The 72089-nt window shown below is 32.5% G+C and overlaps 3 protein-coding genes and 3 pseudogenes across 4 annotated transcripts in view; 5 read left to right on the top strand and 1 right to left on the bottom strand.

Annotated features, from left to right (window-relative positions):
• Nucleotides 1–4368: 4368 nt before the first annotated feature.
• On the bottom strand, nucleotides 4369–11201 carry LOC114746376 (copper methylamine oxidase). Of its 2 annotated transcripts, none has more exons than XM_028934593.1 (12): nucleotides 10780–11201; nucleotides 9979–10088; nucleotides 9594–9899; nucleotides 8877–9001; nucleotides 8469–8799; nucleotides 8176–8391; nucleotides 7819–8055; nucleotides 7192–7377; nucleotides 6191–6331; nucleotides 5617–5885; nucleotides 5082–5163; nucleotides 4369–4785 (listed from the first exon to the last, which is right to left on the bottom strand). In XM_028934593.1, exons 1-12 carry the CDS (start codon nucleotides 10982–10984, stop codon nucleotides 4666–4668), a joined length of 2328 nt encoding a protein of 775 aa, XP_028790426.1. In that variant the 5' UTR covers nucleotides 10985–11201; the 3' UTR covers nucleotides 4369–4665. The 2 variants fall into 2 exon arrangements, with proteins under 2 accessions (XP_028790426.1, XP_028790427.1); XM_028934594.1 differs by having other exon boundaries at nucleotides 8877–8989; nucleotides 10780–11200.
• A 17151-nt stretch (nucleotides 11202–28352) lies between these two features.
• Nucleotides 28353–33674, top strand: LOC114746371 (protein DETOXIFICATION 29-like). Its single transcript, XM_028934588.1, has 7 exons — nucleotides 28353–28688; nucleotides 28764–29305; nucleotides 29937–30023; nucleotides 31218–31274; nucleotides 32181–32538; nucleotides 33374–33460; nucleotides 33567–33674. Exons 1-7 carry the CDS (start codon nucleotides 28359–28361, stop codon nucleotides 33648–33650), a joined length of 1545 nt encoding a protein of 514 aa, XP_028790421.1. The 5' UTR covers nucleotides 28353–28358; the 3' UTR covers nucleotides 33651–33674.
• Nucleotides 33675–36755: 3081 nt separating this feature from the next.
• LOC114746370 (protein DETOXIFICATION 29-like) lies at nucleotides 36756–43100 on the top strand (annotated as a pseudogene).
• Nucleotides 43101–50771: 7671 nt separating this feature from the next.
• On the top strand, nucleotides 50772–60512 carry LOC114746372 (protein DETOXIFICATION 29-like; annotated as a pseudogene).
• A 1113-nt stretch (nucleotides 60513–61625) lies between these two features.
• On the top strand, nucleotides 61626–62515 carry LOC114746364 (syntaxin-related protein KNOLLE-like; annotated as a pseudogene).
• Nucleotides 62516–70259: 7744 nt separating this feature from the next.
• LOC114746377 (protein DETOXIFICATION 29-like) overlaps nucleotides 70260–72089 on the top strand; it is a 4016-nt gene continuing 2186 nt past the window's right edge. The window contains exons 1-2 of the mRNA XM_028934595.1: nucleotides 70260–70626; nucleotides 70705–71246. Of these exons, the coding sequence (XP_028790428.1) occupies nucleotides 70297–70626; nucleotides 70705–71246 (872 nt within the window). The 5' untranslated portion in view covers nucleotides 70260–70296. The remainder of the gene's footprint in view (nucleotides 70627–70704; nucleotides 71247–72089) is intronic.

Below are 72089 nucleotides of genomic sequence, written 5' to 3'. Positions count from 1 at the left end.
ATTTTATTCTAAAAATATTAATTACTAATTTACAACTATAACTTTTAAAAACAATATAACAAGCCCAAGTCACCTAACCGGCTTAATAGGTTGGTCAAAAAGTCTAAGCCTGTCCTATTAAAAGAAACAGGCCTTTAAAAAAGCCTAGGCCTACTCTTGTTTGGAAATAGGTCAGGCTAGCCATGCCAACTATAGATTAAGCCACATGTCCTTGAGGCCACCTAGCTTATTTTCACTTCTAGTACAAACTATAATAAGGTTTATTTTTTATTCTTTTATTTTTACAGATGTCTTTTTACCAAAACCTTAATGTATCAGAAATTTTATTAAAAAATTAGGGAAAACAAACTACTTTTGTAAACAGAAACCATCATTGATGAATAACATCGAGGTTAAAAGAGATCTTATGGAAGCATGAGCATAGTTTTTGCATGTGAATGTAAAATGCAAAGAGATGTTTTCAAATGGGTGGAGCAAGTATTATGGGGGAGAGATGAAAAGTTGAAATTGTTGTTGGCTTGCACGAGTTCTTTTTTTTTTTTGAATGATAAAAAACTAGATACAACTTAGAACAAACAAAAAACAAAAGACAACACTAACAACTTAAACTCCTTTATCACTTCGCCTCTCAATAAGGAGGAGGAGGTTGATCAAGGATCAAAAGGAGCTATCAAGACTATGTGAGAGTTTAGCTAAGTAGTCAGATAAGTGGTTTTCATCCCTATACATATGATAAATATTAACCTTCCAATCTTTGTTAAAAATTAATCTAGCATCATCAATAATATCCCTGAAAGGGTATATTCCATCACAACCTCTGGTGATTAGGTTGAAAGCCTCCAAGCTGTCAAAGTAAAGTGAGACTTCCTTGGAATTCCTACTCCAACACATGTTAAGGCCGTGAATGATCCCAATCATCTCTGTAATTATAGGGGGCATATTCGTGATTTTATAGCTGAAACCAACGATTCAATTATTTGCGTCGTCCTGCATCCTTCCACCGCAACCACTTCTTCCATCTTGTAAAACAAAACCATCCACTACCAATTTCACAGTTCCATCTGCATGACCATTGCGTTTTCCCTCATTTGTTTCGTAGAAATTGTAAAACTCGCAGGGTTTTAATAGATCTTGATCTAGACACGCTCTAAAAAAGCTAGAAAACCTATTGCGAGGATCATCTATGCTAGGTGTACTAAAAAGGCTATTGCATCTAGCCACACATATGTCCCAACAAATGTAACCAAAAAGGGTAGCCCAATGGGGTCTTCTTAGTCTGGTCATTCCCTATTTTATTGGTGAGATTCCAAGTAACCCACTCCGCATCGTGTTTGGACACAAAAGCATTCCACATCGAGGCCTTGATTACTGATTCTATATGTCATTAGCATTGACACACTCACGAAGAAGGTGCATAGAAGTTTCTCCCTGGTTGCATCCAAAAGGGCAACTTGCCTCTTGATGAACTCCCCTATCCACTCTTAGTTGTGCTGTGTGGATCCTATCATGGCAAAATAGCCACATAAGAGGTTTAATCTTTCTCTGGATTCTCCATCTCCAAAGATGTTTCCTTCGTTCTCTATTGGTTGGCTGATACCTATAGAATTGAAAGAGTATGCATATTTAATAGTAAAGATACTGTTAGTGGACGATTTTCATAAGAATTTATCCTCTCTTCTTTCTTAACGAGGTGGGTGTGCACAATTGATCCACAATATGAGGATGGAACCATAGAAGAAGTTTCTCTGTCCCAATCCCCCCCATTCGCCACATAATCAATCACATGCTCCTCTCTATCAATCATCGTTTCAAGACCAGGGATGAGATTAATTAAAAGAGTGTTGATTCCAAACCAATTGTCAAACTAAAAGGAGGTAGAAAGTCCATTGCCTATTTTCCTCCTACTCCATTCTTGAACTTTTGCCATACTTTACAAATTCCCCTTAGAGCTGGTAATACGGGCTGGGCCCGCGGGCCCAGCCGCTAGCTCGCCAAAAATGGCGGGCTCTTGCCAACTCGTCAAGGTGCGGGCTACTCCAGCCCGCTCCGCAGCGGACTAGCCGCTTTTTTTTATTTTTAAAATTTTTATTTTTATATAATTTCTAATATATTATACAACATAATTGGAGGATTTTAACCCCCAAATTTCATATTTACATCTTCTCATCTATGTAATTGCATATGTAATACATACATAAAACATCTACTTAATTAATTTGGATAAGAAAAATAGTCAAATTAATTATTTAGAAAAAAATATGTGTTAGTTTTTCTAAAATATCTTCTCAAATTATAAATTAATCTTCACATTATTTTATTATAACTCATTACTCAAGTTTAAAACTCCAAGTCCAATTTTAACATTACAAACTAAGCTCAAACTTATACAAATAATAATATTTAAAAAAAAAGTTAGGCGGGCCGGCGGGCTTGGGGCTGGCCCGTATCCGCACCACCAGCCCGTATTCCCAGCTCTAATTCCCCTCCAAGTAAAAAAAAAGTAGCGATATTTCTCCACTTCAGGCATAGTGGAACTACCACACTTACACTTTGATCTTAGGACATTGACCCATAGTGCCTCCTTCTGAGTGAGTAGATTCCAACAAAGCTTCATCATATAGGCTTCATTCTTTTCCCGCAAATTCTTTATGCCCAAACCTCTTTTTTTATCTTGAAGGATTTGATCCCAAGATATAAGGTGCATTTTTCTTCCGTCTTCATTTTCTCCCCATAAGAAGCTTCTACTTTTCTGTTCCAATTGTCCCAAGGGCTTTTTAGGGAGCAATCTAATCTGCATGTAGTAAGAGAGAAGAGCAGATAGGACTGCTCTAACAAGAACTATTCTTCCTGCAAAATTAAGACAAATAAGTTTCCATCCTGAGAGTCTTCTTTGTGTCTTCTCCAGAAGGGAAGCAAAATTGACATAGGACGCCCTTCCATAGATCAAGGGGATTCCCAAATATTTGCCCAAGTCACCTATAAGTCCTACTCTTTTTTTTTTGGCTTAGATCTATAGCTTTGGAGGAGTGCACATTCCTAGAAAAGCACATTTTGGTCTTTGCCCTGTTTATTTTCTAACCAGATAGAGCATAAAAGGAATTCATGCCATCCATCGTAGCTTCAATCTGAAAACTAGTAGCTTCACTAAAGAGGAAACGATCATCTGCAAAAAATAGGTACGAAATATTAGGACTTTCAAAATTTAATTTAATCGAAGCCCAATAACCATCTTCAATAGCGTTCAATATAATACAATTCAGTCTCTCCATACATAATATGAAGATATAAGGAGATATTGGGTCCCTTGGCATATGCCTCTTGTTAGAGTAAAACTTAACGTTTCCTCACCATTCCGCAAGATTTTAAAGGAGGAGCTAGTAATACAAGTCATTATGACATCAGAAAGCTTGCCACCCACACCAACAGCATTGAGGGTATCTCTAATGATGTTGTCGCTGTTTTGTCTTCCAGCAATACTGCATTGATAATGTCCCACCACTATCATATTTTTAAACTCAGTTCTTGTTCAACAATAATCTTATTTTTATCATTATCCTGAGCAAGCGCAGCAGCGAGTTCATTGGTAGCTTCTTAGAATCGAATAAGCAAGCAGGTAGTCAATCGGCTTCTCCTCCTCCTCTTCGTCCTTCTCTATGTCGATCTCCATCAAACCCATTCCGGTGAGACTATACGACTATCTTCTCGATACTTTGTCTGATTTCAGTGAGCAATTTCAAGCAGTAATCTTTGAAGAGGACGAGCCAAGCGAGTCTAGGCTGAGTCAGAGCGAGATTTAATCTGAGTCACCGGAGAATACGTTTCTGTGAATCTTTGTAGGGGATATAAGAATGGGAATTGGATTTTGTCTTGCTCGGGTGAGCGCTTGCGAAATGCCAAATAATTCCATTCCATTGCATATTTCCACAAACATCTGTCATCTGTTCTCCATTGAATTACCAAAATGTCCTTCTTCCCGTGTGTTTTCGAGATCAAAACATTTCCTTTTGATTTCCCAAAAAAAAAAAACTATTCATTGTCACAATTTTATACAATATTTTAATATTTTTATCAAAATCATTAATAAATACTGAGATTGAAAAAGCTCATAGAATTAAATAAGAATCAAAAGGAAGATCATGGATTTCAAAAAATAAAAAAATGATGAATTTAGATGAAATTTATTGACCTAAGAAATGGAAAATATTCCCCTCCAATAAAAAGCAAATGGAGAATGTTGAACTCAATTCTCTTGCTCTTTTCTCTGTTTTTTTAATTTCTCTCAAATTTTTCTTCTGCAATTGTATTTTTCGGTCCAACGAATTGGGTCTCATATTGAAAACATTTATTCATAACCAGGCAAAGCATGTGTTTGTTGAACTGATATGATTCAGAAACTTTCACAAATTTATAATAAAGTTGGAACTGTAAGTTCAAACTTAGATCCTCACATTTGAATAGTACGAAATACTCCCCCCTCCCAGGAAGGGAGAAATATTAATAGCGAATAAAAACGGCTGAAGCCAATCCAAATCACTACTACACACAATCGGCTGTTCTCAAATATGCAGGTGGACCATAAGGAACTCCTTGGCTCATAATAAAAAGCAATAACAACACACTAATTAGGCATCAGTAACAGAATAACAGTGTAGCTTTTGGGTTCATTTAGAGCTTAGCAATGAGGCCGTTCTGGCTGGGCTTGGAAGGCATGGCCTCCTTGTCTTCCATATCATTTGCGCTAGGTGGTACATCCACTGCTGGCGAGCAATTGAAAAAACCATGTGGCTGCTCCATGAACAAAAATATTGTTAGTTTTGTTTTGAAACATGCTAAATTGTACTTGCATCTAAATTCAGGTGGACCTGAAAAATATTCAAGGCCGGATCAGTTTAATTTGCAACATATGTGAGAGTTCTATGGATTTTTGGTTAGGTAAGCAGCATTTTAGTATGGCCAAAGATGTGAATGTTATGATAAACGAGTCCATATCAGTGCGATAATGTCCACGTTCTTCATAAATTTGTCAGAAAAAACTTTGTAAGCATAGAACGGTATAAGCATAAACTTATTGAGAAAGATACCATAAGCATAAAACCAATGTGTTCCACTGGCATGACAGGCCAATCTTCCAATCGAGGAACGTGTGTTATGCCAAATATGTACCTGAAACAATGTCATTAAATTAGATATTGAATGCTAAGCATAAGCAGCCACAAGGAAAAGTGAAAGGAGTAAAAACTCTATAATGGAAGTCAAAATACATAATCTAAGCTAATTATGAGAAACTCAACTGCATGTTCCAGTACACAATGCGATAATTTACAACCTGACGCATGCATAAAGCAAACTCATATAGCAAAACGCATGCGCAGCAGGGTCTGTGCACAAAATATTCTTTGGGAAATCATGTCTACAACGGATAGAAAGACCTAGCTTATATCATAAACAGAATGCATGTCAGAGGTGGGCACAAAAAGATATCCTGGACATTTGCACAAGGCTCTTCCTGATTATTGGCTTGGCCAACCAATCTTCTGCAAACCTGATTTTACTCAAGAATTTTTTAATCATTGTCATTTCTAATACTATCTCACAAGCAGAATCAAGTGAACTAACCAAAGAACAACATCAGCTTCTTCCAATGGGCGATTTTGCTGAACCCAAGTAGCCAAACCCTCTCCAACACGTGGGTTTTGATTTGGGAACTCTCCTCCAGGGTGCATCTCATCAGATTTGTAAGGTGTGACCCAAAGGTTGTGCTTCAAGAAAGCTGCTCTTCTTAGAAACTTAGCCTCTGAACCAGCTAATGGTAGACAATTTGAGCCTGGCACTAACTTGTAACCTGTTAACTGCCCAGTTCTGTTAACAGCCCTTGTGTTCCTTACCTAAAACAGGAAATCACTTTAGCAACTGTAATTGGAAGCTATTAAAGTAATGCAAGTCATTTACGCAATTAATATTTGAGCAACTAAAGAAAGAAGAGGAGGTGGAAGCACTGAGCTATGAACAAATAAACAGAAAACTATGAAGCATAAATCATCCTTAACATTATTACGAATGGCAGGGTATAGAAGCATTCGATATTTCAGACATGTCCCATTCCCCTTAATATCAACCATGGATCACAAAGAACATAGACAATGGAGTAATAGAGTGATAAGAGAAAAAATAGCAAGTGAGAAAACTTTACAATCCAATGACGGGCAGATAATGGGTTACAATCACGCATTGCTTCTAATTCTGATTTAAGCAGCTTCTCCTCGGCATAGAATGCATTGTTATGTATGTTATTCTGCCCTGGCTCTTCAACTTTGACATCCACCTCAACAACCTGGTATAGAAAATACCTATTAATAATGTTTGATGTTCTCATAGAAAGGCAATGATAAGTAACTGTGGTGGAAGCAGACAATACCGGATAGCAATACTAATTTAAGAAAGAAGTTCTTTCCTTGGTTTTTATGAAGCAATAGACATGCAAGCACCAAAAAACATAAAAAGTAGATGCCTCAGCCATGGGAAGCTACATCATAGATCACAGTAATTTATACCTAACATCTTGAAAACAGCCATTGATTTCGACTAAATTATGATGACATTTTAACTTTTATACGTCATAAATTATGTTTCATATAATTAATAATCACTGTTTAAAATGAATTGTAAGATATGTGATAATACTTTTAAATTAAAATTTAAGTAAATATTTTTTATCAAATTTGTGACATTTTGGTGTTTCATAGTTGCTTTAAATGAATTTCATGGTATGTAGTCAAATTTAAGTAATTATACAAATTGAAAAGGACATGCTAAATAATTATTTAATCAAATACAGACTATTTGCTAAAATTAGAATTAATTTAATACCTTGCTAACAATAATAAGCTTGAGGGAAATATACATGGTGAAAAATTAAGCACCTTATGCTTGCTTACTCTACATGTTGTTTGCCTTTAAAATACTATTCCTCCCAATGACACTCACTTATTAGAAGTCAAGTGACTGTTCCTAGCTTATTTCAAGGTAAACTTTCAGAATTTTTCAAATACTCTAATTTAGGAAACCCCATAATTAGTCCAAGGAGAAATGGTAATAAAGCTAAAGATGTTGCTTACAACAAACAAAACTGTCAACCAAGCAAAACAAGGGCATCTGATTCATGTCAGATGACCGGGGGGAAAAAAAAAAGACCTGGTTAAATGCTTCCCCAGGCTTGCTATCAACTGCCATGTCCATACGAGCAACAAAAAAGTGTTGGTGAACAGGAGCATATAATCCAGGTGCAATAGTTGTACCATATTTTCGAAATTCACCAGGTTGCAATGCTCCTAAGCTAAGAATTCCTGTGAGCTTGACCTCGGCTTCTATTTTTCCATCCTGCAAGAAGAAACATGTTCATGAAGCTGATTAACCTACGTGCTTGAAGTTTGACTGAGAAATTCAACTTGATTTCATACAAGAGAACCTGAAAACATATCATTAACTGTATGAAGACAAATAAGCTAAGAATAGGCAAATGCACATGTTTCATAGCTATGCTGGTAGATCAGATCTCATCACAGAAGCTTTGGGGAAAATGAATATGCAAGAGATGCTATCAATTCTTATTTTCTGGCTTGGTTGCTATGCTCAGCCAAATATAGCATGGAAACTTCAGGAAACTTTCCAGCTCATACTACCTTTGAACTCACAACTACAGACACTTCTTGCATTTGTTTTGATAAAGTTCAGATCACTAGGCACCAAAATCACTTGGCCATTCTACCAATATCCTTAAAACTCATTCACAGGTGAATCAATGTAGGCATCATGACTTGCCTGATAAAAATGCCAGTAAAATCCATACTCATAGTTCGCTACAGTACATATGAAAGATACTGTCAGCCTCCTAGAGCGTCGAACCTCAGCCAAACCTGTTCTCCAATCTTGATGTTTCCACAACATGCCATGATCTTCTTCATGCATGCAAACACAATTCTCAATTGTTTCAACACCTCCAGTAAAATTTGTGAAATGTGCATCAAAATACTTGATATAACCTAAACAATCACAGCCCTGTAATAATGACATAGCCAAAAAAAAAAATTCAATTCCATCTAGAGTAGACAAAGGTTAATGATTGAAACAAAAGTAAAAAGGAAAAACGAAATCATTGGAACAAAAGAAAATACCAACCTTCTTGAGAGAATGAGCATTTTTACCCAGCCCATCTTCCCCAGCATCAAAAGCATTCTTTCTATAGTGAGGATCATTTGGATCACCATAAGGAACAACCATTTCAACAAAACTTAACCTGTGGGCCACCGATCTTCGACCTCGACTACCATCAACATAGGCTAAAGAATGTATAACCAAACCCTCTCTAGGAGTGAAACCGATACGAAAATTCCACTGCAAATCAAAAATCAGAAGTAGAGATCATCAATTTGACAAAGAAATTTCAAAATTAACCACATTGACATAACTACCTTCTGCCATTGAACAAAATGCCCATTGACACGAAAACTTGGACCTTCAGGCTGATTAATCTGTAAAGGTTTCACATCACTACGATCAACTCCTCCCCGTGTTTCACCTGCTGTATAATTTCTTAATGGATCAGCAGGAGGAAGAGGGACTAGTTTACGGTCCTCAAACTCAAGAACAACCATGTTTTGCATATCAACAAGAACATGGATTCCTTCAACTGGGCGAGCATAACCATTTTCTATGGGGCAATCACTCTCAGTTCTACAGAAGATTAATGGTTTAGCAAGTCTGCGGCTAGGAGCATCAGCTTCACTATGATATCCTACACACCTGTAAGAATGTACCCTCCAAAATCAAAATTTAAAAGAACAAATAGTTTAACTGAAGAAATTTTGGCAGCAACTAACCAGGGATCCACCATCACAAGATCCATATCTTCTATCCCTCTCTTCTTCATTGCTTCTCGAAATGGAGGATGGTCCTTTACAAGAGCCTCACATTCAGCATACTCGACAGCATCCTGTAAATGCTTCTAATCACTGAGACCAATTCTTATTACATCTAGGAAGTGAAAATGGTCATAGAGATTAATGAGTCAGGAAGGAAACAGCAGTCATACTCAACGTAGCAATGGCTCCCAAGTCCTAACTTATTCATACGGCAGCATGCACGGGCATGAGAAAACCGTAATGGATTGACCTATCCTATTCTGTCCCACCATGATTATATGATTCTTTTATTATGACAGCAATAAAAGGGTGGATTATGAAATTTTTTCCTCCTTTGCTTACCATAAAGTCAATATATAGGAAAATTGACTTGCACCTGTTACAAACAATGCATAGGCTTATTTGTTGTCTTTGAAAATATTCATTTTTTTTAAGGAACCATGGCAAGCAGTTCAGCAATTTATTTAGTTATTCAAACTTGAAATGAAGATGCCAAGTACTTCTTAGGATCAGTAAGAACCAGCAGAATTTGCAGTTTTTTTCAATTCTACCAGCCATCCATGCATGCTTTTGGGAATGAGGAAGACAGTTATCATCAATCAGGTTTGCAGTGAGGAAGATGCTACGAATCCTAAAACATAACAATTTTCAAGCATGGTAAAGTAATCTCCATACCATAGGAGGCTGAACATCTGGAACGACTTCAGAAGAAATGACCTTGCCCCTGTGATGACCACCACGAGTTGCAGCATGAACTTCAGTGAGTTCAACAATCCATACGCTTGTCTCATTTGACCTTTTGTTGTAAACAACTAATCTTGCTTTCCTTGGGGGAAGTTTAGTAGGAATCACAGGTCCACCCTTTGTCCTGGGGAGTAATGATGGCTGGAAAGGTGGGAAGAAATATGCATCTGCCAGTGCAACAACATGCTTCTCTGGTTCTACCAAAACTACTTCAACAAAGCGCATGCTATCACGCACCTGACATGAAATCTAAGAATTTAATCAAACCGTAAAGAAAAGCATATTCTCCATATATAAAGACAATTCTTTAATTGACCTCAGGGGTTTTCCCAGCAGCCCGAACAGTAGCCACAGCCACAGATATTTCAGCAGCAGATAGTGGATCCAGAGGGTGGCTGGTTTGAGCTCTCATCATGACTGGGATACCTACACCAACAAGGGAAAAACATCTAAAAGTAAGATCACTGTCACAATCTACTATGCTGTCTTGTTGACCAGACTGAGAAGGGTCACGGGTAGATGCGACATTTGATATGATCTCATTCAGCTAAATGTCCAGAACAGGGAGTTTAAAATTCTGAGAGTCTTGATTAAAGAAATCAGGTCATAATTTAACACCCAGGATACGGAATATTTCCGCACGTTAACCAACTAAACAAGCTGAATGATGGGTGAGCAAACTGAGTATAGGGAGAAAGATATTATGCCAGCCAGATTTTTTAAAGTCAACAAATTAGAACAAAGAAAGACAACTTAAGAGGTGTCAGAGGTGTTTGGGTAAAAACTAACTGGTTTTAAAAGTATTTTTATGGTATAAAAAATAAATATATAAACAAATTTGTGTCGTTTTATGAAAAAATATTTGTAAGAAGCATTTTTAATGTTTCTACCTTTAGACAAGATAGTCAAATAAAATTGACTAAACGATTTGATATGGGCAATTTGCCCATTCTACTTCAGCAAGTTCATCCCCACTGCCTTCATGTTCTTATCAACATGATCAAGTCAGACAGCAAGTCAGCCGATGGAATTAAAAAAAATACAAAAATAAATAAAATATCTATTGAAAAAGAACAAAATATCTTAAAATAGCGATAGAAACTAGAAAGTAGGAAACCTTTGGTGGCAGCAGTTTGTGGAGGAGGCTCCGTGAAGGGCTCGACAGTGGCCATCAAGGTGGGGACGGAGGCTCTGTTTCGGATCGGATCCGCCGGAGGACCGGTCGAAGCGGAGGATCGGTTAACAAGCGAAGGATCTGTAGAGGTATTCCGGTTGTTATTGTCGCCGCAACAAGGCGCCGCTTTTTCCTGAGTTGTGGCCATTGTAAAGGGTTAGCGAGCTCACCGTATCCGCCGTAGTAGATCTCACTGTAGTATCCCACTGACATACAACAATGCACAAGAAACTTGCTAGCACTCTCCACCGCCGCCACTCGGAAAGTCTCAGACTCCGATCAATACGAACGTGACTGTTGAACCAGCAACGAAGAAGAAAGAAATAAAGGATAGGGGAGAAGGAGCAAGGGTAGTGAGCTGATCCAGAGACCTCTTCAAAAGAGAAGAAGTTGCCTTTTCCCGTGAATGACGACAGCCAAAGCGAACGGGGAAAGTCGGTTTTCGCTTATCGTTTTTAAATAGCAGCAATACTATAATGGATAGTGATATATATATAAAGCGTTATTGCTTTGTCCGTCATGGCTATTTCTGATAAGCACTGGATCGAAGTTGGTGGTGATGGTGGAGTCGTCACACGGAGAGGTACTACGCTCTTTTACGGTAAAAGACGCCTTCTCGCATCAGCGAGTCCAATTTTGACTAGGCCTGGCCCGCGCCTAATTCTTAGGAAAACAAAAACATGCAAAATCTTTTTGGTACGAGAGAAGCGGGAGGAAAAATTTTAATAAGTTTAATTTAAAAAATTAAAAAAGTAAGATTAAAAGTTTTTAATTAACTTTTTCATTTTTTATATCATTTTTTATTTTTATTAAAATTTTAAAATCCCACTTCTCTAATATTTCAAATAGAACTCATTAAAATTTTTCTCCCCCTTCCCCCCTCTATTTTCCTCATGCCAAACAGTGCCTTAATATTCTTTATAAATGGATGATTTTCTTGATCAATATGAATTATTAATCCACATAATATCATTTTCTGTATATTCATTTATTTAGCTTATAAGCCTATATGTAATACACAAAGAAAAAGCTAGTTGACTAATTTGAATAAATTAAAAAATTAGTTAAGCTGTTTATTTGTAATAAATATGTGTAATCTTTCTTAACATATCATTACTAATCAAGTGTATTGACTAGAACTATCATTATTACAAGAATTGTCTTGAAAATAAATGGATAAATATGAGAGACAAAATATATTATAGCCTTATATTTAGGACCAAAATAAAAATTAAACGAGTTCTTATAAAAAAAACAGGAGATAGTATTTATTAAAATAAAAAATCACCAAAAAAACTTAAAAATAGAAAAGTTATAAATAGGAACTCGTTATAACATTAATATTGATTTTGACAGTAATTGATAAGCAAAATGACTACAATTTTTTGAACAGTCCCTATATGCAAGTTTTTTAATTTTTAAGCTTTTTTTTTTTTTACAATTTTTCCTATTAAAAATAAATAATTTTTATATTTTAAAATTTATTCAAATTAAATTGATTAAGTATTGCCTCTAGTCCTAATATAAGATTTTAATTCATTTTCCCTCTTAATATTATAACTTTTTTTCCAAAATATCCTTATAATTACGCATATTAATGTGGCTTTTAATAAAAAAATAATTACAATGCACATGATTAGATATAGTAGTTCACAAAAATCAAAACATATTTATTACAAATAACTAATTTAACTAATTTGTTAAATTTTTTTATAATTTTTATATTAAGAATTGGGAAAAAATATTTTTTATAATTATACTAGTATTTATTGTTTTCTTGTTTATAAAAAAAAGAATTGAAATAAATATTAATGAAAGGGAGAGTAATGTATTTGCCGACATTTATAACTCGTTTGGTTGGATTATAAGAAAGAAGATTACATATAATCTTAATGTAAATAGCTAATTCAGATGTTTGGTTGGACCTATGTAATATAAAGAAAATTACATTTTGTAATACCTATTTCCTTAAATAGCTGCATTCAGATTACATAACTATACCCTGTAAATGAGGATTATAATATGATAAAATTACACTATTGTCTTTAAAATAAAATAAGAAACCATCAACCCCTCTTCCTCCCTACCCATCCACCACTCGCTAACAAATCTACTCCATAGCCACCGATAATTTGCAACACCCATCAATCTCCCTGTATGCTTCACCTCCGCATTGTTGTCACCACCATCAAACTTCTCCATGCTTATTTGAACTCCTTCTAATCATCAGCTCGTCTCTAAGATTCCAGTTACTTCGCAGATCTACCTCCCCCATCGATTTCCCTTTAGCAACAGCCTCTACCTCCTTTACCTTTATAATTTCACTTTTTGTACATGTGAATCCAAGTATGACTTGTTAATTTGAATCGTAATTCATTTTTGCAAATTTGATACCTCCTCCACCTAATGATTTCACAGTTCTTTTTTTTTTTTTTAACGACTCTGTTTTTGTTTTAAAGGATTATTTTTCTGGAAATTTGTTATGATGACTGATGTGAATGGAGGAGGAGGAATAAGGCAATGAATTGGAAGGGGACAATAAGAAAAAAGATGAGGATATTTCAGTATTTTTAATTTTTATGGTTATTAAATTTAATATAAATTTTTTTTTAATATTATCAAGTTGAACCAAACAAATTTATTATAATCTTCTTTGCATTACATTACATTTCCTGGTATTATATTACATTCCATTACTTATGATTGGATAAGCCAAACAGCCCTTATACTTTAAAGAGTACAAGTCACATGGAGGCATGAGCTGGCATATTCAAAAACTTTCTCAATCCCTAATATAACAGTTAGATAAATAATAATATGATACTTTCTAACCAATAAAAATTAGGTCTAGCAAAAAATTATGGTAGTCTTTATTGTTTTCTTGTTTATGAAAAAAAGAATTGAAATAAATATTGAGAAAGGGGGAAATAATGTTTTTGCCGACATTTATACTTTAAACAGTGCAAGTCACATGGAGGCATAAGTTAGCATATTCGAGAAACTTTCGGTGTTAGATAAATAGTAATATGATACTTTCTAACATTGTTTTCTTGTATATTAAAAAACAGAATTGAAATAAATATTGAGAAAGGGGAGTAATGTTTTTGCGGACATTTGTATTTTAAACAGTGCAAGTCACACGGGGCCATAAGTTGCCATGCTTAAAAATCACCTTATTTTTAATATAAGAGTTGAATAAATAATAACAAAGATACTTTCTAATCAATAAGAGGGTCTAACAAAAAAAATTAGTTTCTCATAATATAGTGAACTAAGTTTTGAATTCCCATGATGAGAGGTGTTTACACTTAATATCTGATAGTGTCTTGAATAAGATTATTTCTAATTAAAAAAATATCTATGCTCTTTAGAGAGCCAAAAAAAAAAAAGATGCTCTCTTCTGTGCTTAGGTTAAAATATTGTAGATAGTACAATATACTGGAGTTTTTAATTTATATTTTATATAGAATTATAATTTGAGCATAGATGAGAATGATAACGATATACTCCTACGATCCTTAATATAAGACCCATTTAACTAATTTGATTAGATTAAGAAAGTTAGGTAAGTTACTTAATTATAAGAAAAGTAACACATTTTTCTTAAAACACCATAATCATCTTTCTTAATACACTTCTCCCTCTTCTACCTGATTATGGTTGAGGGAGTATCCATAGGGGTAATTTAGAGAAAATTCTACCTCCGGTCCTAAAGAGCCAGTTGACTAATTTGAGGAGATTAAAGAAGTAAATTGAGTTAGTTATTTGTTCTAAATAGGTGTTGTCTTTCCTAAAATATCCTTACTAATCAAGTGTATTGACTAGAACTATCATTGCTAGAAGGGCTATTTTGGAAAAAAAAATGTATAAATATGAGAGACAAAGTAGATGGGGGTCTTCTATTTAGAACCAAAATAAAAGTCAAATAGGGTCTTATATTAAGGACCGGAGGTAGTATTAAATATAGGTAAAGTTGGAAAATTGTTATATTTTAATGGAGAATTAATGCATTTGAAGGTTTTTCTTAGTCTGTGTGAAATATGTTGAAAGTTCTTTATAAATAGAACCAGAGAAGTAAAAGCCATGGAGAAAAACCACACATTCAAAATACAACCTGACACTACCTACCTCCAGCATTTAATATAAGAATTAATTTAATTTTTAATTTGATTTTAAATATAAGATCTTCATCTATTTTATCTCTCATATTTATTGATTTTTTTTAAAATAATCTTTATAGTAACTATATATGTTAAATATTTCATCAAATGACACATGATTAGTAAGAGTATGTTAAAGAAGATAACACTTAATTATTACAAATAATTAATTTAACAAATTTTATTACTCTACTCAACTAACTCTTATATTAAAAATTAGAATTAGTACATCATTTGTAAAATATCTGTTCACAAAGCCATAAGACATTATTATACACTCTTGCATAATACTCGTTCAGTCCAAAATATAAAACATATTTTTACTTTAAATTATACTAATAAATAAGTTTTATATTTAATATCAGAAAAATAATATCTCTATATAATGAAAACAAAATTAAAAAAGACAATAATAAAAACGAGAGAGAATAAGAATACAATAAAAGGGTAAATGTGAAATTTTACATCATATCGTATATTGCGGGCATATTTGGATTAGCCCAACCAACTTTTGGAAGTCGTTCTCAGGCGCCTAACTGGCACCTTCAATTCAACGATTGAACCGTGATCGAAAAATAATCACTGCTTCCAACTAATTAATTATTTATTTGAAAAAATTATAATTAGGTCCCACCCAAGGAATTAAATACAAAAAAGTCTCTTGAAATCATAAAATTATTCTGAACTCCCAAAAGACTTTTTTGCAATAAATTTTAAATTTGTTTAATTATCAAATTATCTTTTTTTTGTAAAATTTGTATTAACAACTAAAAGAGCAGTGATTAACAACTTAAGATGTACGGATTGATAACTATCGCGGCTAGTTTGATAACATATTTTCTTAGCATATCACAAAATGTAACGCATGAGTTGTCAAACCAGCCGCGATAGTTGTCAATCCGTACACCTTAAGTTGTCAATCACTGCTCTTTCAGTTGTCAATACAAACTTTAAAAAAAAGAATAATTTGGTAATTAAACAAATAAAATTTATTGCAAAAAGGTTTCTTGGGACTTTAAAATAATTTCATGATTTTAAAAAACCTTTTTATATTTAATTCTCTTAGATGGGCTCTAATTGTAATTTTTCCTATTTATTTATGCACTTGAAAGTATAAGCAATGGCTTGGTGGGAAGATACACAAACTAGGGTTGATGTCATTGATAAGCGGGGTGGGATCAAAAGCAACCACAGAGCCGTTGATTTCCGGATATTTATAAAGTAGGGTGTGATAAAGAATAATGATAGCGCTAATGTCAGAATATGACGCTTATTATGATGCCATGTATTGAAAATGCACAATATGTGGTTGGAGTCATTCATGCTTTCAAGATATTGTCTTTTAAGAGTAGAGAAAAATAGAAGGCGGCACTTCTTTAGGTTTTATTTGATACGAAAGAAATAAAAGAAGGAGGAGAGAGAAAAAATTTTAATAAGCTCATTTCAAAAAATTAAAAAAAAGGTTAAAAATTTTTAATTAAATTTATTTTCTTTTTCATCTTATATTTTTTTCGTTATTAACATTTCATAACTCCCTTTTTTCAACTTTTTAAAATAAGCTTATTGAAAAAAAATTTCTCCTCTATCTTCTTCATACCAACCAAACTCTAAGAGATTACGGAGAAAAGAGAAGATAACATAATGGAGAGCGGGTCCCCTCTAAGGCTCTAACCGTGCGCCATGCTTTGTCTTTCATATGTAGCTGGAAAACATGTGATTGTTAGTTGGGCTGTGTTTGGATTACATTTGGGCCCCCAAACATCCATCCCCCACCTGATAAGTTAAGAGGCAGTGTTTAAAACATATTTGGGTTCACGTTTGATCAATCTGACTTCTGAGACTGAAATGGACTTTTGAAAGAAGCTCTTTGAAACTGTTTTTTTTATGTTGAGGGCGTTGGAAAATATCGTTAGTTTAAAAATACTACATTTGTATGATTTCTAATTTATATGTTTATCCACTACATATATTTAATTAAGTATTTTATTATTTTTCAATTTCCTTATAATAATAACTTAAATTTTTAATTTTTAATAATTCTATTTTCAATACTTCTTTTAAAATATGTAGTATTTAATAAAATGTATGTCCTTTTAAGTCATTTTACATCCAAACTTACTTTTACATTTATCATCCAAACAAGTTTCAACTTCTCAAACTGACTTTTTCTCAAAACTCAATCCAAACATAAATCACATTACTCTATCTGACTTTTACTCGATCTGACTTCTATAAAAGTGAGATTGGAAAAAAGTTACTTTTGTCACCGTTATGCCAAACACATCCTTAGACAACCATGCTAGTGATTAAAATGGAAGCTTCTAAACAATAGGAATAATGAATGTTTAATACAGTTAAATAAATCGTTTTAACAAGATTAAAAGCAATTAAAACATTCACAGGCTCCCTCCTTTTTTTTAAAAAAAGTTTTTTACTTGTTTAAACTCGTTTTTTTTTAATAGAAATTGTATGTCAATGCTTAAAACTCAGAAAATAATCAAATAACATTAACTTCCTTCATTACTCTTCGCCTCTTGATTGAGAGGTGATGATTAATCAAGAAAACGCGGGGTAGGTATCTTGAGAAAGTTTGGCTAGCCTATTAGCAAGACTATTATCACCTTACAGTCAAGAGTTTGAATCTTGAGCTAGAGCTGGGAAAACGGGCCGAGCCCGTCGGGCCAGCCCGTTTAGGCCCTGAAATTATAAGGGTCGGGTTTGATATTTTTCTCTTAAAATGAGAAATAAGTCCTGGAGGGTCGAGGACTTAAAAAGGCCGGCCCTGGAGGGCCGCGGGCCGGCCCTTTTAAACCCTTTTATAATTTTTTTATATAATATTAATGTTATTAATTTTTTACATTGTTAATAATATTTCAAATATTTAGTTATTATTATCATTTTAAAATTAAATTTAGTTTTAGACAATAATTTATCCAATAAAATTTTTAAAAAATGGGTTAATTTAGACTTTAATAATGATTTGATTTATATTATATGCGTTGATATTTTTAAACTATATATATTTGATAATAAAATATTTTTATACTTATATAACTTGTGATTCTATAATTTGAATTAGAAATTCATGAGTTTCAACAACAATGTTTCTCACATTAAAGTAAAATAATAGTTAGATTGCAAAATTTAAAAATAAAATTCTTATAAAGAAGAAAAACTTGATATTTTTGTTATGAAAGAAAAGCATACTTATGAAGAAAAGTAATTAATTATAGTGATGATGAAGTTTCAAAAGATTAATGATAGTGTTTATTTATTGCACAATTACATTATAGATAAAACTTTTAGACATTGTTATCTTGTTAATGAATGTTTTAGATGTTCTTAGATGTTGATGAATATTTATATATGATGATATTTTATATTTGTGGTTTAATTTTATTCATATTTATGTCTTTTATTAATAATTTCATTGGTTTATTTTTATATTTTTATTAAAAAAATATGATAAATATAAAAAATAGTATTTTTTTTAAACAGGCCAAAAGCCCGCGGGCCGGGCCTAGCAAATTGAGATATTTTTAAAATTTCAGTCATGGAGGGTCGACCCTTTTAAACCCGTCAGCCCTGAAGGGTCGGCCCTGATTCCTTGCTCTATCTTGAGCTACTGAAAATAAATAATTCAATTTTTTTAAAATTCAGAATTCTTAAAAAAATTACATTAAGTTTTTTTTTTGTTGGGTATAAGTATCCTCCTATTAAAAACAAGTATATTTGAGGTGTTATCATGAACTTAATATAAACACATCTTTCAATAAAAATTCAAACATTCATTTATCATATTATGAGGAGCTAACTCTCTTTGTTAGACCCACGTCTCATTGGTTTAATATGAAGTTGGCCAAACCTACCTGATTCATAGCCAGAAACTTTCCTTTTTAAAAACAAAAACGTTTTGGGCCATTTCTCTGGGTCAAACCACAAAAGGAAAGAGCATGCCAACTCTTTTTCAGTTGTCCTCTGTCACTCAAATGGACAACGTTCTGAGCTGAGGCTATTCTTCAGGGGCCTGTCTTTTAATGGAATACCGAGGCAGATTCCGACGTTTATTTTTCCTTTTTTTTTTTATGCGTGGTACATATCCAATCTTCCTTATGGATTAATAGTGGGCTTATCTATTTCATATTTTCCTTGTTGCCTAATATAAAAGTTACTTAATATAGGGATGGGGAATTAGCCCCTTGACTACCGGCTGTGGGGATGCCCCTAGAAAACCTTAAAAACAAAAGCTATTTAATTAATTTAAATAGATTAAAAAATTAATTAAATTAGTTAATTGTTAAAAAACATGACATAATCTCCATTAAATTAAATTGCTCTATATATTATATATTAGTTAACAATAAATTAAAAAGATAAAATAAATTGAGTTCATATATTTAGTATCAAATCTAACCATTAATTAGCTTTTATGTTAAAGAGAAGAGATAGCGTCTTTTTCTCGATAGCGACACATGTTTATACCCTATTGCCAGAAGAATGCTTAAAAATTGAGAACTCCACATCTAAATGGTACACCAGGGGCCAAGAGAGGGAGGCCATTTATCTCTTATATGATGGCAAATTCAATAAGCACAATTGCTTGCTTTTAAAAAATAGCAGGTCAGTCCGTATTATTAAATCTCTCATTTCATTAACCGTATGAATCAAAAAGTAATGAGTAAGTGTTGTAACAAACACGTGGGTTTTCTCAGGCACTGAGCATCAAATCAAATTACATTTTGAAAATTAGAAAAGAACCAAAGTGTAGGGTTAGCATATGTTACTGATCAGCAAAAAGATGCAATTTTTTTTTTTGGTATAACTGCTCCACGATGTGTGCATATATTCCTGGGTTGATTGAGCTGTTTTAATTTGATGCAAAAAGGACAACACAAATTGGATTCAGCTCCCATCCTGAAATTCTCGTATTGGTAAATTCATCACCAATTATTTCAAATTATTTATATACTACCTCCTGTTCTTATTATAAGATATCGTTTATAGTTTAACTGTTCTTATTATAAGATATCATTTATAGTTTATAAACAAAGTCTTGTAATTTAAAGAGATACTACCCCCGGTCCTGATTATAAAAACTAGTTAACTAATTTGATGAGATTAAGGAAAGAAGTTAAGTTAGTTATTTGTAATAAATAGGTGTTGTGTTTCCTAAAATATCTTTTACTAATCAAGTGTATTGATTAGAACTACTATTATTAAAAGGACTACTTTGAGAAAAAATGTATAAATACGAGAAACAAAGTAGATTGGGATCTTATATTTAGGATCAAAATAAAAGTCAAACAAAGTTTTATATTAAGGACCGGAGATAGTAGCATTTCTTGCAAATTATGGTGCGCAGATTCCACTGAATTCTGCCACTGGTCAGAGGACCAGATGATAGAGGGAAGGCAGGGTGGATTTTTTGATATCACAAAAGCATATCATTACTTAGAGAGTGTTTGGATAACCCTAAAAGTACTTCTCAAGAGTATTTTTCTGTAAATTGAGATAAATATTTTTACATATTTATTTTGTATACTATAAAAACACTTTTAAAACTATCATTTTGTTTATATCTAAACAATCTTTTGATAGAACAGAGTAGAGTATATTTTATGGAGCAGACGGAATGTCCTTTAATAGAATAGAGTATATTTTATGGAGCAGACGGAATGGAACAATGTGTAAGGGAGTGATAAGTGATTCCCTTCAGAGATTCTGTTGGTTCAGAAGGAATTCAAAATTTTGTTCTTCAACATTCCCTCGAATAATCGATCCTATCTGCATAATTCATTACCCAATTCATTGCCCACAAGTGCTTCAGCCACTCCTCATGGGAAGATATTCTTACTCCTTTTTTTTTTATCGGCACTTTAATTAATTTCTCAGAATAAAAACAATATAGCTAACTCATTACCGATTTAAAAAAAAAATATTTTGCAATTTTATTTTCATATATTTATTTCGGACCATGTTTAATTATTGGTGAAAAAAACTAATCTAAACACCCTGGCGGTCTTAATTTAAGTGTGTATACATATATAAAAGAACAAAAAAAAATCATTAAAAGTTTAAGGACAATTTATTAAAATGAAGCCAAAAAAATTAGAAAACTATATTTAAAACTACCTGGACAACAATCAAAATTCAATTGAGTCCTAACGATAATATTAATCTTACATGAGAAGTTTTATTTGCGTTTTAATAGAAATTACCTCTCATTTTATTTTAAAGAATAACTGATTGGCGTCTTAATTTATACAATTCAGTTACTTGTAACTTATGAAAAGAGTAAATTCTAAAATAGAGTTAACAAATTATGTTTAAAAAATTATGTTATTTTATAAATTTAAGTCGTGAATCCCATATAAATTTAGCTGGCTTATGCGAGCCCATATGTTTTAATTTAAATTAAAACAAGCTCACAGATTTGACGTAAATTAGCTGGCTGCCCACGGGGAATTATCCACAGCTTTGATTTTATTTTAATTAAAATACTTGCCCGACTTGTTGTCATAAAACTTAAACACGTCACGGAGCACCGCATACGGGTAATTAATACCATCACGTTTCCCAATATTTCATTGCAAACTTTGAGGCAACGTCTCTTCGAAATTAATTAGCACTTTGTTTTCTCTTGTTCTCGTCTGCCTCTGTTTATAAATAGAAAAACAAATATTTTTTTATTTTATTTATAAGAAAATGGGAAAAAAATTTTATATAAATATTTTTATTTTAATAAAACTTGAACAAACTTATAAATATGACCTGAAAAGTATAAATAAGACAAAAAGAACACACTTTCTCTCCATTGTAAATAAGGTTAAAAAAAATAAGAATCACCAAGGAAGAAAAATTTAAATAAAAATAATTTCTAAAAAATTTTGGAAGTAATTTTGTTTTCATTTTATTTTTTGAAAGTAATTTTACAATAATTAATGTATATATGTGGAAAAAATTTTGTTTTGACTTATATTATAAAAACAATTTTTAAAAATGATATTGGGATTTTCTAGACTCACTAGTTTTAGAATCCATTTGGTGAGCATCTAGTTCAAATTAGAGTCAAGAAAACGGGCTAAATCCGTTTAAATTAAGAGCCTGGCTTGTAATTTGAGATCTTTAAAAAAAATTTGGATTTAAAAGAGCTAGCTCTGTAGAGTCAAAAAATAAAAAGACAGGCCTTATAGGGCCACGGGCTGGCCTGTTTGAGTTCGTCAACAGTAATTTTTTTGTGTCTCTAATCCAAATCTTTAACATTTTACATACTCTCCTTCTCTAGGTTTCACTTTCAGTCTTTTACTCATTTTCAGTTTATATCTCAGTCTCAATTTTTAATATAAGAGTTAGATAAATAATAATATGATACTTTCTAACCAATAAAAATTGAGTCTAGTAAAAAATTATACTCCTCCGGTCCTTATTATAAGACCCAATTTGACTTTTTATTTGGTCCTAATTATAAGACCCCAATCTATTTTATTTCTTATATTTATGCATTTTTTCCAAGATAATCCTTCTAATAATGATAGTTTTAGCCAATATACTTAATTAGCAAGGATATTTTAGGAATGACAACACTTATTTATTATAAATAACCAACTTAACTTACTTCTTTAATCTCCTCAAATAAGTTAATTGGATCTTATAATTAGGACCGGAGGAGTAGTAGTCTTTATTGTTTTCTTGTTTATGAAAAAAAGAATTGAAATAAATATTGAGAAAGGGGGAAATAATGTTTTTGCCGACGTTTATACTTTAAACAGTGCAAGTGACATTGAGGCAAAAGTTGGCATATTCGAGAGACCTTCTGTGTTAGATAAATAGTAATATGGTACTTTCTAACCAATAAGAATTGGGTGTAATAAAAAATTATAGTAGTCTTTATTGTTTTCTTCTTTATAAAAAAAGAATTGAAATAAATATTGAGAAAGGAAGAGTAATGTTTTTGCCGACATTTGCATTTTAAACAGTGCAAGTCACACGCGGCCATAAGTTGCCCTACTTAAAAATCACCTCATTTTTTTATATAAGAGTTAGATAAATAATACTCCTCCGGTCCTTATTATAAGATTCAATTTGACTTTTTATTTGGTCCTAATTATAAGACCCAATCCATTTTGTCTCTTATATTTATGCATTTTTTTCCAAGATAATCCTTCTAATAATGATAGTTTTAGCCAATATACTTAATTAGCAAGGATATTTTAGGAATGACAACACTTATTTATTATAAATAACTAACTTAACTTACTTCCTTAATCTCCTCAAATAAGTCAATTGGGTCTTATAATTAGGACCGGAAAAGTAACAAAGATACTTTCTAATCAATAAGAGTTGGATCTAACAAAAAATATTAGTTTCTCACAATATAGTAAACTAAGTTTTGAATTCTCATGATGAGAGGTGTTTACACTTAATATCCGATAATGTCTCGAATAAGATTATTTCTAATAAAAAAAATCCATGCTCTTTGGGGGGAAAAAACGGATGCTCTCTGCTGTGCTTAAGTTAAAATATTGTAGATGGTACAATATACTAGAGTTTTTAATTTATATTGTATTTAGAATTATAATTTGAGCATAATAACGATATATTAATTTTAAAATGAATTCCCAATCTAATACTTCATTCGATTAGAACGAAGTTTACTTTGACCTTAAGTATGTACTCCTCCGGTCCTTAATATAAGACCCATTTGACTAATTTGATTAGATTAAAGAAGTTAGGTAAGTTAGTTAATTATAAGAAATGTGACACATTTTTCCCAAAATACCATAATCATTTTTCTTAATACCCCATCTTCCTCTTCTACTTGATTATGGTTGAGAGAGTATTCATAGGGGTAATTTAGAGAAAATTGATAAATATGACAAATGGGTCTTATATTTAGGACTAAAACCAACTCAACAATTAGGTCCTATATTAAGAACCGGAAGAGTATATATATTTGTGTGTGTGTGTGTGAGAGAGAGAAATGACTTCACTATTTTACATGTGAGGTAATGGAAGGGCAACGGACAAGCATGGCAAATAAAAGCCACGGAGAAAAACCACACATTCAAAATACAGTCCAACACTGTTCACAAGGGGGGGAAAATTCAATCCAACACTACCTCCAGTATTTAATGTAAGAATTAATTTAATTTTTAATTTAATTTTAAATATATAAGATTTTTATTTATTTTATCTCTCATATTTATTTATTTATTTTATCTCTCAAAATACAGTGCTTGTTTCACCTAATGGAGAACGTGAATAAGGGAGACCTAGATCATAGTCAGACAGAACTCGGAGAGAAGCTGGACCCCACCGAAAACTGTAGAGTTTAGGATGGACGTAGACGCTTCAGTTCGCCAACACAGTCAAGCAATGTGTGGTGGAGTCATAAGAGATGCAGCAGGTGAATGGATCATGGGATTCCAAAAAACAATTGGCGTCTACCCGGTTTCAGCAGCTGAATTATTAGCCATCAAGACTGGGCTTGAGGTGTGCAGAAGTTTGCAGCTTACGGATATCCATGTGTATTCAGACTCAACACACTGATAAGAGATAGTGGGACCACCCATCCATTTCAAGCGGAAATAGAGGAAACCAGAAAGTTATTATATGCAGAGTAGAATGTAACAATCTCACATGCAAACAGAGACGTGCGGATAGCATGGCTCGGACAGCTCAAGCCGTAAATCAGCAGGTCAGGTTGCATCCAGAGGTACCATCGTGGTGCAGGGAAGGCTTTTGGAAAGATAAAACCAGGATGACGGGGCCTAGCCCATTGCCAAATTAGGAGTCTGCTTTTTTAAAGTTCCCTTTTCAAGCTCTTTTTTTAGTAGGATGGTATTACTGTCTCAGGGTATCCCAACCACAAACGGCCAGACTAATCCCAGGTGCACTCGCAGGTATCGAGCCCATGACATGGTAGGGAAGGCACCTTGCGTTCTCGTTTGCGACCAGTCGAATCCGACCCTTACAGGCCACTTTTCAAGCTCTTTAGCTTGCCGTCTGTAACGCCAAAAACAAAAATTGTCTTTTGAAAGTTATTCCGCCGTACCGGAGAAAAATAGAAGGCGGCACTTCGTAAGGTCATTTGATACGAAAGAAACAAAAGGAGGAGGACAGAAGAAAATTAGTAGCTCAAAGATTTGACGTAAATTAGCTGGCTGTTGCCATTTTGCGAACCCCTACATTGACTATGGCCACGGGGAATTATCCGCTGCTTTGGTTTTATTTTTGATTAATAGTTGCCCGACTTGTTATCATGAAACTTAAACACGTCACAGAGCACCGCATACGGGTAATTAATGCCATCCCCTTTCCCAATTGTTATCTCATTGCAACCTTCGAGGCAACGTCTCTTCGAAATTAATTGCCACTGTGTTTTCTCTTGTTGTCCCTTTGCTTGTGGTTATGATTATAACACAGAGAGAAAAAAAATAGTTTTTATTTTATTTATAAGAAACTGAAAAAAAATTTTATATAAATATTTTTATTTTAATAAAATTTGTCAGAAGTGACATATAAATATTACCTGAAAAGTATAAATAAGATAAAAAGAACACACCTTCTCTCAATTATAAATAAGGTTAAAGAAATAAGAATCGCCAAGGGAGAAAAATTTGAATAAAAATATTCTTCCAGTTTTTAATATAGGACCTAATTATTAAGTTGATTTTAGTTTTAAATATAAGACTTATTTCTTATATTTATCTACTTTTTTTGAATTATCACTATGAATACTCATTTAAGTAAAAGTGAGAGAGAAGATATTAAGGAAAATAATTATGATGTTTTGGAAAAAATATATCGTATTTCTTATAATTAACTAACTTATCTAATTTTTTCAATCTAATTAAATTAATTAAACAGGCCTTATTTTAAATATCGGAAGTATAATTTCTAAAAAGCCAATCCAAATATATCAATCTTTCTGTTTTGACCACGAAACATATCAATCTTTCTAACCTCATGGAATGTTTTCATTTTATTTTTTGAAACTAATTTTCTTTCCATTTTACTTTTTGAAAGTAATTTTACAATGCTTAATGTAAATATATGGAAAAAAATTGTTTTGATTTATATTATAAAAACAATTTGTTAAAATGATTTTGGGATTTTCCAGACTCACTAGTTTTAGAGTCCAGTTTGGCGAGCATTTAGCTCGAACAACACCATTTAGATCGCGCCCCGCAACATAACAACAATTTTCTAATTTCTCCTCTTCAATTGGAACTCGAAACCTCTCTCTAGATTATTTTACTTTCATGGCTGACAAAGGTATCTGGATTTGTGTTTTGCCGCTAAGATTACCATAAAGATCAAAACACCCAAAATAAATATATGAGAAATAAGAATCTAAATGAAATGACCATTCTCCGCAACTTTCTGGTTGCAGTGCAGTTTTTGTGCGAAGAATAGGCACGATCTTTGATTAAAGACTCTGTTTGGGTTTGGGTTTGGGTTTGGGTTTACGTTTAAACCCACTTATAAGTAACTTATTAATTATTAACAAGAAGCACATTTGGACAACTTCTTTTCCCGTTTGGAGCAGCTTTTGACCCACAAAAATGGGCCGAAAGCTGTTTAGATAGCGCGACTCCTTAAATCGTACTATCCGGAGAAGCATCTCAAGCCTCGTTTTTGTCTTTTATAAAAGTATTTGGATAAAAGTCAAATCATAATTTTAAAAATATTTTTATAGTATATAAAATAAATATTTAAAAAAATTTGTCTAATTTTGTAAAAAAATATATTTGAAAATTTTTTCATCTCGCCAAATAACCCCTCAAAAGACAAAAACAAGACTTGAGATACTTCTCCGCATAGCATGATTTAAGGAATTGTTTGATTGTTTTTATCCATATTTATAGGGTCACTTGTTCATGTCATCAAAGTGACAATGTGGCGGGGAACTAGCACTGTTATTTCAGTCATTTCTTTTTACTTTTTTATTTTTTCTCAAATATATGATAATACTTGCATATCATACGGGCAGAATAACAAAAAAAAAAAAGTTTGAAATTATTAAATTCTAAATCAAGTTTAGTGACAACACTTTATTTAGTGTTGATAATATTAAATTTGCAAATGACAACAAATTTTTGTTGAAATTTCTTATTTAGCACTTATAAATTCCCAGTTTTTTTTTTGGTCTTCTCCCTATCACACACACGCATATATATAATCTTGTTATTTTAATTATAATCTAAACAACTTTACTTTTACAAACTTGCTTATTTAGAAAATAGTTAGGTTTTACTTTTAAGAAATTTACTATTCCCTCTTTTTTATTATAAATTTTAAATAACTAATTTACAGAGATTAAAAAATTAGTTAAAATTAATTGAAAATAATAAATAGATTATAAATATACTTTTATTTCATATATTCTCTTATAACAAATGAGAGAAGGTATAAAAAAAATATTAGAAAATGTAAATAGAGAGCACAAGAGAGATAATAAATTATATACATATATTACTTAATATCATAACTTTGTTGGTCATTTTAGTATTAGACTTACTTTTTCAATAATAATTCAAACAACTTTAATTTTACAAATTGATTTATTTATAAAATTCAATCTAAACAAAAAATTATATTACTTAATTTAATTTTTTTAAAAGTCAAATTGAAAATAAGTTACTTTTTTAACTCCCAATACAAACATATACTAAATTTTTTAATCAAAATGATCCTTATTCACTGTTTTGTAGGATATGTATTGATATATAAGTTTTAAATTTAGAAAGATGTATAATCTATTTTATAAACTTTATTTTATATTTGTCTTAACATTTAATATATCTTTTTAATTTTGTTTTTAATTATTTATTCTCTCTTATTTATCATAATTTTTTTCCACATTTTTTCCGTTCTTTTTTACTTATTATAAAAATATATTTAAAAATAAAAAAATATTTTTAAATTATTTATTATTTTTAACTAATTATTTGTTATTTTAAAGTGGACACGAGGGAATAAAATATAATCTATACCTATAGCCGTGGAATTAAGTTGTTTATTACTCCTCCTAATAAGATCCCATTTGACTTTTTATTTGGTCCTAATTATAAGACCCCAATCTATTTTGTCTCTTATATTTATGCATTTTTTTCTAAGATAATCCTTCTAATAATGATAGTTTTAGCCAATATACTTAATTAGCAAGGATATTTTAGGAATGACAACACTTATTTATTATAAATAACCAACTTAACTTACTTCTTTAATCTCTTCAAATAAATTAATTGGGTCTTATAATTAGGAACGGAGGAGTATTACTTTTTTTAATCTCTGCAAAAGCCAAAAGGACAAGTATTGCGAAGAGGGAATGGAGCAGTGGAAGGCCGAACCAAAAAGATGGAGCATGGGGAAAATAATAGGCAGCCACTCCTCGCCGCTACACCCTCACCGGAAGAACCTCATCATGGTATCTCCGCCGCTACTGCAATTTTCAGTGCTGAATCTTCTGATATTCCTCCCATCAACACTCCCAAAGACTTCTCTACTCAGTTCCTCATCGAGTCCAAGAAGCTCTGGTACCTCACCGGCCCCGCCATTTTGACATCCGTTTCTCAGTTCTCCCTCGGCGCCGTCACTCAGGTCATCGCCGGTCATGTCGGTACCCTTCAACTCGCCGCCATCTCCGTCGAGAACTCCATCATCGGCAACTTCTGCTACGGCTTCATGGTAAAACCTAGAAATTACTGTTTAAAACGTTTAAGGTGAAGTGATTTTGATTTTTCTGAATTTGAATTCGAACAGCTCGGGATGGGAAGCGCGCTGGAGACGCTGTGCGGGCAAGCTTACGGGGCGGGTCAGCTTGATATGTTAGGGATTTACATGCAGAGGTCATGGGTGATTCTGAACACGACGGCTCTGTTTCTGATTCCATTTTACATCTTCGCGGGACTAATCCTCAAAGCCATAGGCCAGACGACGGCGATTTCGGAGGCCGCGGGGCTGTTCGCGATTTGGATGATACCGCAGCTGTTCGCATACGCGGTGAACTTTCCGATGCAGAAGTTTTTGCAGGCGCAGAGCAAAATCATGGTGATGGCGTGGATATCGACGGCGGTGCTTGTGGTGCACACGGTGATGAGCTGGCTGCTGATGCTGAGACTGAAGTGGGGCCTGGTCGGAGCGGCGGTCGCCTTGAACTCGTCGTGGTGGTTGGTCGTGCTTGGTCAGCTGATTTACATCTTATGCGGAAGATGTGGGCGAGCTTGGAATGGCTTTTCCTTCCAAGCCTTTAAGAATCTGTGGGGTTTCGTTCGGCTTTCTCTTGCCTCCGCCGTGATGCTCTGGTGCGTATTAGTCATCATTCACTCTATTCACGTGTTTCATCATTTACTTTTTAGTCTGCTGTAAGCTCCGGCAAGTCCCTGTCGCCGGGGTTTGGGAAGGAGATATTTCTCGGATGCGATCCTAAATATAACGACTATTTTTTTTTTTATTTAGCTACAGCATTTAGAATCGGAGTATCAGCATTTTCTTAGTTGCAAGAAATCTATAACTTTTTGGAATTATTACCTTTTTTGGCAAACTTTTTTGTTTCGTTATTCTATGATATGACATTTTTGGGTAATTTGCAACTTCTTACTTGATTTTACTTTTTTTTTTTTTAAGTGCATTAGGCATACTCTGGATGCCATGTAGATTTGAAAAAAAATAAAATCAGAGTAAAATTATATTTTTACCTTTTTTATATAAAAAATATAAAGGACAATTTTACAAGGTTTCTATCTTTTATCAACTTTGTTTGTTGTTAATAAAATGTAACATTGTGGTCAAAGATGGTTGGTGGTCAAATGTTAAATCAATGGGTTGTGGTTTTTCCTCAAATGAAAATAGAATATAAATCGAAATAAATTTTTTTTAAAATTATAGTTTAATTTTTATCTAAAACACTCTAAATGAAAGTGGTGGGATCTGCAGCTTGGAGGTGTGGTATTTCACATTGCTGGTTCTGTTTGCGGGATATCTCAAAAACGCTGAAGTTTCGGTGGATGCCTTGTCTATTTGGTAAGTGTTGATTCATTCCTCCCTCTGACAGTCTGACCTTTTGTTATTATTAAGATATCTTATTAAAAGTAGATATTTTAAATAGTCTTTTTACCTTCAATAATTTAAATTGTTAAATTTATGGAGATTACGTATTAAATTAACCAAATTATAGGTTGGGTCGCATATTAAAATGGAGGGACTCAGTTAAAAATTATAAAGATTAAATAATTACTTTTATCTTGTTTTCTTAATATTTACTCAAATCGGTGGATATTGTGCTCAGGTGAACTAGTCAATGGGCGCTGTGCCATTTTACACGAGCTTCGAGAAATACTGTTTGAAATTTGAACCTGGTCTACTGTTACTAAATTCAGTAAAAAAATAATAAAAGAAAAGCTGAAAAGGACAAAAATAGGGTCTCCCGTGATAAATCAATCAAATCAAAATAATACTTAGAAAAATTGCAAAAAAAGACCTTGGAATTGTAAAAACGCAGATAGGAACCCTTGACAACTTCACTTTGGGTTTTGACAACTTCAGGGCATATTATTCTTGTCAAAACCCAAAGTGAAGTTGTCAAGGGTCCCTATCTGCGTTTTTACAATTCTAAGGTCTTTTTTTGCAATTTCCCCGTAATACTACTGCTATGATCCTTAAAGCAAATGCAAGGCAAAGGCACAGTTAATTAATTTGGGAAAATTAAAAAATATTTATATTTGTTGATTTTTTTAAAACTAATTTAATATATAAATATATATAAATATTTTATATGAATTATTTAATATATTCTATAATTAAATAATTCAGTAATTTTTTAATCTTTTTAAATTAATCAATTGAGTCTTGTATCAAAAATAGAAAATAGTATTTGAAGGTGGCGAGTTCATTAGATTATACTTCCACATATATTACAGTTTTAGTTTTGCAAAATTGAGTTACTCAAAACAAAATTTTAGAGACAAAAAGATTAATTTTGCCAAACACAACCCAACTGTTTGTGATCAAAATTCGAAATGAACCCTTTATATTCTATAGCCTGCCCTTTAATTCCATGTTTTTAAATCAAATATCAGGGGTTACTAGTTAGCCATATGCCTCCACAAATGATAAAAACTGTGCCTTTCACTTCAATTTCATCAACCAACCATCAATATGGGCTTTCATTTTTAATTAAATTTGCTGATATGACATTGAATTTCTGCATTTCTGCAGCATCAACATATTGTGTTGGGCTATAATGGTCTCCTTCGGATTCAACGCAACCGTAAGGTGTGATTTTCCATTCCTCTATCTCTCTGAAAATACCCGTAATATTTCTACATTAATTTAATACAGAAGTCAATAACAAACATATTTCTCTGATACTAGTTATAGATTCAAGAGAGGTGTTTTTATCATATTTATAAATCACATAATTAACTTTTCTACATAAATATATAATTTTGTTATATTCATTGATTACCCCCTCGGTTTTTTTTTTAAAATAAGAAACAATTACCACCTATCTCTTATTCCTATTTATAAGAGATAATTAAAGGATATTTTAAATTTTCTTTGTTAATTTATCATTTTGTATCCATTTAATCACACAGTCGTGAAACTTCCTCTTCACCACTTATTCTCTTTATTTTTAACAGCTTCCTTATTCTCTCTTTCATACTCTCCCCCTCTCTAAATAAGGATATTTTTGAGGAAAAAAGGTGACAGTTTTTGCATACTTATTATCTCTAACTAATTTTAACCAATTTTTTTTATATTGTCTAAACGGTTATACTACCTCCGGTCTTAATTATAAGACGACTAATTTGAGGAGATTAAGGAAAGAAGTTAAGTTAGTTATTTGTAATAAATAGGTATTGTCTTTCCTAAAATATCCTTACTAATCAACTATATTGGTTAGGACTACAATTATTAGAAGGACTATCTTAGAAAAAAAATGCATAAATATGAGAGACAAAGTGGATTGGGGTCTTATATTTAGGACCAAAATAAAAGTCAAACAGGGTTTTATATTAAGGATCGGAGGTTGTATTTTTTAAGAATATGTATAGTGAATAGAGATACAATTGAAAAATTATTAAAGTACAAGACAAAGTTAATGATACTTAAGATTTTCTTTGATCACGAGTAAAACTTATTTGAGAATAATGCTGCATGCATCGTGCATTCGTGCAGTGTGAGAGTATCCAATGAACTGGGAGCAGGACATCCAAGAGCAGCAAAGTTTTCACTGCTTGTTGCCGTAATAACGTCGTTTCTTCTGGGACTTGTGGTGTCAATTTTCCTCCTCGTCTTCCGCAAGGAGTATCCATCGTTGTTTTCGAGCGACACCGAGGTTCAAAAGGCGGTGATGGAGCTCACACCCATGTTGTCTTTATGCATCATCGTCAACAATGTGCAGCCTGTTCTTTCCGGCGTCGCCGTCGGAGCTGGCTGGCAAGCTATTGTTGCTTATGTCAACATCGCTTGTTACTACGTCGTCGGTGTCCCTCTCGGTCTTATTTTGGGTTACAAGCTCAACCTTGGAGTCATTGTACGTCAACCATCCTTGCTTCCGCCCTTTTTTGCCCTAACGGAAATAGATGAATTACGCTTGTGATCATGAGTAATCAATCATATAAGAATAAAAATTAATGAAAAATGAGAGAATGTATGAATATTAGACTAAATTATACAAAACTCCTGAAACTTTATGTCATATATGTGTATATATATGAATATATGGATGTAAATAACTTCTCTCTTTTTTGAAACTTTACAAAAAGCCTTCCTGAATTGTCACATTTACGCAGATAACTGACATGCTATTACTTTTGTTTATTATTTTTGTGATGAAAGAACCACAGCTAGCAGAGCCTAAGTATTACAAAATGAGTATTATTTAACCGCAAATGATTTAAAATTTAAGGGGATTAATTAATTGCATATAACTCAAAATTTGAGGGATTATAGGCATACAAAGTGGATATAAAATTAATAATTTGGAGTTATCTGCATAAATTTGAAAGTTTATGAAAGTAAATGAAGTTATTTATATACGATTCTAAGGTCAGCGAAGTTTTATGTGATTTACCCCAAATATTATTATATATTGACAGGTAAAAATGATTCCTTAGTAGTTAATTAAATTTTTTATTTGAGGGTTGTTGCTATTTTTCCCATGTAAATATGTGAAACATGCTTTTCCCACGTAATTTATTTACTCAAATGGAACAGATGTTTGTGTTTTGTGGGTTGAATTTGCTTCAAATGCTCTGTTGACTAATTCATCTTCATATATGAGAATTTTTCAAAATATAAAGCGATGCTTTTAATCTCTCCCTCCCTCCCTTCGTCTCTCCCCCTGTTTTTACCGTTTTGGCTTGCAGGGAATCTGGTCAGGAATGATGTCAGGGCTCCTTTTACAGACAATCGTTCTAGCCATAATGGTTTGGAGAACCAACTGGAATAAAGAGGTACCTTCTTTGTAGGAAGAAAATCAATAGCAAGTTTTTATTATTGTAAAGTGTGAGTGCGGGCGCGTGAATTATGGATATTTTTAATTTGTGGGTGAAATTGCAGGCCTTGCTTGCAGAAGATAGGATAAAGAAGTGGGGAGGGCATGCAATTATAGATGGTGCAATGGAAAAGACAGAAGAAACTTGAGGCCAAGGTGCAGAAAATTCTTGCTTTCCACTGGTTTTTCTTTTAGTTTTAATTGTTTTCATTTTAGGGACGAATGTTTGGAATTCTTTCTTAACTTGAGAAATAGCTTCACCTTCTTTTTTTTTTTTTTTTTTGATACCCGATCAAATGTTACATATGCTACAATTAATACCATCCATAGGCATCCTAAACAAGCTAAAGTTAATGACCACATAAACAAGTCTCAAAAATCTAGCAGGTAACTTTTTAAGGTCAAAGATGAGACTGTCCGAGCCCATTGGTGCAAGTCCACCTCGCTCCGTCGTGCTTAAATCAGTCACCATGCGCAAATGAGATGGTGGAGAAGACAGCATTAACTACCATAAATGGTGGGTGATCGAGATGTTTTTACCAGAACCAGTTCCCCGCCGAAGGAAAGGTTCAACCAAATATATGTCTAGCTTTGCAGATGCCTCTACATAGTCATGACAAAACCACAACTCACTTTAAAACATCTGAGAGGTTTGAATCCGAAAACCCCATCAGACATTGGCAAGTATAATTTACTTAAGGAGAATTTGAGTGAAAACCAATTTATAGTTTTAAAAGTAATTTTACGTGGAAAGAGTTTTGTTTCTATTTATGTAAAAATGTTTTTTAAAATGACTTTTTGAAGTGACCAAACACCTGTGTTTGCAATGGTGCTTTAGCGATACCAAAGTGGCGTTTTGGCTTAAAGAGCACAGTAAACTCATTTATTTATTTGTTTGTTTTTTGAATAACAAGGCAAGCATTACGCTTGAAGTTACAAATCACAAAAAATCATCCGCTAAGGGAAGGCAAAGCTTCCTGGTTGGAACTTTCCCAATCAAGCCTCAGCTGGTCCAAGCACATGTGGTCAGGGTCTTGGAAATAAATCCCATTACTGCTAACACTGTGAGCCTTTCTGGCAAGAATATCGGCACATTTGAGTGCTTCTCTGTACTTATGAATGACCTCAAGGTCCCAGCAAGAAAAGACGAGAGATCTTGTATCATCAATCACCTCTTTCAAGGGGTGTGTAATTCCACAGTCCGACATCATTAAATTGACAGCTACCACAGAATCTGTGTGAAGTTTAATCTGAGATGGAACTTGCCTGGAATAACAGTGAAAATTATTTATAAATATGTTTTATGTAAGTCGGAACAAAAAATTTTTCACGTACATGTTTCGTATTTCATAAATCATAATTGAAAAACTATTTATAAGCTATTCTAAATAGAGCTATGGTTGCATGTCTTTACAGAGTAACAAACCTGTATGTAAATCCCAGATTTTTTTGAAATCCCATCAGCCACTGTCCTTAATCATCACGGACAACACCTCTACATGCTCCATGTTTTTTTTTTATTTTTTATTCTTGCTTTCATGATGTGGTGTGCTGCGGTGAGTGAGGCAAAAATATTTTTTCAATGGCTGCTGAACTTTTTGGAAAGGGATTCTCTCCTCTACCCTTCCCTTCCTCTACCAAAAAGTTTTAATGATAAAAAAAAAATTATCGTTTGGTATACTAGATTTTACTTCTCTAACAGGGAACTGATTTCCTCCCGAGAAACTGATTCAACTAACTTTCACCATCAGACCCTCCCAGGGAAATGCTAAGATTTTCAGAGAATCAGGGTCATTTGTCATTTTTACCCTTCAAGCATTTCTTTTGCCTTCTTCAACAGCAACCATTATCATCATCTGTGACATAGGGCTCCCCGGGCTTTCACCATCAGCCGCAGTGTTATCAGCGGCAGCACCTGGCAACCACAACCATCAGCAGCCGGGTTAGGTATCTTCATATTTCTTCAAAAAAAAAAAAAGGGTCACATTTTTGCCTCATTTCTCTTTTATTTCCTTTCTGTTTTCATTATTTAACTTATTTTTCAGTATAATCTATATTTATATCTTTTCCAAAATAAAGTTTTCTTTCATTTTCAACTTCTAAAAGCTGAAATAAAAAATAAATTACAATATACAGAAAAATTATCTCTATAAAAAAATCACATTATTTCAATTAGTTGCAAATGTTATCATTGAAAATTTGAGAGGGAGGGGAAAAAGGTCAGTGATGTGGCGTCTTAATGTCTTTATTGAGCCTGTCAAACATATGTTTTTTTTTTTTTTCCTTTGGACTGATGTCAAACATGTTTGTTTATTACTAATTTACTTTGTTTCAAAAAATCTTCTATTTATACATTACTTTTCAAAGAAAATATTTGTACTTATTTTGCAAAGATATTGTATTTGACATTAATATGTTTGGTTTGGATTTCCTTTCCTTATTTTATATTTATTATTTCTTATATGATTTTTAAAAATTTTTTAGTATATAATTGACATTGACAAATAGTATAATGTAGTTACTATCAAAATAATTGAATATTAAAATCATAATTCGAAATTTTCATATTGACTCAGGTTTAGAAAAAGAAATCATAATATTTATTATGTATGCATATTTGAAACTCAACTGATCATCTGAAAATTTCCTTTTTTATATTAAATATGTGGGTCTCAATGTAGATCTCCCCTCATACTCTAACTCCTCTTAGTTTGAAATAAAAGTTTTTGTTATGTAGAGACAAATTGTTTTGCATAATTTTTTAATTTTTATTTTATACGTTTTTCATTATTTAAGATATCAAGTATTAATTATAAAGCATATATATTGAAAAATATACTATTGACTATTCTGGAAAAAATTCAAGCAATGAAAAATAAAAATTAAATAAAACAAAAATGAGAGAAAAAAATTATTGAAAAATCCCTATTTGAATAGCTTTTTGCCTAAAAGAGATTTGAATTGAGTGTTTGTAATTCAAATGTTTCTTTTTTCATAAAACTAAAAGCTGAGTTGCACCTTTGTTTTAAAACAAATTGTAGCCACTTTTAGGTAGTAAACGTCTTAAATGAAGAGCTTTTCAGGAATTTATTCAAGCAAAAAAACAAAAAAAAGAGGTGAACTTATAAATATACGTACATACCAATGAATAAGAAGGGAAGGAGAAGAAATGGGAAGAGTGGAATGTCGTCAACTTGACTACGTGGTCGCTGAAAAGTAACGGCCAAGACGGTGTGTAGTGATGATGATGATTCATTCCGAGCCCATGTAAATATGGACGTACAGGGACCAGTAGCTACTAAATAGAGTTGTGTTGGAGAATTTGTTATACCTGCGCGGAAGGACCTACACGTTCTGCACAGTAATCAATGGAAAATCGGGAGAATAACACGCAGCCGCTCCTCGCCGCCACATCCTCACCGGAGGAGCCTCATCATGATATCTCCGCCGCGCCCGCCATTTTCAGCGCTGAATCTTCTGACATACCTCCCATCAACACTCCCAAAGACTTCTTTACTCAATTCCTTATCGAGTCCAAGAAGCTCTGGTACCTCACGGGCCCCGCCATTCTGACCTCCGTTTCTCAGTACTCCCTCGGTGGCATCACTCAAGTCCTCACCGGTCAGGTCGGAACCCTCCAACTCGCCTCATTCTCCGTCGAGAACTCCATCATCGGCAACTTCTGCTACGGCTTCATGGTAAAATATCTACAAATTACTCTGGCGAATACTTTAAAAGGTGAAGTGATCTTGATTTTTTTTGAATTTGAATTCGAACAGCTCGGAATGGGAAGCGCGCTGGAGACGCTGTGCGGGCAAGCTTACGGGGCGGGTCAGCTTGATATGTTAGGGATTTACATGCAGAGGTCGTGGTTGATTCTGACCACGACGGCTCTGTTTCTGACTCCATTTTACATCTTCGCGAGGCAAATCCTCAAAGGGATAGGGGAGACGACGGCGATTTCGGACACGGCGGGGCTGTTCGCGATTTGGATGATACCGCAGCTGTACGCGTACGCGATGAACTTTCCGATGCAGAAGTTCTTGCAGGCGCAGAGCAAAATCATGGTGATGGCGTGGATATCGACGGGGGTGCTGGTGCTTCACGTGGTGATGAGCTGGTTGCTGATGCTAAAATTGAAATTGGGACTGGTCGGAGCGGCGGTCGTCCTGAACGCGTCGTGGTGGTTGCTCGTGCTTGGTCAGTTGATTTACATCTTATGCGGAAGATGTGGGCGAGCTTGGAATGGCTTTTCCTTCCAAGCATTTAAGAATCTGTGGGGTTTCGTTCGCCTCTCTTTGGCCTCCGCCGTCATGCTCTGGTTCGTATTGTCATTACTCATTCCATTCACATGTTTCATCATTTTACTTTCTCTACTCTGCTGCAAGCTCCGGCATGTCCCTGTTCGCCGGCGCTTGGGCAGAAGAGATCACCATTTTCTGAACACAGCAAAATCTACGTTTTCTTTTTCTTTTTTTTTTGGAATTATTATTATTATTATTATTTTTTGGGGAAACCTTTTTGAATCTAACATTCCCGACAGAGATGAGTTGTTGGGTGATATTAAATTATCATTCGCTTCGCATGTGTCGTCGTTTACTTGCCGGTTTGCTGTAAGCTCCGAGAAGTGGCCGTTACGTCAATTTTAAACTAAATAAAATTCTCCGTATGTGCATGCAGCTTGGAGGTGTGGTATTTTTCGTTGCTGGTTCTGTTCGCTGGGTATCTCAAAAACGCTGAAGTTGCAGTGGGTGCCTTCTCTATCTGGTAAATGTTCATTCACTGCTCCCTTTAACCTTATTATTACTTATTGCTTATTGCTCCTCCGGTTATAAGAACTAATTCTTAAATTAATTTTAGTTTTAAATATAAGATTTATTTTTTATATTTATTAATTTTTTAAAATTATTTTTATGGATACTTACTCAACCATAATCAAGTAAGTAAGGAAGAAGGAATATTAAAAAAATAATTATGGTATTTTTAGAAAAACATATCATATTTTTTATAATTAACTAACTTACTTAACTTTTTTAATCTAATCAAGTTAGTTAAATAAGTTTTATATTAAGAACTGCAGGAGTATTAATTATCTTGAGAAAGTGACAAAAAAATTGAAAATTTGTAAATGCCAAATAAGAAATGCCAACAAAATTTTTTTGTCATTTGCAAATTCAATGTTGTCAACAACAAATAAAGTGTCGTTACCAAACCTAATTTGGGGTTAGTAATTTTCATCTTTCTTTTTTATTATTCTCCCTGTTATCTTATTAAAAATCAATATTTTAAATATTTCAAAGCATAAAAACTGAATTTTAAATGAATTAAAACTATAAAAAAAGTGAGTTATATTAAATAAAAACTTTGACAAATCTTAATCTCATGTTATTAAATTTAACAAAAAAATAATAAAAGAAAAGGACAAAAATGGTGTCTAATGTTATAAGCCAAAATATTAAATTAACATGAGACTTAAGATTTGTCAATCAAAATATGTATTTTTCAATGAAAAATGTAGTATATTCATTCCCAATTGACCGCCTGCGAGGGAGCCAGGGAGGGTAGTTCCGCTGACTTGCAGTTGGAAGGGTTAATAGGCTGTTGCAACCCATTGGAGAGTATGCCGTAGAGGGCAGACCAATCATGGGGTCCCGTGTCAATTAATTTCTTCGCCGAGAAAAAGAAACTTAATTATGAAAGTGACGTAGGACCTACCATGTGTTAGCTTTTGTTACTTATATTAAACTTGTTCACAACATCCTTGTTTATTTAGATATTTTTACCTCCATGCATTAAATTTTAATTATTAAATACAAAGGTTATTCTTGAAAAAAATGTCACAAATTCTTTTTATAATTAATTGTAAAATTTTAATTTTTTTTAAAAGATCTTACCAAAAAAAAACTTAAAAATTACTAAGTCCTAAATCAGAAATTCTTATAAAAATATATTATTATTTATAACATGCGGTTAAAACCTGTTAAAGTATAAAAAACAATCTTAATTTGAAATTCAGTAATTTTCAAGCTTTTTATGAGAATTTTTTTCATTATTTTTTAATTCCGGAGATTAACTAAGAGGACATTGTGCTTGGGATTAGATGAAGTATATAATATTGTGAAAAAAAATTAAAAATTCAGGGTCACGGTCTCAATAGGGGCCTTCCTCTCACTGACATCACCATGATATCTCTACCATGGTTTATGAGTTGCTTTGTTTTAGACCTATTCTATGGGTCCATAAGCAGTAGCTCAACAACCTGGTCTTCATCATTAGAGAATGTTACAAGTGAGGATTGAGGAAATTAACAACCGGTCATCTGCCAAATCCAATCTCTATTGGTGATTCTCTATATTTTAATTTTACTGTTTAGGCTTTGAAGCCTTCTTTTGTACCAAACACAAAAAAGACAAACTTCAATGTTCAGCTGAGTCAGGCCGGCGCCTGTCCTATTTAAGAACACAGCGTACTGTGGCCTTCACTTTCAAGAAACAGGCCTCCAACTAACATTCAGCACAATCAAGTTTTCACTTTACTTTCAATGCTATGCTTGTTCTGAGAGTGTTTGGGTATCATAAAAAATACAGAAATATTTTTACAAATCGAGATGAATTCTTTCACATATTTATTTTGTATACTGTAAAAATATTTTTAAAATCATAATTTTGACTCTATCCAAATACTCTTTCTATGCAAACCAAACAAAACTTGAAACCACGGGGTCATGCAGCAGCAGTAGTTAGCCATAACCCGACAAATATGTATCCGAGGATCCAAGTATCTCCTTTATCTCTCTCCTTTTTTTTTGGGACTTCTTATTTCAAAGACTGGTAGATGGCTGGGATAAGTACACTATAATGAGAAATATTTAGTGAGTTTCACGCGTCACAGTCCTTCCGCTAACTTTTTAATTTTTATTTTTATTTTAACCTGCTTTTTATTGCCCATTTATTTTGACCAAACCACAGAAAGTCTTATTGGTGCCTCCATGCCCATTAATTTCTTCAACCAGCAGCATGGTGGGATTCTTTTTTACTGACATGATATTTAATTTGTGCAGTATCAACATAATGGTTTGGGCTATAATGGTCTCCTTCGGATTCAACGCAACCGTAAGGTGTGATATTCAAATTCCTCTCTATCTCTACGAAGACATTCGTAATATTCAAACATATTAGCCAGCTTGATGTTAAAAAAAAAAAAACTCCTCGGATCTTTAATATAAGACCTATTTAACTAATTTAATTAGATTAAGGAAGTTAGGTAAGCTAGTTAATTACAAGAAATGTGACACATTTTTCTTAAAACACCATAATCATCTTTCTTAATACCCCATCTCCCTTTTCTATTTGATTATGGTTGAGGGAATATCTATAAAGGTAATTCAGAGAAAATTGATAAATATAATAAATGAGTCTTATATTTAGGACCAAAACTAACTCAACAATTGGGTCGTATATTAAGGATCGAAGAATTATTAGCTAGCTTGATGTTAAAAAAAAAAACATATTAACTAGCTTCAACTTACTTGAAAATAATGTGCCTATTTCCAATGCTTTTTAATATTCTTTTTGCATTGTCCCAACTTTTTAATTTTTTTATTGATAAAATGACAAATATTTTGATACCTTATAATAGTAAAATGTGAAATTTTTATTTTTTTAATGATTTTTTAAAAGAAAACAAATAAAAAATGCATAATATTATAGTTTTTTAAAAAATAAAAAAATTAAAACCGCACCATTTTATTAGGGCAGATGTAAAAACGTCACTTATGTTATTTAAATTCTAATGATAAAAAATTGTCTAAGAGGTTGCGGTGCTTCCATCCACTTTTTTATTCTCATCATTAGATCAACTTTAAATAGTTGACAACTTGAGATTTAATATCTTATAAAAAATATATATAATAGTTTAATAAAAGTGTAAAAATGTGAACTATTTAGATTATAATTTAATAATTTAAATTTATTTTCATACATATTTTGTTAATTGATATGAAAATAATATTTTTATAGACGTTAAATCCTAACTGTTCAAAGTTGATCTAATGGAAAGAAAAAAAAGTGGATGATAAGGGAAGTAGGGAGGTTCCCTTCCCATTAAGGCATTGCAAAACGTATTGGAGGGAAGAACGTTAGAAGTCTCAAACCCTACGAAACCCGTCATACATGAAAATAATGCTATAAGCGTCTATATTAAAAGTGATTTATAAATAGGATCAGATAAATAACGAGCTTGAACTTACTTGAAAACAATGCATGCATGCAGTGTAAGAGTATCCAATGAATTGGGAGCAGGACATCCAAGAGCAGCAAAGTTTTCACTGCTGGTGGCCGTAATGACGTCGTTTCTTCTGGGAGTTCTGGTGTCGATCGTCCTCCTCATCTTCCGCAAGGAGTATCCAACGTTGTTTTCGAGCGATCCGGAGGTTCAAAAGGCGGTGATGGACCTCACACCCATTTTGTCTTTAAGCATCGTCGTCAACAATGTGCAGCCTGTTCTTTCCGGCGTCGCCGTCGGAGCTGGCTGGCAAGCTATTATCGCTTATGTCAACATCGCTTGTTACTACCTCGTCGGTCTCCCTGTCGGTCTTGTTTTTGGCTACGTGCTCGACTATGGAGTCATTGTACGTCTACCATCTCTTCCTTTTTTTTGGTTGTTGTTATAGAAATAGATAAATTAAGCTAATCATGAATAATCAATCCTTAATTAAAAAGAAAAACCAATAGAAAGCATATAAATACTTGGCTAAATTACACAAGATTTCCTGAATTTGATGTCATTTGTAAATAACCTTCATAATTTTTGAAACTTTATAGTCAACCTCTTTGAATTTCTACGTTTATGTAGATAATTCCTGTACTATTACTTTTGATTATTACATATCTTCAGATGATTTAAAGTTTAAAAGATTTATTTGCATATGAGACAAAGTTTGAGGGGATTATATGCCTAAAAAAATAAAGTTTAAAAGAGCATAGAATTGATAACTTGGGTTATCTGTTAATAATTCATCTTCACATATGAGATTGTTTCAAAATTTTTAATTTTTCCCCTCTCTCTGTTTTTTGTTTTGGTTTACAGGGAATCTGGTCCGGATTGATGTCAGGGCTCATTTTACAGACAAGCGTTCTAGCCATAATGGTTTGAAAACCAACTGGAATAAAGAGGTACCTTCTTTACATATGATGAAAATCAATAGCAAGTTTTTATTAGTGTGAAGTGTAAGAGTGAGTGAGTGTGTGTGTGTGTGTGTGTGTGTGTGTGTGTGAGAATTATGGATATTTTTAATTTGTGGATGAAATTGCAGGCCTTGCTCGCAGAAGGTAGGATACAGAAGTGGGGTGGGCATGCAATAATAGATGGTGAAATGGAAAAGACAGAAGAAACTTGAGGCCAAAGATGCAGAAGCTTCTTGCTTTCCGCTGGGTTTTCTTTTTAGTTTTTAGTTGTTTTCATTTGAAGGACGAATGTTTGGAAATAATTTCACTTCTTTTTTCACTGTAAGAAATAATCAACCTCACTTTAACTGGTGAGTCATTTGCATTTTTGGATGAAGTCTTAGGGTCCTTTTGGTATGAGGAAATAAAAAGAAGTTTTGATGAGTTTTCGATTTAAAAAATGGATGATAAAAGGTTTTAATTAATTTTTATTACTCTTTTGTTATACATTTTTTTATTAGAATTTTATAACTCTATCTTTTTAATTTTTTTAAATCGAGCTCACGAGGGATTCGGTGGTGGTTGATATTGGCGGATGGTGACGGTGGTGCTATCCCAGCTCAGCTAAGTGTTGCTAATGAAGCAGAGAATTTGGTTTTTGAAGGGTGGAGAAAGTAGAGCCAGAGAGATGGCCAACCATTTATTTTAACAAGTGAGGTTATAAGGGGCTTTTTTACCGATATACGATAAACACTAAAACAATATACCAAAATACTACATTTTTGAAACTATTTACCAATATACTGCACTTAAAATCGTTCTTGGCAAGAAAAACTTTAAAATTACACACAAGTCGTTCTTGGCGTGAACGATTTCAGAAATCGTTCATGTCAAAAACGATTTTACTTTTTCCTGTTCACTCTCTCACATACGAATCTCTGCCAATTTTACATGCAAAAATAAGAATTCTTGACAATACTCTCATGAGGCTATAACGTCTATATTGCATTAAAATTTGAAAATCCCAATTTTTTTATTTTTAAGTAGAGCTTGATGAAATTTTCTGTTATTTCCTCTTCTTTTTATTTTTCTCATATCAAACAATACGTAACAAAAAAAATTATGCTTTGATTGTAAATTTTTAATTGTAGCAATTAAGCTGTAGGACTAAATTATTATTATTATTATTATTATTATTATTATTATTATTATTATTATTATTTTGGTCACAGCCATAAAAGGTCTATGCCCAATACTTGATTTCTCGTCAAACCGAACAAATGCCACACGACAGGCTTTTTTTACCAAAATATTACAAAAAGTAAAATTATATACTAATATGCTGTACTTTTAAAAGTATTTACTAATATGCTACACTTAAGATCGTTTTTCAGGTGAATAATTTTTAAAGTCATTTATCTGCTGAATAATTTTTAAAAGCATATTGGTAAAAAAGCCTGTCGTGTGGTATTTGTTCGGTTTGACGAGAAATTAAGTATTGGGCATGGACCTTTTATGCCTGTGACCAAAATAATAATAATAATAATTTAGTCCTACAACTTAATTGCTACAATTACAAATTTACAATCAAAGCATTTTTTTTGTTACGTATTGTTTGGTATGAGAAAAATAAAAAGAAGAGGAAATAACAGAAAATTTCATCAAGCTCTATTTAAAAAATTAAAAAAATTTAGATTTTGAAATTTTAATGCAATATAGACGTTGTAACCTCATGGGAGCATTGTTAAGGATTCTTATTTTTGCATGTAAAATTGGCAGAGATTCGTATGTGAGAGAGTGAACAAGAAAAAGTAAAATCGTTCTTAGCATAAATGATTTCTGAAATCGTTCACGCCAAGAACGACTTATGTGTAATTTTAAAATCGTTCTTGCCAAGAACGATTTTAAGTGCAGTATATTGGTAAATAGTTTCAAAAGTACAGCATTTTGGTATATTGTTTTACTGTTTATCGTATATCGGTAAAAAAATCGTTAAAAGGATTTCCAGAAATTACCTGTTTCTTAGAAACCACTGTAGCAAGAAGTAACACTTAATTCTCCCTTTATGATGCCTCCCCAGCTGCATATGTCGTAATAACCCAGTTATAATGAATCAAAGTCTATAAGCTAAATCCATAATTTACAAAAATTAAGAATTAAACGTTATATTTTTCTTTTTAGAACTTATAAAACAAAGTATTTTAAATAAGGAAAGGGAAAATTCACCTGCTAGTCCTTATTTTTTCCCTCTAATTTTGAATTAAATTCTTGTACTTTTTGTTCATTTTACTGGGTCCTTGTTATTTTAAACGTTAATGGCATTGAATGTAGAAGGTTACTCTGTTTGTCTCTGTTTTGAGTCCAAAAAAACAGAGGTGAATAAAATAAGGCAACAGTTAGTATGTTTTAGGACCAGCCAAGCTTGTGATTCATACTGTTACATTTACCGCATGATTACAAGCTTTTAGCCGCTAAACACCGAGGAGAGCATGCCCCAAAAAAAGGAATTTTGTAAGAAGGTTAATATTACATTTGGACTTTCTAAAAAATTTACAGCTGTGAAATATATGAGAACTTAAGTTATGATGGAGTCCTGATTTGATATTAATATTTGATCGGAGTCAATATAATTTTTAATGATATGGAATTTGACCTTATTTTAGTTTTGATCCTAAATAATGTCAAATTTCAAAAATCAAAACCATTGATTTCAAATTTTGGAGATCAAGATTAAAATAATGTTAACTTTCAAAACCCAAAACTACTCGTTTCATATTTCATAGACCAAAATTAAAGATAGATTAAATTTTAGAGACTAAAAATGAGGTTGATTCTTGATATTTTTATCAACTTCTTAGTAGTCATTCTCCCAATTTAAAATCACTCATACTACCGGCAAGTGGCAAGAGAGAAAAAACCGCTCACACGCATTGTTTTGAGACCAGTTTGACTGGCTGAACCAAGAAGCGCTCAAGAGATGAGGGAGTGTGGCAGAGGAGATATCCGGTTGAATTGGTCTTGAACAGGTCAAAATGATCATAGAACCTGCAGTCAAATCTATTGATACTAAGACTTAGTTATCTTTTGAGTGTGTTAAGGACTTTATGCATGAGTTTTATGATATAGTTGGACTAATACGATTTCCCATGTTTATTCAGTGTATAAAGTTTTGAAGTGACTGATAAGGTTTTATGATGTAGCCGGACTACTTTATTTCCAAATATAGGTATTTGCGTATAATTTTCTATCATCTTTCAAAATGGCAGTGTCTTGATTTAATTTTACATGTGAACTTCTCCCCATCAAATCCTTGAACTTCAGCATCTATTCAATAATGGGAAATGGACAAAAATGTATTCTAAAATTATAAAACAAAGGGAAAATCTAAAAAAGAAAGTTCAAATTACTAAATCCCAAATAAAATTTTTTTACAAAAATGCATTGTTATTTGTAAATTTAATGTTGTCAAAACATATTACAACCCTGTTTGGTATGAGGCACTGGATAGGTTGGGACTGGCATCATTAGCATAGTTTATTTTAACATGTTTGGTATAAGACACTAGGTTGGAATGCAATGGGGTGCAATGCAATAATGATTACCATTAATATGTTTGGTTTGTTATTAATAAGATGTGCATAAATTATTTTTCATATTTAATCAGAATTATAAAAGGTCCAAAATGCCCAAAAACTCTCAATTCCCAATCATCTTCTTCCTACTAGTGTCAATACAAAACCCAAATAAAAATCAACATGTTTAAAAGAAAAAATCTTGAGTAGATCATCAGCATAATGAATTAAAAGGGAAGAAATATATGAATCAAGTTTTAAACATGGTTTCAAATCTTACAGAAGGAACAAAATGAAAACCAAGATCTAAACCATAGAAGCATGAAAATCTCATGTTTGTCACAACAAATATTGATTTGAACATTTGCAAAAAAAATAGATCCAAAGAAAGACGTTCATAGAAGACAGATATGAAAGGGAGACGTCCACAGCTTTAGATGTTGATGGCCGATGATGGCCAATGATGAAAATGACGATAACAAAGTGAGGGAGAAAAGAGAGAAGGACTTATCACTAAAAAAAAACGAGGGAGAAGGGAAAAAACGTTGGTTCTAGTCAATGGGGGTAGTGGTGTCGTGGGGGGTAGCTGTCGATAATGGAGGAGGAGGGAGGAGACAATGAGAACAAACACAAAAATAAATTACTCCCTCCATTCCTTATTATAAGAGACAAATAACCGAAGTACGTTGATCAAAAAAACAGTTAAAAGTAGTTAATAACAATTAATGTGTAAAAAGTATAATTTTTTTCCAAAAATGCCCTCATTAATAAGAGAGAGAGCATGAGAGAGAACAATTAAATTATTAAAAGAAAGAGAAGTGGGAGGGAGAGAGAGTGTGAGTTGGAGATAATAAATATGGGTAAAATAGTAAATCAACACAAAAAAGTAGAGACAACTTGTAAGTGTCTCTTATATATAGGAACATGCCATAAGCATCAAATGTCTTTTATAATAAGGAACGGAGGGAGTAGACTTTTTGAATCATACAATGAGTGGTAACGAGAATTCATAAGGAAGGAGGTATGAATGGCCATTACCAATTTTTTGATAATAATCATTACCATAATAAACCTCATCACTAAACTAAAAAGCAACCAAACATGTTTTTCTTAATAATGCAATTTTAATTACCATTATATTTCTGTAATGAGGTTGAACCAAACGGGTTCTAAGTAATATTTGAGATTGAGCAACCCATCTAGATGGGATTGAGCAGTAACGCTTCCACCCATGATATTGAAAAATCAATCTGAGGTTGATATTTTTCATGACCAAAATGCCTATGCCTCTCAACCCTTCTCATCAATGAAGCAATCACTAATGCCTTCATCCGTTCTGCTATCTCCGGCAAACCACCCATCATTTCTATGCTCCCTCTCTCTCCTCCGTCCCGTCCCTCCGTCTTCTCCATCCTCCCTTTGCCCCCATGCCTTCCTTCACTCTCCGCCATACATCCACAATGGTAGATAGGTTAATCTACAGCAAAAGCTATCCCTTGCTATTCTCATCCATACCTTCCATCATTTATCTTCTCCTTCCATGGCGGCCTCCATAGGCCACGACATCATCTTCCTCATTTAGTACATTGGTACCCCTAAGCTCCAAGTCCCTCCCTTGTCTTCTCCCTTCTTCCTCTTCTTCTTCCAAAGCTTCTCTCCCCTTAAACTCTCTAATTTAAACCAGAATTTTATTCGAAGTTGCGGAAATTAAAGGGATCTACACACACACACATATGGGCCATAGATGTGGAGAGTCTACAATGCTGTGCGGTGTAAACTCCTGAACATGCTATGTTACTTCTTTATTTTTACTTATTAGCTAAATTAATCAAAGGAAAAAGCTAGACTCATAAACAGCTTGAATTCTAGAATAATGATGAGCAAAGGTTTTACAGTCGGTGACTTGGCTTTAAAAGAAACAAGCGAAAATGGAGGTGACTTGGCCTTTTCATTTGGATCTTAAAAACAAGATGAAAAAGATATTAAAACTGGTGCAAGTCTTCATATGAAGAAGAAGATCAAACGAAAATGGAGAGGACGGTGAGGGGGGGGAGGGCCGTGAAGGATGGGGGGCGACTGCGAGTTGCAAGCTTTTTATTTTATTTTTTAATAACTAGGATATTATAGTCTTTTTATAATATATACCTAATTTCAAAATAAAATTAATACAAGAATTCTAGGTAAATATTACTACCTACCAAATATAATTTTAAAGCATCAATCCCACTCCCACTTTCACTCTCAATCCTAACCCAATGTCATTCCGGATCCCTTAAAATTCAAGGCTGCTTATCAAACAGGGCCTAAAGTGTATACTAAACCTAATTTCAAATTTAGTAATTTCAAATTTTTTTTAATGAAATTCTTCTAAAAATAAAATATATACATTTGAAAAAATACAATAGAAATCTAATGAAAAAGTTTATGTTTAAAAATTTTATTACTTAGAAGTATCTGAATTAACTGGTAACAAAGATCAAGAATTAATTGGCTTTCTCTAGGAGACTGAAATACAAAATTTTTTCACTCTTGTATTATTCAGAGAAGAGTGAGGAATAAAGTTGTTAAGCTAAAGGGGGAAAATGGTGACTGGTTGGAGGATGAGAAAGATATCAATAATGCTTTCTTTAAGTTTTACTTTGAGCTCTTTGCTTCTTGTGGCAGAAGAAATATGGAGGGTGCTTTATCTTATGTTGAGAAGTCAGTTTCTAAAGAAGATAATAAAATGTTGCAGAAAGCTGTCACAATGGAGGAGATCAAGCTGGCTGCTTTCTAATTGAATGGGACAAAAGCCCCAGGTCCTGATGGCTTTTCTGGTTGTTTCTACCATGCAGCCTGGGGAGAGATCAATGGTGGTTTAGTTGAGATGATAAAGGATTTTTTTAACATTTGCAATTTTTTTTAAAATTATATATCCCAGGATGCAATCGTGACGGGACAACCCCGTCCCGCGTCCCGTCCTGTCCCGATTACCCGTCCCAGAATTGTCTCATCCCGAAAATTTTTTTATCCCGTTCCAAAGTGATCAGGATTGGGATGGACCTACCGTAACGGGACAATTTAAACACCCCTATTTTCACAATTCAGCCTCGTTGGAGCCAGACTCTTTCCCTACCCCCTCATTACTATTGTATCAAATATTAATGGTTCAGATTTAATGTTCTAAAAAATATTATTATTATTATTATTAAGAAAAAAAATATTATAATTTTATCTAAAAAAATATAAATAAATCTGAATTGTTAAAATATGATATGAATTCAAATCAAATATTAAAATTTTGAATTTATTTACTTATTTTTTTAAAATAAAATTATAATTTTTTGGATAAAAAAATAATAATACTTTTTTTGAACATTAAATTTGGACAATTGAAATTTCATCAAATGGTGATAAAGAGGAACAGAGGAGGGAAAAGAGAGCCGAGACCAAGCCCGTGAAGCCCAAAGGCCTCTTTTCGGCAAAACAAAATTCCCCTCGCGCGTCACGTGATTGATCTGCATCTCGCGTTCAATTTTAAAACTATATATGCTTCATATTTCATTATTTTCTGTTTTATATATCAACCAGTCTCTCCTATTTTTTGGTTAAAAAAATTCTCCCCTATTTTTATTTGAAATCAGAACAACCTGTCTCAAAATTCAAAGTTTAATGAAATTGAACATGATTTAAATCAGTAATAGATATTAGATCACAGTATCACACGATGCATGATCACACAGAATTTAAAAAATAAGTCATATTAGTTTTTAAATATATATTTATATATTTACAAGATTTGGTGGGAACTTGACTTAGCTTTGATATCCTGATATCCCAATGTACTAGTATTTCTATATTTCTAAGAGCTGCATGTTGTTTTGTTCTTTAATTTTATGCATTTCATTTCATATATGGTAAGTCGTAATTTTAATTTAATTGAAAAAATACATAGACAATTACAAAACATTTTGAGCCAAAAGGACAAAACATGTACAAATATATATTTAATCACTTAGAAAAATGCGTTTTCTCCTTTTTAGCCGTCTAGGTGATTAACTCATATATCGATGATATATAATTTGTTTAAAATTAAAATACAACTTGTATTTTGAATAAGTTTGAATGGTAATATCACAAGCAACAGTGTTTATAAATAGGGACATAATAAGACTACCTATAGAGTAGTATAAGATTTTTGAACCGTTCAAATTACAATTTTATAATTATGATGGGAAGTAGTAAGAAATGGAGGAGGGAAAACGGATATACCTCTTTCCTATATTTCCATGTTGTTTTGTCTTTTTATGCATTTCATTTCATACATTGTAAGTCATAGTTTTAATTTATTGTTATCTTCTCTTTTTTAGCCATCTAATTGATTAATTCATATAATGATGATATAGAAAATTTTTATTAAAATATAACTTGTACGAGTATCTTGAATAAGTTTTGGTCAAAAAAAAAAAAAGATCTTGCATAAGTTTGAATGGTAGTATCATGAGCAACAACGTTTATAAATAGGGACACGATAACACTGGCCACGGAATAGAATTGTGATTTTTTTTTAATAAATATATCTCTCAAGAGAGTGATGGAGGATCGTGAAACTAACAGTCAGCCTCTCCTCGCCGCCACACCCTCACCGGAGGGACCTCATCATCAAATCTCCGCCGCCGCTGCAATTTTCAACGCCGAATCGTCTGACATCCCTCTCATCACCACTCCCAAAGATTTCTTTACTCAATTCTTCATCGAGTCCAAGAAGCTCTGGTACCTCGCCGGTCCTGCCATTTTCACCTCCATTTCTCAATACTCCCTCGGTGCCATCACTCAGCTCCTCGCCGGTCATGTCGGCACCCTCCAACTCGCCGCCGTCTCCGTCGAAAACTCCGTCATCGCCGGCTTCTGCTTCGGCGTCATGGTAAAATCTAGAAACTGCTGTGTTTAACTTTAAGGTGATCAGAGAATCAACTGATTCTGATTTTGGATTTGAATACCAAACAGCTCGGGATGGGGAGCGCGCTGGAGACGCTGTGCGGGCAAGCTTTCGGGGCGGGTCAGCTTGATATGTTAGGGATTTACATGCAGAGGTCATGGGTGATTCTGAACACGACGGCTCTGTTTCTGTGTCTATTGTACATCTTCGCGAGGCAAATCCTGAGAGCGATAGGGCAGAAGGCGGCGATATCGGAGGCGGGGGCGTGTTCGCGGTGTGGATGATCCCGCAGCTGTTCGCTTACGCGATGAACTTTCCAATCCAGAAGTTCTTGCAGGCGCAGAGCAGGATCATGGTGATGGCGTGGATATCGGCGGCGGCGCTGGTGGTTCACACGGTGATGAGCTGGGCGCTGATGCTGAAGGTGAAATGGGGACTCGTCGGAGCAGCGATCGTCCTGAACGCGTCGTGGTGGTTCATCGTGCTGGGTCAACTGGCGTATATTTTTAGCGGAACGTGTGGGAGAGCTTGGAGTGGCTTTTCCATCAAAGCCTTTCAGAATCTGTGGGGTTTCGTTCGGCTTTCTCTGGCCTCCGCTGTCATGCTCTGGTACGTATCATCATCTTCTTCGCACGTTTCCTTGCTTCCTTTCAGGCTAGTCTGGCATTAAGTTCCGACAAGACCCCGTTTTCAGCGCAGGGAATGCTTTTTTAAAGAAAGAATTATAATTAGGAAGACACAAATTCATATAACTCAAACCAAATTTGACAATTAAATAACACAAATTTGCGGATAAAATTAAAAATAAAGAATTTAGTTACGATTCTCCTATTTTTAATTACTCTCTGTCCATTTTGTCATAGTGTAAATTGGGAAAGTAATTAATTAATTAAAATTTAAATTTCTTTAAAATTGTCAAGAAAATTAAATGATTCATTATTGGGAAGCGTGACTAGTAATAACTGACGCTGAGGCAACCAATGACAGTAACTGCACGTGCTAAAAAAATGTAGCAATATTATATACACACACCCTACTTCTATTCTATTAAGACCTTATTTGGTTTTATTTTAGTCTAAAATATAAGATTCTAATCCATTTGTATGTAATATTTATACATTTTTTCAAGATAATCTTTTTAACAATGATAGTTCTAGTTAATACACTTGATTAGTAAAGATATTTTAGAAAAAAACAATACATATTTATAGCAAATAACTAACTTTTTTTTTTTAATTTTCTTACATTAGTTAATTAGCTCTTATAATTAAGACTGTAGGTAGTATATATATCAAAAAATGACCATTAATGTTATTTTGAACTTTAAAAAAAATAAATAAAGTAATTTCTTCTTCAAAGTCGATGGAAGAAAAGTAAAAAAGCGGTATAATTGCGAACTCATTGGCTTTGGTAGAAAACGCATGTTTTGACCAATGTACGCAACTTTTTTTTTTTTTGGGCCAATGACCAATGTACGTAACTGAAAGCAATTTTGTCCATCTCTGAAGTTGCAAAAATGAGTAGCATCATATTCATAACTTAAACTATTTAAAATTTTAACTAATACCTTATGAATAAAAGTTTTAATTTTTAAAAAATTTACAATCAAGAGATTACATTCATTTTGAATTATGTACCTATTAAAAAATATTTTATAAAAAATATTAAATATTAAATCTGATCATTAATATTAAATTTGAATAGTTGATATTTGATGAGTATCATAATACTTATCACTGTAATGAGTATTGATAAATGCTTCCCCAAAAATATGTCTTCAATTGAAATTTAAACGAGACGAATGATTCATAACAATGAAAAACATGATCTCAGCAAACATTAAAAAAATTAATTGATGGTAGGGTTTTCTAAGAGGAAATATAAGGTTTTCATATTAGTATTAGAAAACAAGAGAACTGGAGAAAATCCTCTTTTCGTTTTTCTCCAATTGAAAAGGTCCTCCCTCCTTCAAGATATAAAATAAACTTTATTGGAATGGCTTGTTTTTTTTTTATAAGATAGTATTCTCTTTTATCTAATCATTTTATGAGTTTTTTTTTAATTTTACCCCACATTTATTTTCTTTATTTTTTTAATTTATTTATTATATCTTTTACTTGTTCTTTTTATTAATAAGAGTATATTTAAAAAAAATATATGTCTTACATATTTATTATTTTAAACTAATTTTAACTAATTTTTTTATAAATATAAATAAATAAAATTTATTTTATATTTTGAACTAAAAGGAATAAGTAAATAGGAAAAGAAAAAGGGAAAAAAATTAAAAGAGTAAGTACTGACAACTTAAAATTAAAATTATAAGTGAAATTGAGTGGCTACTTTAAAAAAAAAAGTGAAATTGAGTGCACGGCTTTTCACTTATAATAAAGGACATTTCATGATTACTTGTCCATAAGGCCAGCCCTTTTCCTCGACTTTGACACAGTTTTTTTATTTCCTATTTTTATTTTGTTTTATTTCAATTTAATGGTTAAAATATTCATGCATAAAATATACAACAACAATGTCAAATATTATCCCACTCAGTCTCACAGTATTGACAGTGATAGTATATATTATCTTTAATTTTTTTTATTCCTCTGTAATGTTGGGTGTCGGATAATTTTCCAAATTTTCAAACAATTAAGATACTTAAAACATCACCTAAAATAACAAAATTCACACAAGCGATGTAATTAAATAATTAATCATCAGGAGGGTCAGTATTAAATTTAAAGAAGACATTACGATTTTTTAAAAGAGACATACAGAGCAAATAATTAAGATCCCCCGAGTGCACCAACAGGCGCTGCATCATGTGAATTGCATCTCGATGAACAGAATGAATTTAATTTGATGTGGGTGAAAGTAGTAGATCAAAGATCGATCTAGCTAGCATTTTTTAGGAGGTTTCATTGTGTTGATTAATAGCCAATATTACTTCCTGTATTTAATACACGAGTTAGTTTAACTTTTAATTTGTTCTTAAATATAGGAACCAAATTTACTTTATTTTTTCATATTTATTTATTTTTAAAATAGTCTTTGTAGTAGTTGCATATGTTAAATATTCAATCAAATAATAGTTTTAACTAATACAATATACATGATTAACAATAATATTTTAGGAAAGACAACACATAATTATTACAAATAACTGATTTAACAAAATTTTTTAATCTACTCAAATTAGTCAACTGGCTCTTGTATTAAGGAGTGGATGTAGTAAGATCTAATTAATACTACCTCCAGTTTTTAATATAAGAATTAGTTAAGTTAGTTATTTGTAATAAATATATGTTATCTTTTCTAAAATATCCTTATTAATCAAGTGTATTAGTTAGAACTATCATTATTACAATGACTGTCTTGGAAAAATATGGATAAATATGAGAGATCAAGTGGATTTAAGTTTTATATTTAGGATCAAAATAAAAATCAAACAAGCTCTTATACTACCTCCGGTATTTAATATATGATTTCGTTTAAATTTTATTTTGGTCTTAAATATAAGATCTCAATCTATTTTGTTTCTCATATTTTTCAAGATAATCCTTCTAATAATAATAGTTCTAACTAATAAATTGATTAACAAGAATATTTTAAGAAAGACAACACATATTTATTACAAATAACTAATTTAATTTATTTTTTTAATCTATTCAAATAAGTCAACTAAATCTTATACTACCTCCGGTCCTAAATATAAAACCCCGTTTGACTTTTTATTTGGTCCTAATTATAAGACCCCAATCCTTTTTTCTCTTATATTATGCATTTTTTTCCAAGATATCCTTTTAATAATGATAGTTCTAGCCAATACACTTAATTAGCAAGTATATTTTAGGAATGACAACACTTATTTATTACAAATAACTAACTTAATTTACTTTCTTAATCTCCTCAAATAAATCAATTAGGTCTTATAATTAGGACTGGAGGTAGTATTTAGAATGAGAGGTAATATTAAGGATTGGATGTAGTATTATTATTAAGGTCGATTAGTTAAGATTCTTACATTTTTTTCCCCCCTCAAATTGCTGGTAAAGCTTGGAGGTGTGGTATTTTATGGCTCTGATCTTGTTTGCTGGATATCTCAAGAACGCTGAAGTCTCCGTGGACGCCTTATCTATTTGGTAAGTACTCTTGTTTCTGACTGATCTGAACCTTCTTCTTCTTCTTATTATTAGTACTATTTTGTTTGATAGCGAAACCCCGTGGGACACGGAGGTTAGCAAACTTCTCGCCGGTCCAAAAAAAAAAAAAGAAGCAAACTTCTCTCTTCAAAATGACATAAGAGGGGGAAAAAAAATTGAAGGCCAGGAAAGAAAGCGAAAAGGACGGAAGGAGAAAAATAAAATGGTGAACAATTAATTCGCAATATATACATTAATATTAGCATGCATTAATATAATATTTTTTGTAAAAAATACTTCTTCTAATCCTAAATACTACTTTCGATCCTTAATATAAAAGCTAGTTAGATATTTAATTTAATTCTAAATATAAGTCTTGAATCTATTTTGTTTCTAATATTTATTTATTTATTCTTCAAGATATTCCTATAATGGTTATACGTGTTGAGGAGTTATATAGTTTTAATACACATGATTGGTATGAATACTTTAGAAAAAACAATATAAGTTTATTACAAATAACTATGTTAACTAATTTTTTTTAAAATATTTATAAATTAGTTATTTAACTAGAAGTATAAGTATATTATCTTTATGAGCACTTTATTTTGTTCCTTTATGGAAGGAAGAGTAGTTATTAATCACAAATAATTGCTCTAAGCAATTTTATTGATTTTGAGAAATTAATTAAAAGAGTCATGCATTTAAAATAAAAGAAATTAAAGTAGGATATGCATTGCTAATTGATCTCACCTGCGAGATCAGAGCCGGGGATATACAATTGGTTCTTGTCTGATCTGGTTGTTGCATCCCCTTCGTTTGCTTTTTGTGATCATACAAAATAAAAATAAAAATAAAAGGCAATTCCTCATTGCTCAGTGCTCACCCCACGATAGGAGGGACCGTTTTCAAATTAATCTCTTATCTCTTGGTGTACTCTCATTAGTCCAAAAAAATAAATTTATCATGAAATTTAAGTAGTAATTTTTAATAGGAGAATACTTAGTCAAGCTTTTTACATTTATTATATTAAGTTTTCCAACCACACATAGTTATATATATTTTTTCAAAATATTGACATTTAGTATTATTTGATTATAAACTCACATAAAAAAAATATAAAACACATGATCATCAAAAATTAAATATTCTATAGTTATTTGATTAACTTTCACGAGGAGAAGGGAATAAATTAGATATATCTGTGTGTCAACACCGGGGCGATGTGAGATGTCTGATATTGGTATATGGAACGGCCACACAGCTTCTCTATCATTTGTTTGGAGTTTTCCCCTTTTGTTTTGTCCCATTTGGAATATGGCGAAAATGTGCCTTTCACATAGGAAAAAAAATCAAAATATATGACTTTTCTTTCAGTACCAAACAAAAATCCTCACCTTTGCCTTATGTCAATGCCTCACATAATCACTTGCAAACGGGTCATGATTAAAATCTTGTTAACCAGCTAGCCGTCTATAATTGAACCCCTAGCTACCCTTTATTATTTTTATGTTTTCTGAAATTACTATCATGGACTTTCACGTATTAGAGGAGAAAATATTTAGGAAATATAACAAAAAAGACCACCAAAATAAAAAAATTGCACACAAAGACCAGTTTGTAAAAATTATTGTCAAAACCTATACTATCGTTATCAAAACCCATACTAATATTGTTATGGGTCCTAATTTATATTTTTTTTTATTTTAGTGGTGTTTTTTTAACCATTTTTCCAAAATATTTAATTAATCAATTCTATGTACACGTCTATCTGTTGATTCGGTGGAGATCCGCTGAATTTAATTATCATAAATGCTAAACTTGTTCACTTTAATTTCTTCGACCACACATCAGCATGGGCGTCACTTTTCTGTCATTAATATTGGATTCAATTTCTGCAGCATGAACATTGGGTTGGACTGTGATGGTCAGCTTCGGAATGAACGCAGCCGTAAGGTTAGATATTCAATTCACCTATACAAATATATATGAATAAAATATTTTTATATATTCCTCCGTTCTTAAATATAAGAATATCCTTTTTGTAATATAATTTACACTACAAAAGGAGTTTTATATTTAGAACCGGAGGAGCATATATGTGTGTGTGGATTAATTTCAGAACTCGATAGTAAATATAAACTCCAACTTAGTTGAAAATAATGCATCCGTAGATATGGGATCTGCTTAGTAGAAAAAATAATTTATTTTCAATTTAATTTTTAAAAAATTAGATTAGATAATGTGATTTATATTTAGATTAACTTTTATAAAAATTAGTTTGTAAAGTAAAAAAATTATTTAGATTATGATTGAATAGGTAAGTTTAGTTTGTAAAATAACTAAAATGAATATGATTTTTATTAAATAATAAAAATGATTAAAAATATGAATTTACAAAATATAATAATTTTAAATTATTATAATAAGAAGAAATTATATTTAATGAATAAAATATATTTAAATTAGAAATCATAATAATGTAAAATTTTTTAAACCAAATAATATTCTATCATTAATTGGATAATATACTATGCATGATTTATGTAAATATAAAATAAAAAAAATAAAGTAGTAAAATGAATTTTATTAGATAATATTATCTCTAGTTTTTAATATAAGAACTAGTTATAAATTCAATTTGGTAATAAATATAATATTTTATTCTATTTTGTCTTCAATATTTATCCATTTTGTTCCTAAGTAATCCTTATGCTACAGTGATGACACATGTTAATGAATTTTCATTAAAAGGTAGCTTTCAATACACATGATTTATGGGAGTATTTTATGAAAAATAACATCCATCTATTATATATAATTAATTTAATTAATTTTTTAATATTTACAAATTAGTTATATTTTGTACTAGGAAGAATATAAGTCTAAATTTAAATATAAATAAGATACTATAATGTGATTTAAAATAAATTCTTTTAAAGGGGTCAAGGTTTTGAAAGCCGGACTGGACTGGATTGGATGGTCGGATCGGTTCAGCCGTCAGCTGTCCTACATAGTAGTTTGGTTTGTGCATTTGGACTGTTTAAAGGTTTGATCCGGATTGAGCCACTCATAACTGGTAGTTAAGCCGGAACCCAGGACCGGTTTATGAGAACTGAACGGCTCAAAAAACATTTTTTATTAACCATGTTATTTTCATGTTTAAAACCCCGAGTAGAGAAGAAACGTAGGAGGAGACGTGCAAAAAGCAGATGATGAAACATCATGATTAAAAAACAATAAAACATAGAAAAAGTAACATGAAATCAATGGTCAAAATTATTCATATTCAAATATCAACGGTTCATATTGCCTTTTGTTTCACTCTTTCCTCATGAGTCATGCCCTACGCATACCCGTTTCACTTTTCCTCATAGATTTGACTTTTATCCTACTTCCGATGAGAGTACCATTAAAATCCAATGGATATCAGGGGTAGTTTTGACCCATGGAATCATGGACATTAGTTGGAGATTCGGGTAATTCTGATCTAGTTATCCTGATTCAAGTTATATATTTTATTATATTATTTTTATTTTTAAAAAATATTTTTAAGTCATCAAAATGTATATGTATAATTTCTATGATGAATGTATTAAATTCTTTTAATTCTTCTTTCTAATTATTATTCATGTATTTATTGTATTTATATCATTTATATATAGTATTATTTTTAATTTAATTATTATATTACCGGTCTAACTGAACTGTTTGACCGATCTAACCGTTTGAATAATGACCCGCTGATTTTTTCTATTTAATGTGTGGTCCGGCTTTTAAAACATTGAAAGAAGTGGAATCCAACTTTTTTTCATCTTCTCTCTCCACTTTTCAAAAATATTAAGCTTTAAATTTTTGCTTATAACTTATGGTGGCTTTTCATCCAAAAGTTAAATTGTTTTAAAGCCATTGCAAACACTCGCAGCTTCATTCAATCTGCTCCACTGCGTGTTTTGACTCAATAGGTTACTTTTAAACAGGCCCATGCAGTGTCCGATCACCACGTAGAACATTATTACTGAACCTCGATCGAGTCCTACGTGTCTATCGACTCTCTCTCTCTCTCTCTCTCTATATATATATAATATAAAAGCTGTATGCATGTGCATGTACGTGCAGTGTGAGAGTGTCCAATGAACTGGGAGCAGCGCACCCAAGAACAGCCAAGTTTTCGCTGGTTGTGGCCATAATAACCTCCTTTCTGCTGGGACTTGTGATGTCTCTTGTCCTCATCGTCTTCCGGAAACAGTACCCAGCATTGTTCTCGAGCGACACGCAAGTGCAAGATCTGGTGGTGAAGCTCACACCCATGTTGGCTTTCTGCATCATCATCAACAACATTCAGCCTGTTCTTTCCGGAGTCGCCATTGGGGCAGGATGGCAAACTGCTGTTGCTTACGTTAACATCGCTTGTTATTACCTTTTTGGTGTTCCTCTCGGTCTTGTTTTGGGTTACATTCTCAATCTTGGAGTCCTGGTACGTCTAATCCTACTTGTTTTTCTTATATATATATATATATATATATATATATATTAAGTGTGTGTAATTTGTAGGTTGAATTTTTGCCTGATATGTTCTCCGTTAAATCGTTCATATCTCCTTTTTTCCTTTTTGGTTTTCAGGGGATCTGGTCGGGAATGTTGTCAGGGACCATTTTACAGACAATAGTTCTATGCATAATGGTTTATAAAACCAACTGGAACAAAGAGGTACGTACGTACCTTCCCTTATGGGCGTATGTGTTACGATCTCTTATCAAGAAATAACTCAACGCGGAGAAATATAATTAGTGTAGTGCATGATATTCGATTCAAATTACAGCAACTGTAATAATGCTTTTGTGGCATATGTGTGTGTGACACTCTAAAAGGGAAAACTGATAGAAAACTCGTATCATTACATTACCCTCCACATAAACTGATGAAAACTATTGACTATGTATATTTTTGTGGATGGAACTGCAGGCGTCACTTGCAGAAGATAGGATAAAGAAGTGGGGTGGGCACACTGATTCAAAAGCAGGTGAAACTTGAAGGCGCAGAAAATTCCTGCTTTGTGCAGATTTTCTTTTTTTGGGAAAAAAAATTAATTGCTTTCATTTGGAGGACGAGAATACTCAGGAATCAGGATCCTCTAGTAATTATTGGATTCCCAGCATCTTAAAGGAAAATTTTTCTCTCATCAATTTCAAAGAAAATGGGTTCATAATTCGTCTCACTAGCTTATTGTAGAATATGATATATGCATGTCATCGCGTATGCACTCAGATGAAATGGAAAAAAATTGGATATTACATTGCATCTCTTAATTTAGGAAGAAAATTATATATATATAATAATAATACAATTCAATTCAATACAATTCAATAAGGATAAGAGGAATACTAAATATCGAGTTAAAACTATAAGTATAAAAGAATATTGAAAAATTAAGAAAATTCAAGAAAAATCTAAAATGCCTCAGATTTTAAGGAAATCAAGAAAAAAATTACTAAAATTGTCTAAAGACCCAAAAAAAATTAAGGAAAAATCATAGAGAGCATTAATTTGGGAATTATAAATTTTATGAAGGATTTTATTTTCTAGAAAGAGTTATAAATAATCTTAAAACTAATTTCTGATCATTAACAATATATTTCCGAGAAAATTTTTTTAAAAAAAAAAGTGGTTAGAGCTTCTCGTTTGGCCCAAAACTTTTAGGTAAATTATTTCATAAAGTAAAGAAGCTAATAAAATCCTTATAAAGTGTCCCAGACTAATTTCTAGAAGAAATTTCAGTATGGATAGAAAGAAGTAAAATGAGAAATTCGCTGCCCCAAACTCAAAAATGAAATTGGGCCTAAGTTACCAAAAAGGAATGTGCCTGAAGAGGTCATCAGATGCTTTTTTATGCTTTGGTCCAAGAAAAGTGCAAAGAAATGGGCATATTTTAGGATAGAAACACAACTGCACAAGTAAATAAAAGAGAAAATATAATTTTTAGTTCCTCAAATTTAGATCTATTTAGGTTTTGGTCTCTAAAATTTAAGACCAGAGGTATTGGTCCCTGGTTGGTCCCTGGAATTTACTTTGTTACAAAACGTTAATCCTTGAGAATCATGTACCATTATAGTTTGTTGAGGTGGTGTAAACAGTGTCAACTATGATGAACTGGCTTTTGACTTGGCAACATGAGCTGATTAAGTGGCATAGAAATTGGATATTTGACATGGAAAAAAAAAAAAAACAAGAAGAAGAAAGAAGTGGATCTAGAAGTTGGTCTTCCTCCGTCCGGCGTAGAACTTGGCTTTTTTCATCGGTCTACAGGAACTTAACAACACCGATAGCAAAAATGAACAACCTCATGACCAAATCCTTAATGAGCTATATGGATCTAAAGAAAGCCGCAATGAAAGACAAAGTGGATCTGGAAGCTGGTTTCCTCCGTTCGGCGTAGAACTTAGCTCCTCAACAAATCACTTGGATACCGACATGGGTCTCTTCCTGGAAGAGGCCGAGAAGGTGAAAATGAAGATGGTGAATCTCCGTGACATTCTGGGCAAACTTCAGCAAGCAAACGAAGAAAGTAAATCCTTGCACAAGCCTGAGGCTCTAAAATCCTTAAGGATCAGAATCAATGCTGATATCGTCTCTGTGCTTAAGAAGGCCAGAACAAGCTGGTCTCAATTGGAAGAAATGGACCGAGCTAATGCTGCCAATAGGAGACTCTCTGGCCTTAAAGACGGCACGCCTGCCATTTACAAAACCAGAGTTTCAGTCCCCAACGGCCTTCGCAAGAAACTGAAGGATCTAATGATGGAGTTTCAGGAGCTGAGGCAGATGATGATGATTGAATACAAAGAGACGGTGGGAAGACACTATTTTACTGTAAGAGGGGAACACCCAGATGAAGAAATAATTGAGAAGATCATATCCAGTGGGGAAGAAGAGCTCCTAAGCAAAGCTATTCAAGAGCACAGGAGAGGGAAAGTTCTAGAGACAGTGGCGGAGATACGGGACAAGCACGAAGCTGCTAAAGAGATCAAGAAGAGTCTACTGGAGCTGCACCAGGTATTTCTGGACATGGCGGTGATGGTTGAAGCTCAGGGCGAGAAGATGGACGACATTGAGCACCATGTGCTTCATGCTTCTCACTATGTCAAGGATGGGAACAAAAATTTGCAGACTGCGAAGAAATACCAGATGGACGACAGGCGCCTTCTTTCCTTTTTTTTGTTTTAAATTTTTCACATAAGATGTCCAGCTCCCATGCCACTCAATCAACTTATGTTGTCAAGTCAGAAGCCAAATCATCATACCTAACACTGTTTGTACCATCTCAGCAAACTGTAATAACACATGACTCTTCGGAACTAATGTTTTGTAACGGAGTAAATTCCAGAGACCAATACCTCAGGGCTTAAATTTCAGGGACCAAAACCTAAATGGATCTAAATTTGAGAGACCAAAAATTGTATTTTTCCTAGATAAAATAACAAGATGGGACCACAAGTAAATAAAACAACATGTGCTACCGTGATTCTTAGGTGGTGCGTATGAAAAAAATACTATTAGGAGGGATTTCTACTATTTGACAGTATTCCGAGAGATTAGTTACTTACCATTCGAGTGGAAGGATACTCTGAGCAACCAAAAAAATAAAAAAATAAAACAACATTTGCTACCTCAAATAAAATTGACTTCAACAGAAAGATGCTTATGTCTAGCAAAAAAAAAAAACAAATTAATATCATCTTTGATTCTTCAAATTTATATGAACTTTGGTTTTAGTTTCTTAAGTTTTAAACCATATATTTTAATCCCTCAAAAAATAAAATGATTTAGGTTTTTATTAAATTATAGAAATCAATATTTTAAAAGAAAAGAGCTGCTTAACTAATTTAAGTAGATTAAAAAAATATTTAAATAAGTTATTTATAATAAATACTCCTATGGTCCTTAATATATGACCCAATTGTTAAGTTAGTTTTGGTCCTAAATATAAGACCCATTTCTCATATTTATCAATTCTCTCTAAATCACCCCTATGGATACTCCCTCAACCATAATCAAGTAGAAAATGAAGAGAGGGTAGTAAGAACGATGATTATGGTGTTTTAGGAAAAATGTGTCACATTTCTTATAATTAACTAATTTATTTAACTTTCTTAATTTAATCAAATTAGTTAAATTAGTCTTATATTAAGGATCGGAGTATGATTAAGTACTTGTAGTTAATTAGAGTACTAATACTAGAAAAATATATATAACTTCAATTACTTCGGAAATTATAAAATCTTTGGTGGAAGAAGTCAAAATGATAAATTATCATCTCGGCTTAGTTCTGATTTTTTTTAATTTCTTTTAAGAATACCAATTAGGTTATTCTTCTATCCGTATCCAATAGAACATGCTGAGCAGTGAAAACCTTTGGAGTACTCTAATGCTTAAAAAAAAAAAAAAATTAGAGGAGCCGTGCTATATAGTTAAGCCCGTGTAGTTAATTGGAGTACTAGGCAGGGTCGTTGAACTAGACGTCTCAACGACCACAAATAATGTTGAAGAGAGAATTAATGTAGTCTTGTCGCATGACTTGCGGGACGGTGATCCGCATCAACTGAATATCTGGTTTGATTATTACTCCCTCCATTTTTCATTATAAGATATTTTTTTAATAGATTTGTCTCTTTTTATAAGATTTTTTTTTGAATTTATCTGAACATTTAATGCATTGTTACTTATTTTATCCCTAATAAATTTCATATATTGCATTCTCTCTCCATACATTCTATTTCTATTTATCTTATTATTACTCTCTTACATTTATCAGGGGTATATTTGGAAACAATATATTTATTACATATTAATTATTTTTAACTAATTTTAAATGTTTTCTTAAAAAACACAATTTGACCAAAATGTTTTTATAATTAGGGATGGAGTAGTATTAACTATACTTAAAATAAGAATTTTTTTTGCTAGCTAAAATAAGAATTAGTTTAATATTTAATTTATTTCTAAATATAATATTTTAGTTTATTTTATTTTTCATATTTATTTATTTATTTTCATAATAATTTTTGTAGTAGTTATACATATTCATGTTTTATCAAATGATATTCTAGCAAATACACGTAGTTAACAAGGATATTTAAGGAAAGACAATATTTATTTATTATTTATAATTAACTTAACTAATTTTTTTAATCTACTTAAATTAATCAACTAACTCTTAGAAAAAGCTTTCATTACGAATTTTTATTGATGAGAAGAACATGATAAATTTATTTTACATATAAAAAAGTAACGGTGCTTTACAAATTTTATATACAGAGTAATTTTTAATGAGATATTTTTCTATAATTTTTTCTAGTTAATTATTATTTAAATATTTTTTTAGGAAATTATAAAATCTTAATTCATTTTATCTCTGATGTTTATTAATTCTTTAAATTAATTTATCTAACTCATAAATTAATACATAATCTGATATTATATATAAAAATATTTTAGAAAAATCATCTCAATTTTTTGAGAATGAAACAACTTATTAAAATTTTTTAATCTTTTTAAATTCATCAAGTAGTTTAAGAATCGGAAAAGTAATTCAAAATCAAAAAACCCTCCTTCCAATGCAGAATTTGCTTGGCTCTTTATTTATTTTTAATGCCATATTCAGTTTTTAATATAAGAGCTAGGAAACTAATTTAAAAAATTAAAAAAATTAGTTAAGTTAATTATTTGTCAAAAATATGTGTTGATATTCCTAAATTGTCTTTTTTAATTATGTAAAAGTCCCTTACAATTAATTGGAATGTCCATAGAAAAATTAAAAAACAAAATGAATTGATATCTAATATTTAAACTTAAATTCAAATTCTAACTAACTTTTATGGTAGTAACAAACATGAAGAGATGAACTGTAACAAGTAGGCTGTTGATTTTGAATATTCGTGTAATTAAGCTGCATGAATCAACATTCTACTTTTTTTATTTTTATGTTTGTGGATCATCAGGTGCTGTGGTTCAACACCTTAAGGGTTGTTTGGATGAAATCAAAATTATGGTTTTAAAAGTATTTTTACAATATACAAAGTACTCCTCCGGTCCTAATTATAAGACCCAATTGACTTATTTGAGGAGATTAAGGAAGTAAGTTAAGTTGGTTATTTATAATAAATAAGTGTTGTCATTCCTAAAATATCCTTGCTAATTAAGTATATTGGCTAAAACTATCATTATTAGAAGGATTATCTTGAAAAAAAATACATAAATATAAGAGATAAAATGGATTGGGGTCTTATAATTAGGACCAAATAAAAAGTCAAATGGGGTCTTATAATAAGGACCGGAGGAGTAAATATGTAGAGGAGTTTGCTTCGTTTTGCGGAAAAATTCTTCTAAAAAGTACTTTTGGGTGCTTCTAAAAGAACTCCCTTAATCTGTTTTAGTAAAAGTACTACCAAATTATTGAATGCACTTTTATTCTTTTTTTTATAAAGAGTAAATCTTTTTTATTTAAAATTTTAAAATAGTCTTTTTATTTTTATTCTCATTAAAATTACATGTCACTTATTATTTCTTTTGTAATAAATTTTTACTCATTATTTTTTATTTACTCTCTTTACAAATAACGGTGAAATTTATAAAACTCATACAAAGATTGAATTTTTAGAATTTTTTATAAGAGCTTGTGAGTAATTTTTTCTATTCTTGTTTTCCCTTGATAAAGGAACAAGACTTTAATAGATTTTCATTCTTTTTCCTGTCATAATCTCACCGGATATGCGAAACTCTGATTTAGTTACCATTATTTTGCTTTTTCTGTTTTTTTTCTTTTTACTCTCTTGCAATGTGTGCAATTAAATTCTGACAAGAAATGTGGGCAATGAGAAATCCTTAAACACTCTAAGAGTCCCACATCATATGTACTCCGACCAATTAAAATAAATCCAGGTGGCTGATGATTCATCAGAAGCAATTCAATTTTTTTTTTTAAAGAAATATAACCCTTTCATACTCTCCACAAATTTTGATTCTTGACTCTCCCCAACCTAATTCCTCCCACCTACTCTTCTCATTTCTCATTTCGTCTCCTTGACTTTCTCTAATTACACCCTGGGATTGTAGCCAGGGATCGTCAACAAACCTTAGCTATTCGTTGGATTCTTGAAGCTGCTTTCAAATGACGTATAAGCTAAATGGGGCTTCTCTCGCTTTTGGCACAGTGGGCTCCCAGCGGAAGGCCCGCATGACGGGTTATTAGCTTAATGGTAGAACGCACCCCTAATAATTGTATCGTTGTGTTTGGACTGTGAGGACTCTCAACCACATTGATAGTTGAATGTGTGAGTTCAAATGTAAGAGAAGGTATACAAATGGCGGCAATCTCAAGTTTGAAGATGCTGTCGGCGGCTCCAAACCTTTGTTGCTCATAGGATTGGGGGATTTTTTTTTTTTGGTTGATGAGTGTTTTTACTTTTTTTTTTTTTGAAAATTATGACGTTTATTTTTCTTAAAAAAATTGGATTGCTTCTGATGAATCATCAGCCTCTTGGATTAAAATCATATGAGTTGTTTTATTTTAATTGGTCAGAGTGCATAGGCGGCGCTCTCGTATTTTTCTGTGCGCAATTAAATTTGAATTTAATAACAAGTGAGAGCAATTTATACGGTAACCATATGGCTGAAATTCAATCAATGTGAAAATATATACTACTTCTGGAGTTCACTGTTTAATATAAAATTTCAATTCATTTTATTTTTTAAATTTATAGTTTTTTTCTGAAGTATTTCCTGTTAATTGTAAAGAATTTCCATCAAATAGGGATTTCAATGCACATGATTAAAAAAAGTAATTTAGGAAAGTCAATATACACTTCTAAGTAATCAACTTAACTAATTTTTAAAATCTTTTTAAATTAGTTATTTAGCTCTTATATTACATACGAAAGGTAGTATTTCTTTTCACTACTCATTTGCATTTACCATTGTAATCACGAACTCTTTGAATCAAATTTTAGTAACTATGCAAATGAACTTATAATTTCAAAAAATGATTAAACTTTTTTTTATTCTAAATAAGCACTTATGAGCTCATTTCACATAAACCAAAACAAAACCCCTCTCATATATCCAGCTTATTGATAAACTCATTTATTTTCACACATTTCTATATTACTTTGCTGGGTTTTATCACTAATTTTGGACTTTATTTATATTATTTGAATATTGCTTGGTTTATTGTACTTTATTTTGATTTATTGATTGATAAGGGCAAGATTGTCATATTTTGGTTTGATTATAATTAATTTATTTTTAAGGACAATTGATACTGCATTATTTTCTCTATTTCCATTACAGGTACTTTGGGAGAATTTGAGCATATTTGCAATTTACATTTCAATCCCAACATTAATTGTAGCAAAGAAAGAAGACAAATGCAGAAAAGGACCCAAAATGAAGAAAATGCAAAGAAGGATTAAAGCAACTAAAACGACGTCGTTTCAGGCGCTAATATTTTTTGTTTTTCATCATCTTCTCCAAGACCAGCGTGGGGAAGAGGAGCTCGATGGCAGACCTCCGTTTTTTATCCCATTCCATCATTCTCTGCTAAAAATCCTCTTCTTTCATCACCATCGACCTCTCTGTCCACTACCTCATCTTTGTCATCATTATTTTCATTCATCGTCTTCTTCACGTTCTTCACTGTTTTAACCATCTCCATTGTGTCTCCCCGCGTTTTCCATCGTCTCCCTCATGTTACTTTGCTGTCTTCACTATCTTGTCAACATTTTCGACATTTCTCCACATTTTTCTGTCATCTTTCTCACTTTTCTTCATGGCCGGGGTATGAAAGCTTGCTGGTGGCAACGATTTCTACGGCCGTCCGTGAGTAACAATGACAGGAGCTTGGGCCTTCATCTGGGAGTTCTAGCTATTTTAATTCTCTTTTCAATTGTTATTTATTTATTCCTAGATCTTAGGATTAGCTATTTGATTAGAGCTTTGTAATGTCATTATGTTTCCTTCAGAGGGTTCTTAATAGTTGAATCTTTGTTTAGCAGCTAATATTTCGCTTTTATAATTTTGATTTTATATACTTTGTTTTGGGTCAACACTTTGTAACGCGATTCTAGTGAATTTTTTGTGATTTTTCAAGGTGACTTGAATCATTGGATTGTGGTATCTGTTGTTATATCTGATTTTGTTTTGTGAACCTCTGAGTTGTGTTTAAATAATAGTTTTTAGTATCTTTAATCCTATTTTACTATTCTAGTCACAATTAGTAAGTATGACTCTGAAAAAATGTTTTGTGATAATTCAAAGTGGCTCAATTGTTGGACTTATCTGTTTGCTATGAGAAAAACGGAGTAAAGAAAAAAAATCTTAAGGAACTTAGTTTGAAAAATTGGAGAAGTGAGGTTAAAAACTTTAAGTTAATTTTGCTTGCCTTTTTATCTTACATGTTTTTATCAAAATTTTATAATCATACCTTTTAAATTTTTTAAATCAAGTTCGTTAAAATTTTTCTTTCCCTCTCTTCTTCTTCAATTTCCTCATACCAAACATAAGGTTAAAGTTTAAATACAATTCTTGGTTCATTATTTTTAACTCCCATATTTGTTGAAGTGATGATTGTCTTTGTTGTTGAATTGGAGGGATTGTTGTTTATCGTTGTTTTCTCGTGTGTTTCATTCACTGTCATTTCATTTCATCCATTTCAATATAAAAACATCAAAAACAAGTCTTTTAAATTTATTTTAATTCATGGCATTTGGTTGGTAGTTAATCAAATTAAAATCCACTTTATAGTTTAGGTTGTATGCCATTTAGTTACTTAAGATTTAATTTCATTTTGGCTCCTCAAAGTCGAACCACTAGAGTTGTGTGTTATATTGTATAATTTTGGTTGATAAATTAAGGCTTATTTCATCATATTTTGTAAATCATAAATTAAAAAAAAATGCTTATAAGCTATTTCACGAAAGCTAATTAGCATATCAGGTGCATTTGACTATTTGTACCCGTCTCGTGTCGTATTTTTGCAAATCCACTTTTGGGTCCTCTCGTGTGTGAACAGTGGAGCAGCTTTTTGTTGCTTCAGCAAAGAAAGCTCATTAGGTGAACGGACTGTTTGACCCAAAAAAACAAAAAGGTGAACGGACTGGCACCCATGGGAGGAAAATAGATGGAGTAGGTCCACCTTGCTTTATTGGAAAGAAAAAGATAAAATTTCTCCAAGGAAACAAAAATATTTACTAGAATACCCTAAAAAGAAAAAGAAAGTAACTAGTAAAATTTAAGGATGAAAGTTTAACATAAGCTCAGTTGATGTTTATCATTAATCCTTAGTTAAGCTTCGAAACTTTGCATAAAAAAATATTTACTGGCTATATGTATAAAAAATCATATTAAATATATCTAATTAACTATTTTGTATTTATACATTAACTCTTTATTTTTATGCTTTCAATTTTAACATTGCTATTTAATTTATCAAATTATATACATATAATATATGTGAATGTTTAATAACACTCATGTCTTTTTCCATTATTTTATATCTACACATCCTTTGTAATCATATTATTTAGACAAATTTTAATTTGTCAGGTTGACTTTTCTTATAAGAGCCTATTAACATGTGAATCACATTATAGGATTATATGACTTTTATTTAAATTTAAATTTTTAAAAATAAAATAAAATAAGATTATTTCTATCATTACTGACCCAAATATACTTTATATATGTGTGTGTGTGTGTGTTAAAACACCATAAGTGCGTTTGGTGAAAACCAGGACTCAAATCCGACGTACTCGTAACTGTGTGGAAAAAAGAATCTGGCGATGCCCAACAGCTGACTGACAATTACGACTGGAAGGGATCAGTTTGGGAACATTAAAATCCCCTCCCTCACCCCAACACGTGCACCAATCAGACAACCATCCATTCATTATCGTCCCTATATCGCTCACCTTTCTCTCTCTCCCCATCTCCTCCTCCCTCCGCCCGCCTTCATGGACGATGGTAATCCCAGACAGCCACTTCTCACCGGTGAACCCAATCAAATCCAACCTCACTCTCATCCTACATCCACAGCTGCCGCGGTTTTCTCCGCTGGTACCGACGACATCCCTCCTCTTACCGGCCTTAAAGACTTTTCCTCGCAGTTCTTGACAGAGTCAAAGAAGCTCTGGTACCTCGCCGGCCCCGCCATTTTCTCCTCCGTCTCCAAATACTCCCTAGGAGCCATCACTCAGGTGTTCGCCGGTCATGTCGGCACCATCGACCTCGCTGCCGTATCTGTTGAAAATTCCGTGATCGCTGGCTTTTCCTTTGGCGTCATGGTAAACTGTGTTGCTTCCCAATATCGTATTGCTCTTTTTGTGTTGATCGAAGTGAAGTGACCGGAAATTGAATTGCAGCTCGGGATGGGAAGTGCGTTGGAGACGCTATGTGGGCAAGCGTACGGAGCTGGACATCAGGACATGTTAGGGGTTTACATGCAGAGATCGTGGGTGATATTGCTCTTCACGGCGATGATTCTGAGCCCTCTTTACATCTTCGCGGAGGCGATTCTGAAGCTGATAGGGCAAACCACGGAGATATCGGAAGCGGCGGGACGATTCGCCGTCTGGATGATTCCGCAGCTTTTTGCTTACGCGTTGAACTTTCCTATTGCCAAGTTCTTGCAGGCGCAGAGCAAGGTGATGGTGATTGCGGGGATATCGGCGGTAGCTCTGGTGGTGCACGCGGTGTTGAGCTGGTTGCTGGTGATAAAGCTCCGGTGGGGGTTGGTGGGTGCGGCGGCGGTGCTGAACGGGTCGTGGTGGTTCATCGTGGTGGCTCAGTTTGCGTATATAGTAAGCGGGCGATGTGGCCGAGCGTGGAATGGCTTCTCATGGAAAGCTTTTCAGAATCTTTGGGGATTCATTCGTCTCTCTCTGGCTTCTGCTGTCATGCTTTGGTAAACATGAAATAATATCACTGATTTTTCTTTAATAATCTTTCATTTTTAGTATTTTCTTTTTACCCCATTCTTCAGTTCTTTTCCTTCTAGTACTTTAGTTTATTTAGCAGATTTTTGCGCAGTTTTATAAAGATCATTAATTAATTAATGAACAATTAACTAATTTTTAAAAAGATTTGGTGTGGATAGAAGAATACTGACATAAGACAACGAAATGATTGTGCGATTACTATTATTTCCTTTAATTTGTCTCTAATATCCTTACTTTTTCTACATGAGCTGGTCAATTAAATTAATGACCAAAAAAGACAATTTTGCACCTGTGTATCAGACAAAAAAGTAAATAAGATTTAATCGGAAAAATAACTAAATAATTTCGGTTCTAATTATAAGAGTTAATTGACTAATTTGAGAAGATTAAGAAAGAAGTTAAGTTAGTTATTTGTAATAAATATGTATTATTTTTCCTAAAATATCCTTGCTAATCAAGTATATTGGCTAGAATTATCATTGTTAGAAAGACTATCTTGAAAAAAAATATAAATATTAGAGACAAAGTGGATTGGAATTTATATTTAGGATCAAAATAAAAGTTAATCGAGGTTTTATATTAAGAATCGTAGGTAGTACTAATCTATAGGTCTATAAATCTATAAACTATATATAGGTAATGAGATTCTATTTTATTGTTTTGGTTAAAAATAATATATTACTTTTCGTTTGAAATAATGCATTTGCATTTTAAAAATAATATATTATATATAAAAAATGTGTTTTTTTTCGAAGACTTCCATTTTAATTATTTGCGTTGCATGCTAGTTCCTTAATGAAAAACTCCTT

Source organism: Neltuma alba, unplaced genomic scaffold (assembly GCF_004799145.2).
Source record: "Neltuma alba isolate B1F8T4 unplaced genomic scaffold, ASM479914v2 tig00004952_pilon, whole genome shotgun sequence".
Lineage (NCBI taxonomy): Eukaryota > Viridiplantae > Streptophyta > Magnoliopsida > Fabales > Fabaceae > Neltuma > Neltuma alba.
The sequence above is the reverse complement of the archived record's forward strand: the minus strand, read 5'-3'. Positions and strand labels throughout refer to the sequence as shown.

Excerpts from the sequence above, each read along its gene's own strand:
- LOC114746376 (XM_028934593.1), bottom strand. The coding sequence starts at position 10,984 with ATGGCCACAACTCAGGAAAAAGCGGCGCCTTGTTGCGGCGACAATAAC. Across the intron at positions 8,392-8,468 it reads ATTTTGTTCAATGGCAGAAG|TGGAATTTTCGTATCGGTTT; the intron begins GTAGTTATGTCA and ends TTTGATTTGCAG. Across the intron at positions 7,378-7,818 it reads TTTACTGGCATTTTTATCAG|GATGGAAAAATAGAAGCCGA; the intron begins GCAAGTCATGAT and ends TTCTTCTTGCAG.
- LOC114746371 (XM_028934588.1), top strand. The coding sequence starts at position 28,359 with ATGGAGCATGGGGAAAATAATAGGCAGCCACTCCTCGCCGCTACACCC. Across the intron at positions 30,024-31,217 it reads GTGGATGCCTTGTCTATTTG|CATCAACATATTGTGTTGGG; the intron begins GTAAGTGTTGAT and ends GCATTTCTGCAG. Across the intron at positions 32,539-33,373 it reads AGCTCAACCTTGGAGTCATT|GGAATCTGGTCAGGAATGAT; the intron begins GTACGTCAACCA and ends TTTGGCTTGCAG.